We start from the raw sequence: 67866 nt of genomic DNA on the forward strand, positions 1-67866 counted from the left end.
TATATGTCCCTATGCCATAAATGTCATGTATGTTGTGTATATCATAAATGTCTATATGAATTGAAAATGGGGGACCCTGATGGAAACAAGACAAACGTCTTTCTCAGGTCTGCATCCCCTTAACAATTGTATGTATTGAGCCGTACTGTATTGTACCCATTCTGCAATCTGTTAAATAAAGTTTTCATTCATTCATTCATTCATTCATTCATTCATTCATTCATTCAGACTGTATGAAATAATTTTTTTTTATTTTTTTATTTTTAACCTTTAGGGGGGGGGGGGGGGCCTCGCGTTTAAATCTCGCACAGGGCCTCGCATTTCTCCCAGGCGGCCCTGAGATCCGGTACATGAATCGAGTTTGTTGGTTGACTTTTTTTTTATTACATTGGATGCCATTTTGTCACAGGAAAGATTAGCCTCTAGGATGGAACCCAGGTAGGTAATTTCATCTTTCCTTGTGACAATATTGTCACTCACTGTAACTGAGAAGCCGTCGGTCTTGCAGAGTTTGTTATTTGAACCGAAGAGAATGGACTCTGTTTTGCCCATGTGTAATGATAGTTTGTTGTCGGCGAGCAATATGCAGATTTTGCCTAGTTCCGAGCTGAGGGCATTTTCAACCTGTAACTTGTTCTTGTCAGAGACCAGCAGGGCTGAGTCGTCCGCAAACAGGAACAAGTTGCAGTCACAAGCTGACGACATGTCATTTGCATAAATTTGGAATAGTAGCGGTCCTAGTATGCTTCCTTGTGGAACACCACAGCTCACTGTGGGGGGGGGGGGGATAGGGTACCGTTTACCTCCACCATCTGTTCTCTCCCCTCCAGGTAGGATTGTATCCAGCTCACTGATAGACTATCAAAACCAATTGCTTTTAGCTTGTCAATCAGAATGGTGTGATTTACAGGTCAGTTACAGTCCCGACGATGGGATGCAATGTGAGGGTCTATCCCCTGTTTTCTGATACCCAAGAAAACGGGGGGGGGGGGGGGGGGGGGTCAGGCCCATACTGAACATATCTTGCAATCGGCCGTGCCATGTCCCACGTGACGGTCTTCACCGACCCCCCCCTTCCCCCCTTAACGGGACTGGGGTGTCGGGCCAATACAGTAGGGAGTAGCTGGCCTGCTCTGCCTCCCTACAATTAACGTATTGGGAATTGGAAGTCGGTGCATTTGGTCCCTGGTGTTACGACACTGTCTTGAGGGACCAGCACGTCCTGGTCTGGTCGAACAGCATAACGCTGTTTATGTGGACAGACAGGAGGGAGTACGTCTCCACCAGGCGGCAGTCGAGCTCTGCTCTTGCTAAGGAATCTGTCAGCCTGAGGGCTCTATTCAGATTCAGATTCAGATTACTTTATTCACCATATTGTACAGGTACAAATGGAACGTGATTTGACATTTCAGTGCATGATTATTCACAAATAGGAACAACAAAATAATAATAATGATAAATAAATAAGTGCAAAACAGGACAGAACAGTGAGACAACAATAAGACAGTAAAGTGCAGTGGTAGTGGTAGGGGACATGGATACAGTGCAGCATAGTTCAAGTCCAGAAGTCCAGCCCTAGCAGCTCGCCATAGAGGGGGGGTGGAGCAGGGGGACACCTGACTCGTTAACCAGGCGAGCCGCTGAGGGGAAGAAACTCAGTCTGTGGCGGGACTTTAGTGTCTTGGGCAGCCGTAGCCGCCTGCCGTGGGGGAGCATGTTGAAGAGGTTGTGACCCGGGTGGGCGGGGTCTGCCATGATCTTCCTCGCCCTCCTCAAGGCCCTGGTGGAATGTAGGGACTCGAGGGAGGGAAGGGGGCAGCCGATCACCCTCTCCGCCGAGCGTATCACCCGCTGCAGCTTGGCCTTGTCTCTGACCGTGGCTGCAGGGAACCAGGTGATGATGGAGAGGGTGAGGATGGACTGGATGATGGCGGTGTAAAACTGGACCATCATGGTCCTCGGCAGCCTGAACTTCCTCAGCTGACGTAGGAAGTACATCCTCTTCCGGGCCTTTTTATTGAGAGCGATGGTGTTCAGCTCCCATTTTAGGTCCCGGGAGAGTGTCATGCCGAGGAAGCGGCAGGACTCCACAGAGGCCACCGGGGTGCCTCCCAGAATGATTGGGGTGGGGGGGGCTGCCTTCCGCCTGAAGTCCACTACCATCTCCACTGTTTTCTGGGCGTTGAGGTCCAGGTTGTTGTCTATACATTAACCGGTAGGAAATAACGGGGCAGATCGGATATCACAGGGGGGTTCCCCAACCAGCAGGTGGCCCACCGTGGAGCTGCTTTTGAGCAGTCAGTCCCGCTAGCGGCCCCTGTGGCTTACAGTCAAACAAGCAACTCCCCCGCCTGTTACGCCAGTTTTAAAGCGGGCGGTTACGTTGGGGACACAGAACTCATCCTGGTTGCGCCGGCCCAGATCGGCCTAACCTAGTGTCTGCCAGGTGACAGTCGAGCTCTGCTCTTGCTAAGGAATCTGTCAGCCTGAGGGCTCTATGCATTTACAGGAGGAAATAACGGGGCAGACCTGACGTCACAGGCCATCGGGGAACTGTTTTTGAGCAGTCAATCCCTCTAGCGCCCCTTGTGTGGCTCATGGTCAAAGGAGCAGTGCGTCTCCTCCAGGCGAGAGTCGAGCTCTGCTCTTGCTAAGGAATCTGCCAGCCTGGATTAAAGGAGCAATCCTCCTCGAGGAGTGGATGTCTCCTCGGTATGCCTGTGGTCACGTGGCATGCCAGACGTTCCCCCCGCCTGGTACACCAGTTATAAAGTGGTGCGGCTACGTCAGGGACTCAGGACCCATCCTGAACCTCCACCTATTTTTTCCCTATTTCGTGCACTGACGATATGTCTTGAAATGCACAGGGGACCTCGGGGCTACCAGTCAACGGTTCGTTAGAATATAAAGCACGGTGGCCCTGACGAAGGGGAGGCTGTGTCACAAACAACGCCTGTGGAGGACACGTACTGTATGCTGCAGCTTTGTGGTCCTCACCAGGTCCCTTGGTCGGGTTCTATCTCATGGATAGCCCTGTCTCTCGTACGGTGCATAGGGCTGGAACCTCTTCTACATCCCGTCGCTAGGTAACTGGCGGGATGCATGCTGAGGTAGACGCCTTTTTTTTGCACAGCCTACTTACCCTGTGCGTTTTTGGGGAACTGCGCCCTATTTACGCATGGTCGGAGTTCCTCGTTAGGACAAGTGTGGGGGCCAGGACCCTCCCCATTTTCTGATGGTCGTAAAGGGGACCTCAGGAGGTACATTTATTGGGGCTTTAGTCCAATAGGCGAGCAAGACGTGCAGCCAGTATGAAATATAATGAAGGTTATCCTATAACCCTAGTTATATGATTACTGGCAAGTGTCTTGCTTTTCGGCCCTGAGGACCCTTGACTGTTTTTAGAATGAAACTCAGACTCGGAAGAGGGAGCACAACCAGTAATGACCAAAACAGGGTTATATACGTAGCCGGAAGTTGGCGTAGCTAGATAGATATAAGGTGCATGAGAAATTATTTCAATGTGTACATTAGGTACAACGAGCTAGTCCAATAGGTGGCAAGACGCTTGCCAGTAGTCATATAACTAGGGTTATAGGATAACTTTTGTTATCGGTGCACCCCTAATCCCATCTTCATTGGAAAGCCATGCTACCATATTTGTACTTAAATAATACCACTTATAATAAATAATTTGATACCATGATACAATTTGTAACGCCATCATTCATAAGAAAAGATGAAAATACTTTTTTGTAAGGGAAGCTTTGATTGAAAGCTTACTGGAGTCCCTGCCTGCTGAATTCATATGAAACCACTAGGGGGCAATGTTGATTATCTGTCTTCTGCTCTCAACCAAGGATAGTTTACTTTTTACAACACCATGGATACGTTAGGACCATAGATTGTCCTAAGTGATTGTGATTGATTGTTGTTTGTATTAACAGATTGCAGAATGGGTACAACTCAATACACACAATTGTTAAGGGGATGCAGACCAGAGAAAGACGTTCGTCTTGTTTACATCAGGGTCCCCCATTTTCAATGAATCATAAAGGCTCTGGTTAGACCAAGGTTATATAAAAATACAACGATTAAATTTAATTTAATTAAAAAATATATATATATATTGCCTGCAGGCTGCTATCACTTTTTATGAATTGAACCGTTTGTCTAAACATTTTGTAGTTCGTTGCTATCATATATATCTATGGTTGCTATGGTTGCTCACAGGAACAGCACGGGTCTACTTCCGTGTCAAGGGAGTAAACACATAGATATATACATAGATATATATAGAACACTAGATAGCTTGCCCGCGCTGCCGGCCAATGGAGAGCGACGTCACTGAGCCGCCGCCATCTTGCGGAGGTCAGCCTTGAGTGAGCTTGAGTGAGCTGCACAGACAAAAATACTCATAACTCGCTGAAATATTGACGGATTTACAAACGGTTTGGTTTATTACAAGCATTATTAACGTGGCTATGATTCAAGCGGTTTGTAAAAAAAAAAAAACATCTTTAAACTTTTTTTTTGAAGTATGCAGTATCATAACTACATCTTTGATGTTTATAGCAAACCAACCCGTTTGTAAATCCGTCAATATTTCAGCGAGTTATGAGTATTTTTGTCTGTGCAGCTTACTCACTCTCACTCAAGGCTGACCTCCGCAAGATGGCGGCGGTTCAGTGACGCTGGTGACTCCGCCTTAAGCTATCTAGTGTTCTATATATATCTATGGATATATATCTTCTTCTTTGAATTTCCGGCAGTGTAGACGCATCGTGGCGTATTACTGCCCTCCACAATTCTTGCTTCGCCCACACTTGAGAAAGTTTACACTCCTCTTCTTCTTCTTCTTCTTCTTCTCATCTTCAAAACACATTTCTATCGTCTCTGTCTCCTTCTTCTCTGCTCCTCTTGTCATACATCTACGGATCTATGGATATATATAGAATACTAGATAGCTTAAGGCGGAGTCACCAGCGTCACTGAACCGCCGCCATCTTGCTCGAGTCAGCCTTTCTGTTACGTTCAATGGTAGCTGTTGGAGGGTGAGTGATCTGCACAGACAAAAATACTCATAACTCGATGAAATATTGACGGATTTACAAACGGTTTGGTTTATTACACGCATTATTAACGTGGCTATGATTCAAGCGGTTTGTAAAAAAAACATCTTTAGATACATTTATGATGCAGGACATTGCTGGCTTTGTGTTTACAGAAGCACACAACCTACCAGTGGAACATGCCTGCCTTTTGTGCATCTTATGGATGCTCTACTCGCCGTGGTGTAGAATCAAGGAGACGTGGGATCACCTTTCACCTGTAAGATATGACAATATTACGTCTATAATTAGGATAATCGCTAGTTACTTAGTGGATGTATGTACTATACAAGTCCTGCTACAAAGGAATAGTGGGGTTATGTGAGATAGCCTAATAGTATTGCAAGATTGTTGTTGACCGAGCCTTTTTAGAATGTTGCTAACATTGTTTACAAAAATTATTGAATGTTTCTTTTGGACACCTTTTTATAAATCTTAATGTGGTTGTCTTATTCTAAAAAAATTGCATAAATTCATACAATTACCCCCAAAGTATCATAATTTAGGTGTGTATTTTTGTCCTTATGCTAAAGTAAAGTAAGGTGGAAAATGTTGACAATAATTTCTATATTTGGCTACCTTTCTCATGTTCTGAAGGTTTCCCAAAGCCGGAGAGAGGAGGAGACGGTGGGAACTGGCATTAAGGAGGGACGGTTTTGTTGCGACTGGCACGACACTGCTCTGCAGTGACCACTTTACCAGTGAGCAATTTGACAGGACGGGGCAGACTGTCCGACTTAAAGATGGTGTTGTGCCAACAATTTTCAACTTTCCAGCTCATCTTCAAATGGTATGTGTATCATTGGCCAACAAGAATTCAAGGTGTATAAGATTGATATATCAATATATAAATATGTGATTAAATGTCACACTTTAGTTTTTCTTTCTGCAAGTTCCTAATGTGTTTATTACAGCACATTTTAGACACTCAAAACTACCTATGTTTATTTTAGCCGGTAGCAACAAGAAGCACAACCACTTCTAGAAGAGCGAAAGACAACCTGCCAATGGACTTGTCTCGGGATGAACCTCAGCCTGATGTTGTGAGTATTTGCATGTCTTTATATATCTATGCTCTCAACTCCCTCTACTCTCTGATGGCTAGGTGCTACGTCATCATATTCCAAAATGCCACTTCCGTGTCCTGTTGCTTCCAGACGGGATATTCAAAGGCAGTAAAATGGTGTCCCGTGTTGCAGCAATAGAAATGATGTCAACAAAACATTCTCTTACTACCGCTTTCCTCCCGATGACAAACAGAAATTCTATTTGAAAGGGCTAAATCTGTTCTAGTCGGCACAATTTACAGACCGCCAGCCCAAAATGGCTTTTATGATGTGTTGGATGCGTGCTTAGCTGGAGCTGAGGATGCAGAAAAGATTCTTATTGGGGATTGGAACACGGATATGCAACAAAAAGATGCACCGTCTTCAAATCCTTCAATAGGTTTTGTGATCTGCACGGCCTCAGCCAGCTAATCACCCAACCCACACGTGTATGTGAGTCAACTCAGACTACCATTGACCTTATCCTGACCTCTGACAAGTCCAAGATCTCCAATAAAGGGGTTATAGCATGCGGGTTAAGTGATCATTATATGATATTCTGTACCCGCAAAAAGCTAAAACAAAAGGCTGGCTGTCACAAAACAGTCACATCTAGAGACCTCAAAACCTACTCTAGCGAGGCCTTTAACCTTGAACTGGAGAGTCTGGACTGGTCAGATGAGCTCAATGGTAAACTGGTTGAAGAAACATGGCTTGGTTTCAAAACCAAATTTTCAACAATACTAAACAACATGGCCCCCCTAAGAACCACCAGGGTAAAAATATCGCGCTGAGCCGTGGATGCACACTGAAATACTGACCGCTATGAAAACCAGAGACAAAAAATGCTCTGAGTTTTGTAAAAGTCAGTCAAAGCTTACCAAAAGCACGAGCCGTGAACTCCAAGCCCACGTGACTGAACTCAAACTGGAAATAAACAGACTAAGAAATGACGTAAACTCCATGATCAAAACAGCAAAAAAAATTCATCAATGACAAAACCGAGGAAAACAAAAACAAACTACGTGAACTTTGGAAATTACTCAATAACCAACTAGGCTGCAGTAAAAAACTTAACCAGATTCTCAAACATAAACATAAAGATGGACAACACGCTCATCACAGACAAGCTGGATGTAGCCAATTACTTAAACAGTTTCTTCACAAACATAGCCACAACACTGGTAAACAAACTACCCTCCCACTCAGGGCAGTATGGGGTAGAACACATAGTAGCATACTACAAGAACCTAGGGGTCCACAAAGATGACTTCAAACTGGAAATGGTAACAACAGATGAGGTACTCAAAAAACTGAGTGCCCTCCAACCTAACAAGGCCACTGGCCATGACAACATCCCCTCCAAATTCCTCAGAGACTCAGCAGCCGCCATCACCCCAGTCATCACACACATAATAAACCTCTCCATAAAACAGGGACACGTCCCCAAGGACTTCTAAATTGCGAGAGTAACACCCCTGCACAAAAAAGGCAGTAAATTAGACCCTGGCAACTACCGCCCTGTTTCTATCCTTACCTCCATCTCGAAAGTCATGGAAAATTCTTTATACGAACAGGTTGAAAAATACCTTGTGGAAAAAAATCTAATCTATGAATTCCAATCTGGCTTCAGAACATCCCACTCCACTGACCCATGCCTTCTCTATTTAAACGACCACATCAAACAAGAGGTGGACGTGGGCAAATACTGCGGCATGGTCATGCTGGACCTACAAAAGGCCTTCGACACTGTCAATCACACCATTCTGATTGACAAGCTAAAAGCAATTGGTTTTGATAGTCTATCAGTGAGCTGGATACAATCCTACCTGGAGGGGAGAGAGCAGATGGTGGAGGTAAACGGTACCCTATCCCCCCCCCCCCTCTCAGTGAGCTGTGGTGTTCCACAAGGAAGCATACTAGGTCCGCTACTGTTCCTAATTTATGCAAATGACATGTCAGCTTGTGACTGCAACTTGTATCATTGGCCAACAAGAATTCAAGGTGTATAAGATTGATATATCAATATATAAATATGTGATTAAATGTCACACTTTAGTTTTTCTTTCTGCAAGTTCCTAATGTGTTTATTACAGCACATTTTAGACACTCAAAACTACCTATGTTTATTTTAGCCGGTAGCAACAAGAAGCACAACCACTTCTAGAAGAGCGAAAGACAACCTGCCAATGGACTTGTCTCAGGATGAACCTCAGCCTGATGTTGTGAGTATTTGCATGTCTTTATATATCTATGCTCTCGACTCCCTCTACTCTCTGATGGCTAGGTGCTACGTCATCATATTCCAAAATGCCACTTCCGTGTCCTGTTGCTTCCAGACGGGATATTCAAAGGCAGTAAAATGGTGTCCCGTGTTGCAGTAATAGAAATTATGTCAACAAAACATTCTCTTACTACCGCTTTCCTCCCGATGACAAAGAGAAATTCTATTTGAAAGGGCTAAATCTGTTCTAGTCGGCACAATTTACAGACCGCCAGACCAAAATGGCTTTTATGATGTGTTGGATGCGTGCTTAGCTGGAGCTGAGGATGCAGAAAAGATTCTTATTGGGGATTGGAACACGGATATGCAACAAAAAGATGCACCGTCTTCAAATCCTTCAATAGGTTTTGTGATCTGCACGGCCTCAGCCAGCTAATCATCCAACCCACACGTGTATGTGAGTCAACTCAGACTACCATTGACCTTATCCTGACCGCTGACAAGTCCAAGATCTCCAATAAAGGGGTTATAGCATGCGGGTTAAGTGATCATTATATGATATTCTGTACCTGCAAAAAGCTAAAACAAAAGGCTGGCTGTCACAAAACAGTCACATCTAGAGACCTCAAAACCTACTCTAGCGAGGCCTTTAACCTTGAACTGGAGAGTCTGGACTGGTCAGATGAGCTCAATGGTAAACTGGTTGAAGAAACATGGCTTGGTTTCAAAACCAAATTTTCAACAATACTAAACAACATGGCCCCCCTAAGAACCACCAGGGTAAAAAATCGCGCTGAGCCGTGGATGCACACTGAAATACCGACCGCTATGAAAATCAGAGACAAAAAATGCTCTTGAGTTTCGTAAAAGTCAGTCAAAGCTTACCAAAAGCACGAGCAGTGAACTCCAAGCCCACGTGACTGAACTCAAACTGGAAAGAAACAGACTAAGAAATGACGTAAACTCCATGATCAAAACAGCAAAAAAAAAATTCATCAATGACAAAACAGAGGAAAACAAAAACAAACCATGTGAACTTTGGAAATTACTCAATAACCAACTAGGCTGCAGTAAAAAACTTAAACCAGATTCTCAAACATAAACATAAAGACGGACAACACGCTCATCACAGACGAGCTGGATGTAGCCAATTACTTAAACAGTTTCTTCACAAACATAGCCACAACACTGGTAAACAAACTACCCTCCCACTCAGGGCAGTATGGGGTAGAACACATAGTAGCATACTACAAGAACCTAGGGGTCCGCTTTAGTTAGCTTTTTTATTTAAATTTTTGTTTAGGGTATGACAACTGTTTTATGTTTTTCCATTTTATTATTTATGTTTGTGGAATTTCTGCTCAAGTCAGTATTTTTTATTTTGTTTTTGAGCATTACATTTTTTCTTTATTGTTTATGTCTGTTTAATAGTGTTGTTGATGTTATTGTATATGTTGTGTTGTATGTCTATAAATGTTTAATAAAAATGTAAGTTTAATAAAAATAAAAATAACCTAGGGGTCCACAAAGACGACTTCAAACTGGAAATGGTAACAACAGATGAGGTACTCAAAAAACGGAGTGCCCTCCAACCTAACAAGGCCACTGGCCATGACAACATCCCCTCCAAATTCCTCAGAGACTCAGCAGCCGCCATCACCCCAGTCATCACACACATAATAAACCTCTCCATAAAACAGGGACACGTCCCCAAGGACTTGAAAATTGCGAGAGTAACACCCCTGCACAAAAAAGGCAGTAAATTAGACCCTGGCAATTACCGCCCTGTTTCTATCCTTACCTCCATCTCGAAAGTCATGGAAAAAATTGTATACGAACAGGTCGAAAAATACCTTGTGGAAAAAAATCTAATCTATGAATTCCAATCTGGCTTCAGAACATCCCACTCCACTGACACATGCCTTCTCTATTTAAACGACCACATCAAACAAGAGGTGGACGCGGGCAAATACTGCGGCATGGTCATGCTGGACCTACAAAAGGCCTTCGACACTGTCAATCACACCATTCTGATTGACAAGCTAAAAGCAATTGGTTATTTTCTAATTAGTTTCTAATTGCAGCCACCCATAGGTGCTCTTTGAGAGTGATTTTGAAGGAGGGTAGGGATTCACATTCCTTTACGGCTGTGGGTAGGGCATTCCACATTATTGTGGCATAATTGCGAAACGTATTTAGTCCCTTGTTTGAGCCGAATCTGGGTTGAACGTGATTTGTGGAACTCCCTCTGGTGTTGTGGTCATGGGCTTCACTGACCTTTAGGAAGTATTTCGACAGTTACATGGGTATCTTAGTGGTGTAGTGTATCTTGTAGACCAGGCCCATTGCAAGCTGCTGTACTCTGTCGTCTACTCTAAGCCATCCTAGATTGTCAAAATGGGCAGGGGTAAGGTGGGTTTTAGGAGTAAGTTAGTAGGTTAGTAGGTAACGTTAGTTAGCGCTAAACTTAGTTTACATAGTGTTACCTGTCTATATAATAACGTTGAGGCAAAAATAATAAAGTGTGAGAAGTGTGTGTGTGTTTTGGTGGACATTGGACAGCAAAGCAGAAAATGCATTGCAGTTAGCCAAATAGTTAGCTGACGTTAGCCCCCTTCTTTGCCAAACAGAATTTATCACTCTCGTTTCCAGAGCTGATAACATTATCGTGATCTTGTGATAGTAATCCCCAGGCCATCAGGATGCTCAATGACAATTAACACTATGTAACAAACCATCAAACACACTCGCAGCACACACACCCACACGTACACACCCACTTTAAATGGACAACTCACTGTAGCACCCACTTACACACTTTAGCCACTAACACACTTTATATATTTATTGGCCTCATTGCACATAGCCAAGCCTTGCACCTTACCTTACCACCACAAGGTGGCACCACAAGCTACCTCATCCCATTTATATTGTAGTGTAACTACTCTGCATTGTATATTGTACATATGTATATTGACATTTTTTGTCTTGTTTACACTTGTTTAAGTACTTTACTTCTATTTTTATACTTTTTATAATTATCTATTTTTACCTAGCCGCACACTCTCAGGAGCAAACAGAAAGAAGCATTTCATACAAAAGTATCCTGTATTTCTGTAAACTACTTCTGTAAACTAATAAAGAAACTTGAACTTAACATGGTCGTGGTGTGAATTACCTCTAATATTCCCTATGCTAACACAAGAATAAGGATGGCAAGTGCCTGTGCTGCATAGGAAATCATTAGACTATGAAGGGTAAAATTACGCAAAAATAAACACTAGTAGGCCTATATATAGCTAAACAACACATTGATGATAGAAGTAGTTTTTCTTAAGTTGGAGGGAGCCTGAGATGTTAAGATGTTCATTGCCATTTAGTTCTTTAAGTATTGATACATTTATTTTCTTTTTGCAGGCGTGACAAACCACTTCACCCCAAACTAGGGCTGCACGATTCTTGCTAAAATGTGAATCACGGTTCTCTCACACGATTCTTATTTTTCGTCATAATTTAAAAAAGTAAAGTAAAAAGTAGTAAAAAAATTATTTAGAAAATCGTCATAATTTAGAAATGAGATCGCGTAGGTCTATGAATCGAGATCGCGTTTAATTTTTTTTTATTAACCGTGCAGCCCTACCCCAAACTATAACTCAAGGGTCTGTGGGTGGCATTTTCCCAATGACAAAGCAGCTGGGCCAACATGGTTTGCCTGGAATGAGGGAAAGGCTTTCCCCGACCACATCAGCCATCCCATTCCCACCAAAAGCAAAAAAAAGAATGCTCCCTGCGAGTGTGGAGGATGAAGGAAGCGCTGAACCAGGCCCAAACATAAAAAATCTGTAACATTGTCTGTTACGTTGTCAACTAACCACTTTTTCTAACATAGCTAATAAACACTATATAGCTAACGTTATCCGGTACGGCAGGCAGCTAACTAGCTAGCTTTATTGCTAACACCCTGTTGCACCTCAACCTAGTAGCTCTTCTTTTTCATTGAGGCCTGGACTTTCCCAGTTAAAGTTTCATCTGGCATTAAACTAACATTTATAACTCTGTTTGAGTTATACGAGTTGAGACCCTTTTTCACAGACTTTGAGAAGTCAGCGAAGTAGGATGTCACAGTAAAAAGGTTGACCGGTTCCTGGGCTGTAGCCATTGCTGTTTACATTGGCCCCATTAGACTAAACATGCTAGTGGACACAGAAGTAATTCGTGACGTCACACTAGCCATCCCTATAGTGTGCATTGCTTGGACTATTTTTATGTCTGCACTTAATGCATTGCTTTTATTTTGTCAATGTGTTATGCTCATTTTATCCACATGTCTATTTTATGACTTATGTCTATTTGTATGAAAGGTGCTATACAAATAAAGTGTATTATTATTATTATTGAACCACACCCGCTGACGTTAAATTAACAAGTAACGTTTAATTGTGTTTGACTACCGACAGTGTTTGGTAACAGCCATGGCCATGGATGAAACGGCAGCTAGCAGGACTTTTGACTGTGAGACCAGGCTGATTGTGCTGATTGCCGTCAGGTCGGTCGTTGGCGTCATCACGGAGTCCTTGGGAAACAACACTGCAAAGAAACTAAAGGTGAGCAGAAAAACTCAACATCTAACATAATAATAAGTTGAGACGTAACAAACATTTATGATTCAGTAACCTTCTCTTCTCTCAGTCTTTTCAGGTGTTATTATTCAGGTTATATACCTGCATATACCCACATAACTGTATGATAACATGTACAATAATGCTGTGTATACCATATATATATTATTTATACCTAACATATACATTTATCCACATCTGTCTGTAAATACCTGCATAGCGTTAACCAGGCATGTCCAGGGGGTAATCAAGCTATGGGAAATAGCTTGATTACACCAGTATTTTCTATTCTAGATGGTAGCACAATTTATTAACACTTTCACTGCCGCACCACCAAACGGTTAACCCTTTCACTGCAACACGACAGCAGGTTAACCCTTTCACTGCCACACTACAGAAGGTTAACCCTTTACTATCACACTAACCGTCGGTAGTGTGCTAGTAAAGGGTTAACCTTCTGTAGTGTGGTAGTGAAATGGTTAATGACTGACTTCCCTCCTTTACCCAACTGTCCTTCTGATTTCACAATCAGTGACAATCAGTGCAAGACAGTATGTGATAAAACTTTTTTTTTTCTTAACATTATTATCCGATTGCTATATGGGGAAAAAAAGAATAGTACAATCGTTACTGGCCTCTTTACCTTTAGGCTACTGGCCTCTTTACCGTTAGGCTACTGGCCTCTTTACCTTTAGGCTACTGGCCTCTTTACCTTTAGGCTACTGGCCTCTTTACCTTTAGGCTACTGGCCTCTTTACCGTTAGGTTACTGGCCTCTTTGCCTTTAGTTTACTGGCCTCTTTACCTTTAGGCTACTGGCCGGCTTCTTTATCTTTAGGCTACTGACCGGCTTCTTTATCTTTAGGCTACTGGCCGGCTTCTTTATCTTTTAGGTTATTGTCCAGCTTCTTTATCTTTAGGTTATTGTCAGGCTTTTTTATCTTTAGGTTATTGTCTGGCTTCTTTATCATTAGGTTATTGTCCAGCCTCTTTGTCTTTAGGCTACTGGCCGATCTCTGTAAATGTTCCAACCAGAGGCGTTTAACCAACGTCGGCTCCATCTCACAAGTTTGCACTTTATTTCCCAGACCCAGTTCTCACGCGTCATTGACGCGATGGTGAGGGAGGCAGTCCCTAAAATCAGCAGAGTGTTCAGAGAGTTGTACTCCACCGTGCTGAAGGAGAACCAGGCTCTGAGAGACAAGCTGGGACAGTTGGAGCAACAGCTGAAGACGACAGCGCTTCATAATGTCAGTGCTGCGTCAGGGATGACACCCACATTGTTTATAATGCAACAACCAGGTACGCTGTAGCCACACCAAACACACACACTCAATACCAAGACTCGGTACCAAGACTCGATACTAACACTCAATACCAAGACCCAAGACTCTATACCAACACTCAATACCAAGACCCAATACCTATGACTTGACCAGTAGTCATACCATACCACCAGTTAAACATTTGTGGGGCGGCTTTGGCTCAGGGGTAGAGCGTGTCGTCCAATGATCGAAGGGTTGGTGGTTCGAATCCCGCTAAGCCCATGTCCATCCCATTGCCGTTGTGTCCTTGGGCAAGACACTTAACCTACTTGCCTCGTATGAATGTGTATGCATGTGAATGAATGTTGGTGGTGGTCAGAGCTGCCTCAGGGCAGCTCTGGCTGCAATTGTAGCTTACCACCACCGGTATGACTGTGTATGAACGAATAATGGACTCTGTAAGCGCTCTGGGGTCACTGGGGTGTCATGAAGAGCGCTATATAAATCCAATCCATTATTATTATTATTATTATTATTATTATTATTATTATTATTATTATTATTATTATTATTATTATTATTATTATTATTATTATTATTATTATTATTATTATTATTATTATTATTATTATTATGCTAGTAGCAGTAGTCATACCACCAGTTAAACATGATGCTAGTAGCAGTAGTCATACTACCAATTAAACAAACTCTTCTCTCTGCACTCCTTCTTCTCCACTCAGCACTTGTTCTGCTAATCCTACCGGTCCGGCTGCCTAATATAATCACAAAGAATCTATCTGGATTATCATCCAACACAATGTAAACCGTCAACCTTGTAGAAGGTTTAACACAGTGTTTAACACATTCTCTTTTAAGATTAAGAAATATTTGAACAAAGTCCATCTGAAATGTCAATTGAGAATAGTTGGGCATAATGCATTTCCTGTCTCCATTTTGTGATGTTTTTAAATGATACAGGAACTTCTGCCATGTCACTCTACACCAGGGGTCAGCAATTAAGTTTCGCCTCGGGCCAAATTTTTCCAAGCCATTGTATGGCGGGCCAGAAACAAAAACAATGGCTAATTTAATATATTGATAGTGAAAACATTTTAACTCTGTGACAGACCACCTTATAACTAAGACATACATTTGTGGCAGAGGCATAGAATGGACAAAATAAACAAGCTGCATAGGTGGCATAATAAACTGTAAACTACATACACATTTGCACTGAACATTATACCTTTGTCTTTTTGCCATTTTATTATAAAACCAGAGACAAGCTCCTCTCTCTTATCGGTCTATCTTACATTACGCGCAACCAATGCGTCTATCTGACGGCCCTTTCTGTGGAGCACACTGGACAATTTCTTTTTTTTATCCACTTTTTCTCCCATCCCAATTTAGTTGTGCCAATTCCCCCCTCCCCTGTCTTGATCGTTGCTCGCATGTGCCCCCCACTGGTCGGTCGTAGGGAGGGTTGAAGAATCTATCGCATGTCCCCTCCGATACATGCGGAGTCAGCCAGCCACTTCTTTTCACCTGCCAGCGCGGACTCTCATTGGCGAGGTGTAACGTGTGGGAGGCTCACACTACCCTCGACATCTCCTGTCCTTGCTGTGCAAGCGCCCTGACCGACCTGTAGGAGTCGCTGTTTACAACGACCAGATTACCACCCATCGACTCCCCTCCCGCTGACTCTGCCAATTGAGTCAGTATGACGGCCGGCCCAAGGCAGAGGCAACGCTGACAGCCGGATTCGATACCGGTGTCTCACGCGTTGGTGACGAGCGCACCACCCAGCCGCCTGAGCGCACTGGACTATTGAGAAACAATAGGAATTTTCCATTGGTTCTCCCAGTCCACATGACCATTTCTAGCATTTCCATTGGCTATAGTGATGACAGATATATGATAAATGGATATATACAGCGGATTAGATGCAGTCTAGAGAAAACAACCAATCTAGATATTTCAAGATTCTATGCTTTACATCCGCGCAATCTCGGAGAGATGCACAACATTTTGAGATGATCGATTCCGATACAATAAAGCAAGTCTTTATCACAAACGGATCCAAAGATATTTAATGTGTTGGACACACCAACACCGTAATCCCACTAGCTACAGGACACTCCAACACCAACACCCTAATCCCACTAGCTACAGGACACCCAAACACCAACACCCTAATCCCACTAGCTACCGGACAACCAAACAACCACTCCCTAATCCCACTAGCTACCGGACAACCAAACACCAACACCCTAATCCCACTAGCTACCGGACAACCAAACACCAACACCCTAATCCCACTAGCTACCGGACAACCAAACACCAACACCCTAATCCCACTGGTGGTTACAAATCAGCCTATCCCCACCCTGGCACCAGTGCCTGTGCATAGAAGTCTTGTCATCTCAAGAAAAGCCGCTCCTTCAGTATCTACAAGTCAAGCTGTCACCAACGCCCAAGCTCTTTGATTTGATTTTTATTGATCTCGAACAACCATAAACATTCAACTAAATTAAAAAAAAATTTAATTAAATACAAATAAAATATATCTTCCTAGACATGGAAGCAATAGTCAACATAGCTCAAGAAGAATGGTTTTGTTCGAGTGTGCATATCTTTTGTAGGTTGGTTTTATATGTATTTCCCCAAACTTCAACACAATATGACTGGTAGGGTACAAATGAGTGTGCAATACAGAGTGTACAGTGATTTCTGATTTTAGATTTATTTAGTTTTACCCAGAATTCCCAAGCTTCTCGCAATCTTTGAGCATAGATATTTTATGTGTGGTTTCCAGCAGAGTTTGTGGTCTATTAACTCATTCACTGCCACGCTGTTTCCGGGATATGGCTATGCGCTGCCACGCATTAAACCAATGGAGTCGGTCACCTTGTTTGCAGGGCTATAACTATTCTATATTCTAGCTATGGATGCAATACTATGGCCCATTTGACATCGAGTATCTATTGTTCAAGATGTGAAAAAGAAATAATTTTTCCATCCATACATTCCATTTGTATTTTTTTATACCGTGGTGAACATAAGTATGGTTTTAGAGCGGTTTAGGGTAATTCCTGGGAGGCTAGTGTATTATACTTAATGCATTGACATTTCGTCCCGACTCCCTACACACGCTACAATTAAAAATTCAAATGCATATGATCGGTATTATGTTCCATCATTAATGCATGAAAGGGGGGGGGGTCGTTTCTGATTAATTCATTGTCAATAACGGCATTCGTTAGTACAACAACATACACTGATCAGGGCGATGGCTATGAAAACAAGTCACAATCAAGCTGAAATTGATGTTAAATTGCTCTTACCTGTGGCCGGTGGGATTCCAAAAGGAATATTCCAATTATTTGATTGCCATCTGGTAGATCGTATGTCCATTTGGCCCACGACATAACCCACCACAGCATAATGAATCGGGGGGTAGGGGTGCACCGATATATCGGTCGGGTATCGGTATCGGCCGATAAGCTCAAATGTGCCAATAGCAGTCGCCGATAAATACCCATCAATTTGTGTAGCGTCAAAAGGCACAAAAAAAAAGTTCACTCACACACACACAACGCCTGCCGTCCCCCACACACACACACAATCTACTGCATCAAAGTAACTACTTATGATTAACAAGGCATTCGTTTTGTGGCATTAGCGTTATATAGTTAGTGTTACACGGACAATAACATCAGCATATTATTATTACCCATAGCAGCAAGGCATTACTCCGAGTCCGTTCATTAGCTCGGTTCCATTCCGTTGCTCATTCCGTACCCAACTACACATTCTGCAATCTGTTAATAAAGTTTTCAACCAGACAAATGTATAGAAAGGCTTTGTTTTATTATAACATTTGTTGCAGTAAAATCATTATGTCTCATTTGGTCATGCGTGGAGCGCCGGTCGGCGGGCCGGGCAGCTAACGTAGCTACGTTATTAGCTATTAGATGCAAGACTAACGTTACTGGTGAAAATGTGATTTGCGTTGGAATACTCCTTTGTCAACTTGCTGTACTTTGCTTGCAGGTCTGCAGTCATTATTGCTGCATTAAGAATAGCCCCAACTTTAGCCAAGGTAACGTTATGGCTAAACCTTTAACAATAGTTAACGCTAGCTTTCGGTTAGCTGTTCAATGCTATTAATAACACAACTCCCCGTCAACACCCTCTCTCGGGAAGATGGCATTTAAGAAAGTATCTGCTGTTAAAATGAAGTGTTACACGTTCAATAACAAGCATATTATTTACCCGAAGATAGCAGTAAACAAGGCATTACTCCGTTAGCCCGTTCATAGCTCGGTTCCATTCTGTTGCTCATTCCGTACCCAACTACACATTCTGCAATCTGTTAATAAAGTTTTCAACCAGACAAATGTATAGAAAGGCTTTGTTTTATTATAACATTTGTTGCAGTAAAATCATTATGTCTCATTTGGTCATGCGTGGAGCGCCGGTCGGCGGGCCGGGCAGCTAACGTAGCACTAGCTACGTTAAGTGTGTTCTGCTCTCGCATTCGCAAACAGAACAATGGCGGCATGCCCGGAAGTAGAACAATTTATAAACGCTTGCCGATTGGTGGTAAGGACCATATATATCTATGGTAAGGACAGCAGGAGTGGCGTAGCGGTGTGGCGTAATTGGCTGAATCGACTGTCAATCAAAATGGGTCCATTGCATTGGTTGAAAGCTCTGGTTGAGAGAATAGTATCCCGCTGCAGGCCGCAAGAATGGTTCCATTGCATTGGTTGAAAGCTCTGGTTGAGAAAATAGTATCCCTCTGCAGGCCGCAAGACGATACTGGGAGAGAGATAGTGATACCATAAACATATTTCTTGATGTTTCCTTTTTTTAAGTAAGTAAAGAGGCCTACAAATACAAACATACACATACAAATATACAGTAGTTTCATAAAAAAAAAATAAAAAATTAAAAAAAAAAAATAAAATAAAAATATTTTTTTTTACAAATACTTATATACAAATATACAAATATCGGTATCGGTATTGGCCGATAGTGTTAGTTGAACAATCGGTATCGGTATCGGCGGCCAATTTTCATATCGGTGCATCCCTATCGGGGGGTCCCGAAAACGATTCAATGCGATCGGGTGAAGCCCTAGGTCCCGGACCAATATAATCGACGCACAGCCCAATACAGAGTTTCAAAGGATGTGCAATACCGGTCGCATCCTACCAGGCGGCGGTATTGGACTTTTGCGATCTCAGACTCATTCCTTATGATAACACCAGGCTCCCTGGATGGATAATGAATGGAAATATCGAATAAAAGAAATAACGATCAAATAACGAGTATACTTGTTGTTGGCGTTCAACGTTTGGCAGCCAATAACGAGTTTAATCGTTGTTGGCAGAGAAAGAGTTAAGACACCCAAAACCTTGATTTCATATACTCTATCGATTTTGACATTTTCAATTTCCAGATGGAGTTCTGTATTTATTTTGCGATTTCCAAATGGCATGAATTTGGTTTTATTCAGATTTAATGATGGCTTGTTTGTATCAAACCAGCATTTTAATTTGTACAATTCCTTCTTTTCCACCTTTAAAAGCTGCTGCAGATCATCCCCATAACATACAATTTTACTTTACTCTATTGATGTCTACAGGTCAAGTCGTACCCAATAACCAAGTACCGCTGGCGAACACAAGCCAAGCCAACCAAGCAGCCCTGCCGATCTGTATCCAATCTGCCACGAGTCAAACTATCCTCAAAGCCCCAGGTTCCATGTTGGCTACAAGTCAAGTTCTCCCCAAGTCCCATGTAGTGTTGATGGATGGAGGTCATGTCATTCCCAACCTGATTGGTCTGCCTGTGGCTACCAGACAAGCCAGCAGCGCTCCTCAGGTAGGCCTGCTTCATTTATTTGTAGCCTATGTTCCTCAGAAGGGCAGATAATCGTTGTGTCCCTTGACCACAGTGGTTGGTGGATCCCAGAAATCACTTGCACTATTTTATATATATGCTGTCTATCAGCCCAATAGACATTATTCATCTTTATTCACAATCTTTTTTATACTCCACAATACACTGAGTATTTAAATTAACAGTGTGGTCGAGTTGTTAGATTCACAAATGCCATAGTGCGTTAATAAATACAGAAACATCAGACAATTCAAGCAATTAACCTCTTAACCCCTAGCCATATTTTCAGAAGATTTACCTAAAAGTACATACCCAAGTAAATGGAAGATTGCTCCACGTCTACAAGGTCCATTTGCATGTTCTTGGTATCTAGGGACATCTATGGACCAGTTCCCAGTGTCAGAAATATTGTGTCTGTTACTATGCTTGAGTAAATTGTAAAAAGATAATATAATTTTTATAAAAAATGTCCATCTTTGACGGTGAATAACACCATGCTAACATTGACCAAAAGTGAAAAGATCAATGGTGCAAAGGAATTTAAGCAAATGAACAAAGGGCAGATGATTTACAGTTTTTTTTTTGTAGATTCAGTACTGAATTTTGCCATCCGGACACATGAAATATGAATATAGTGTAGAATATCAAGCCTATATATGACCTTATTATGGTCAAGTCATACATCTATGGATCGGCAAATCTAAATTAAATCTGGATTTAGTACCACCAGGCGCCCAGTAAAGGGCAGCAAAGACTGTGAATGAAATCTACTGCAAGTACAGTTACTTTTGTATAATGTCCATAGCTCTGCCATTTTTTACTGGATTGAGACGTGGTTTCTTCCTAGACGTTCACAGAAAGGTAAAGAAACAATATACGTTGTATTTTATGGCAATACTATTGAGGTTTGTTCGACCCGTGAAATATAAACACGATATTTCAGTCAATACTTGTAAGAAATGTTTAGGTCGTCAGCTGGTGTGAGCTGGGTTGTGTAGTAGTGCCCTGGGTATCATCTGTCTCTGGACTACAACGATTTCATGAGCGCTTCCTGTTCCATCTAAATCGTCCATTTTCCTGTGCAATGCTCATATTTAGCTAATAACACTTAACACTTTGGTCGCCAGGCTTATATTCTTAATATACCATCCTCCGCCAGCTCTATTTGTCTATGGGGATGTTTACCTTCTTTGCAGGGCTATAACTTTTTAAATTGTATTGCTAAATTGACATTACTATGGCCCATTCAACGTCAAGTATCTATTGTTCAGGGTGTAGCAACGTTATACTTTTTCATTCACATATTCATACTAAAATACGGTCTAAAGTATAAGTATGTTTTATCGTTTTCTGCAGCTTTCTCCAGAACGTGATTTATAGCCCCAAATGCATTATATTGATGATCAAATACAGTTTGATAGGAATCTGCGCGAGATAAAAAATTTCAAATGGACGTGTTTCTAGAAGTTACTACTGATCATCTGATGTTGACCGGATGGGGGGGGGGGTCGTTTATAATTCCGTGGCCAACGTTAGATGAGTCATCTAGTGTGGGTGATATGATCATTATAGCAGTTAGTATTGAACACGTTAAAAAATAACGCTGAATCTTACCGTAGCTTCCTCATAGCGATGAGCGTGGAACAGAAATATTCCTATTATGGGATGTAGAAATATGCGATTCATTTCCAGGTTGTATAATAGTATATACGTCCAAATCATGTTGTTTATCGAGTTATTGGTAACGGATTGCTATCCGTTGTGTCTAGCTCGAGTCCTGGGACTATTACCGAGTGATCGGACCGAATTGGAATGAGCACCAGCTTCCATTTCCTGTTTCCGCTCTGGGAGATCCGCCGATCGGCCACCAGATGGCGCTCTTGAACCGTTGGAGAGTTGAGAGGGGATCAACAGTAGATCTCAAGTCTCCGGGGGAGAAATATGATTTCGATCACAGATTTTTTAAATATTGATATCAAAGACGTGGTACGGCGTCTTTGGCAGAATGAGCATGGCGGGGAATGACGTGGTACAGCGTTTTTGGCGACCATAGTGTTAAGATCATTGCTAAACAAACAGTGCTGAAAATATACACTTTGACTGCTGTTTTGATTAGCGTCTTTACTCTTGGCTATATTTTAAAAATAAACACAACAGCACTTAATACGGACTGTATTGATCTATTTGTGTTAGGAGCACATTTGAAAAACTAAAACCAGAGGTAACAATTTAGAAACGACTACATTGGTTATCAAGGTTCGAAACTGACCCATAGACAAAGTTTCCTGCAGGGTATTCCGTGAGGTAGGGGGAGAGAAGCCAACTTCAGTACAAACTCTATTTCTATATCAATCCCCTTCCCCCTATTATTGGTACACAGCTGTACAGAGACATGAGGGAATACAATCAAAAAGTAATTTTTTACTGAATTTGTTTATTCAGATGTCTATACTTCCCTGTGGAGAAGACAACGTTTTCTTGTATCTCCTTCACAGGAAACGGTAAAGATCAGTGAGGGGAAGCTCCTGGCTGAAGCTGAGACAAACAGAGGAACAGGTGAGGTCACATCAGAGTACCTTGGTAAGACAGCATGTCATTCAAGAGATGCTGTCTAACCGCAGTTTTGTCCTACACACCAGCGATGGCCAGCACAGCAGGCTCAGAAGACTGAGGAACGGTGTCCCACAGGGGTCAGTCCTTTCTCCGATGCTGTTTAATATTTACATCTACGATCTCCCAGTCACAGCATCCAGAAAGTACGGCTACGCGGACGATCTTGCCATCATGCTGAGAAGACTCGCATGGAAGGCACTGGAGGACGGTCTTAACCAAGACATGGACATCCTAGTAGCCTATCTACAAAAGTGGCGCCTACAGCTCAGCACCAGCAAGACAGTTACAGCAGCATACCATCTCTGCAACAGAGACGCCAAGAGGGAACTGGAGGTATATGCTGACCACAAGTGTCTGGAGTCCCAGCAAGCCCCTAAATACCTTGGCGTGCGTCTGGATCGGACACTGTCCTTCAAACAACACCTCGAAGATGTCAGGGCAAAGACAACATCAAGGGTTGCGCTGATCCGACGCCTCGCGGGTACAACCTGGGGAGCCACTGCCAAGATCCTTCGGATATCCACCCAAGACCTGGTCTTCTCGGCAGCGGAGTACTGTGCCCCAGTCTGGAGCAGAAGCCCACACGTTAAAAAAGTTGATGGGGCTACTAACAACGCCCTCCGGATCATCACTGGATGCCTGAAGGCTACACCCGTCTTCCTGCTGCCAGTCCTTGCAGGAATCGCACCAGCTGGCCTACGACGAGAGGCTGCCACTCTCGCCCTAGCAAGGAAAGCAGTGAAGCATGACTGGCACACCCTACACAACACCACAACAACAACAGCACCTATGAGCAGACTCAAGTCCCGCCACCCCTACAACAAGGTGGCACAAGAGATGCTCCGTTCCACCACTGAGGACCTATCCAGAAATGGATGGCTGGCGGCAGCCTGGAAGAGAGAGTGGGAGAGTGCTGGACCAACCCGTATCCACCACTACATCTGGGATCCAGGAGATGGCGCCACAGGAGACGATCTTCCACGCCGGCAATGGGTTCTGCTGAACTGTTTAAGATCTGGGGTCGGTCGCTTTAAAGCATCATTAAACAAGTGGGGCCTGGCAGACAGCGCTGCATGTGAGTGTGGAGACCCTGAGCAGACTGTTGACCACATCCTGACCATCTGCCCCCTATACAAACCACCCTCGGAAGCCAGCCTCTTTGATGTGGGACCAGAGTTAAGGGCATGGCTACAAGATATACGGAGTTGGACCTCTGACATTACACGAAAGAAGAAGAAGAATGATAACAACCACTATAAAATCTTTTCAAAATGCAATATTTGAGTAGCCTTGCAAGCCAGAAGAAACCCCCAGTATGGCGCCACCATCTGGCCAAATGGCACCAAATTTGAATAGGAATAAGCAAGATGCTTATCAGGTCCTACCCCTTATTACAATAAACCCTTAACAATGTTTTTTCCCCAGTCTTTCATCTTTCGATATATCAACTTCATCATTAGTCCTACATAATCAAGTACACCTTCAAACACAGTGTTCAATTGTCTTCCAACGAAATCATCTGTAAACCTGCTAAATCACTCCGTCAAAAAACAGTCAACTGAAGTTAATATACATGCATTACTGTTAAGACATTGACTGCCATTATTAGCCTCATCCTGTAGTAGCTACTGCCACCGCTGTAAACGATGGGAGTCGCTCACCTTGTTTGCAGGGCTATAACTATTTAAATATTATAGCTATGGATGCAATACTATGGCCCATTTGACATCGAGTATCTATCGTTCAAGATGTGAAAAAGGAATATTTTTTCCAACCATACATTCCCGTTTTATACCGTGGTGAATATAAGTATGGTTTTAGAGCGGTTTAGGGTAATTCCTGGGAGGCCGCAACGCATATTATACTTAATCCATTGGCATTTCGTCCCTATACACACTACAATAAAAAATTCAAATGCATATGATCGGTATATCATACCGGACAGGTCCTGAGAGTAGCCAAGAGGAAGTATAGGAAGTCACACCTCACAGGTGACATTACCACCTATCACAACCTCTTGTCAGCTTTCTCCAAAACCATTACTACTGCCAAAGCTTCTTTCTTTCACCATAAGATCGATGTCTCGGCTAAGAACCTCCTCACTCCCCCTCCTCTCTCTCTGCCGAAGACTTTGTGATTTTCTTTGAGGAAAAAGTGAAGAGCATCCGCAGCTGCTTGTCCCAACCCCCGCCTGTTCCAAATGCTGAATCGAGAACCTCATCCTTTACCCTGTCATCCTTCTCTCACGTTACAGACACAGAGGCCTTGACACTGATGACGTCGAACCATCCCACTACATGCCAGCAGGACCGATACCCTCCCCCACTCCTCCAGACCATAGCACCAGACATCCTCCCATTCCTAACGGCAACCATCAACTCATCCCTCAACTCGGGGGGATTCTCACCTCCCTAAAACAAGTCACAGTCACATCGCTCGGGGGGAAGAAAAGCACCGTCATAGACAACTATCGTCCTGTCTCTCTTATCTCCTTCCTTTCTAAATCACTTGAACGTGCTGTATCCAACCAACTTACTGATTATCTCTTACAGAATGACCTAGCTAGACCCTAATCAGTCAGGCTTCAGGACTGGTCACTCCACAGAGACGGCCCTCATAGCAGTCACAGAGGCTCTTCACTTAGCAAAAGTGAAAGGCCTCTCCTCTGTCCTGATTCTTTTGGACCTGTCGGTAGCCTTCGACATGGTCAACCATCAGATCCTCCTTGCAGGAATGGGAGTGACTGGCTCTGCGCTGACATGGCTGACATCCTACCACGTATCATGGAGAGGAACCCTGTCGGCTAGGGCTGTACCGAATGTAATTTTTTAACATTCGAAGCTTCGATTGAAGTATTCAAACAAAGCTTCGAATGTCTATTACAAAAAAAATAAAAAATAAAAAAACATTTTAGAAACTAAATCCTCAATTTGAATAAAGTGATTAATCTGATTAAATGAGTATTTTTCTTTTATTAAATCAACTTTCTTTAATGAATATAACTCATCAGTTTCGTCAACATAAATAATCCAATAAGGGCACGGTTGGTATGAAAGTGATGGTGACGTCTTATAGTATAATATTATAATATTAGTGTAGCCTAATCTTTAACTGAAACTGTGAAGAAAACCCCCATTGGTTTAATAGACGCAACAAAAAAAAGTTTTAAATTTTTCTTTTTTTTTATGAAAAATTTAAAATTCGAATGTTGATTTAGAATTTGAATGTCAACATTATGATCGAAGCATTCGGTACAGCCCTACTGTCGGCCCACCGCCCCCTTCGGACGGGTGTCCCCCAGGGCTCTGTCCTTGGACCCCTCCTCTTCTCCCTCTACAACAAATCTCTGGGTAACATGCCTTCTCGTATCATTGCTATGCCGATGATACCCAACTCTCCTTTCCTCCCTCAGATATCCATGTCTCTGAGCGGATCTTGGCCGGTCTGTCTGAGATCTCCGCCTGGATGACGACCAACCACCTCAAACTCAACCTAAGCAAAACAGAATTGCTTCACCTGCTGGCCAAATCCTCCCCCCTGACCAACCTTTCCATCACAGTGGAATATGTAGCCTCCTATCCGAGCTCCGGGAGGGTCATCAAAGAGAAGGCGCCTATTCTCTGTCCTCACTCCACAATGGTCGTATGAACTTCCCACCACAGTTAGGACAGCCGAATCCCGACCAATCTTTCGCTGTCACCTAAAAACACACTTCTTCAATCAATATCTGAAATGAAGAACATTTTTATAAAAGCACCAATATTCTTACTGTCCTAATACTACCATGCACTCCTCCTACTATACTAATATGTCTTATGTCTATGCACTCAACACTGCAGCACCCAAGTTTCAGCACTGTTTTATCATTGTTACTCAGCTGAAAGAGTTGTACTCTTCCTGCTGACTTGTCGTACTTTAAGTCACTATGGATAAAAGCGTCAGCTAAATGACTAAATGTAAATGTAAATCATGCAAGGTTTTCGGCTTGCAAGGCTAATATTTGAGAATTGTCATTTGAAAATAACAGGTTTGGTTTTGGTTTGGATGTCACATTTTGCTGCACCATACAGTTCATTGTGATGAACAGAAATTGGATTATCTATGCCGTTATCGTGATCAGACATCCATATCCTCTTCCATTGCGTGTTAAGTGTTTAAAAAAAAAACTGCACCTTCCTGAAGGACATTCCGTTTTCTGCCACCAGGAGATGCAAGGACATTACACATGCAGTTACACATTATACAGTTACACATTAAACATTACACAATATACATAATTCTACATTATGTGTTGTGAAGGATCAGATTAAACCGAATATATATATTTATTTATGGATATATATTTAATAGTATTTGTATATCGTTTGATATCCCTTGTATATTCCTTGTACATATACACTGAATATCCCTTTGGTCTACTAACAGCCCATAATAGTTTCATTCTCTCATTGGACAAGAACTTGGCGCCAGCAGCCAAGCCCCTTGGTTCAAGTTCAATCGTGCCGACGAACATGTCCCAACTAGCCCCGGTTCCGCGTAGGAATACGTCTGCCGAAATACGAATGGTACTATTTGTTCACAGCGCATATATATATGGCGCAAGTAAAGTAGAACTTCCCTTAGCCCTTAGTTCTTTACCCTCCAACCTAGTGGCAAGACGTTAAGCCTCACCCACGATACACGTGTGGTGCAGTATGGTCAACTTGGCCTCAGAATGGCATTGAGACATCGTGTGGATTAATAGTTGAATTGTCATAGTTTGGCACTATACCGTCGAGTGGGACGTATTTCTATTAAGTTAATAATAGTCTATTATGTATGGTGCATCGTTCGGTTAGAGTTATAATGTGAGCAGTACCCCCATCGTTTTCCTCGCGTTATCTAGAGTCTTAACCAGGCTGGGCAGACCACGTGTGGTGCTTTCATCCGAGGAGTTCTGGGCAAGGACGAGTGGACCTGCACATTGGATTACCTTACCCGGACGACGGCGAGCCCTACACGGCTTGGATTATCTACTTGCTTTGGGTGCTTTGATTATGCCATGGATAACAGCCAACACTGGTAAGTGTTGGAACTACCCCCGAGAGGAGTCCAGGTGAGACGGCGCTCTAACCCGAGTGAGGTCGCCTCACGTCTCTTCGTTGTGGACCGGCAGCTACCGTCTACAAGAGGGCCCAACTGTATTCATCTGTGGACCAAGGTTCTGTGGGCACCGTGTTCAGCACCCTGAATTCTCCCAAGAAATCGTTGGCCAGATGGGATATCGCCAGCGGCTCTCCTAACCCCCCCCCCCCCCTACTGACTTACAACCAGCGGGACCCCCTTTAGTGTATCCAGCTATAATCATTAAGTACCATCGCTATAGTTCCCTAAAGAACCAGGTTGTATACTTGCTTCCTGCGTAACCAGAGATTGGACATTCAATGTTGATTTGCCTACGAATACTCATTTGCCTTACAAGTGCATTCAAATCATAAATGTCATTACGTGAACGTTGTATATACCCTTTGCTATATATTAAAGATTCGACGGATACATTTGTGTGGACTTGGTTTCATCAGGTGGGAAAGTGTTCATCATATCTATATCATGTACTGTGTGGCCAGTAGTTAAAGTACATAAAGCGGTAGTGGTTTAATGATACCATACTTATCAATACAGTCAGGGAATTGTACCCCTCAGTTACATTATGCATGATTCATAGTTACACAATTGTACATTAAACATTATACATAATTATACATTATACAGTTACACATTAAACATTATACATTATTCATACAGTTGCACAATACACATACAGTTGCACATTACACATTATACATACAGTTACACATTAAACAGTTACACATTATTCAGTTACACATTTTACAGTTACACATTACACAATAAACATTACATATTATACAGTTACACATTACACAAAACATACATTACACAGTTACCCATGCACAATAAACATTATACAGTTACACATTACACATTGTTGTCTTCTCTGTTTATCTTTTGGTGATCGTAGTCTTTTCTCTGTTTATCTGTACATTACACATTATACATAATTATACATTATACAGTTACACATTAAACATACATTACACAATACACATACAGTTGCACATTATACAGTTACACATTATACATGACACTACACATTATACATGGTTACGCATTACACAATAAACATTACACATACAGTTACACATTACACAGTATACATTATTCAGTTACACATACAGTTACACAATAAACATTACATATTATACAGTTACACATTACACAAAAAACATACATTATACAGTTACCCATTATATATTACACAATACATAATTACACAGTTACACATTATACATACATCTGTTGGTGCTGTTGTTGTCTCTCTGTTTATCTGTTGGTGATGTTGTTGTGTCCTCTGTTTAGCTGTTGGTGATGTTGTTGTCTTCTCTGTTTATCTGTTGGTGCTGTTGTCGTCTCTCTGTTTATCTGTTAGTGATGTTGTTGTTGTCTCTTATCTGTTGGTGATGTTGTTGTCTTCTCTTCCTTCCCCCCCCCAGGCCTGACGGAGGACCAAGAAGTGAGGAACAGGAGGAGGAGAGAGAAGTATAACCAGAAACTTGTCTTCTGCGACGTCTGCAAGAAGGGCTTCCATTACGCGCGTAACCTCAACACACACATGAAGCTTCACAACAAGCCTTTCTCCTGCAACCGCTGTGAGAAGAAATTCCACCAAGAGGCGGCTCTTGAAAAACATGTCTTGACTCACGAAGCCAAAGAGAACAGAGCTCAGATGAGAGCTCTGAGAAGTCACGAGCTGCTGCACACCGATGTCAAGCCGTTCACCTGCGAGACGTGTGGGAGGGGCTTCACCATGAAGACCAGTCTGAAGTTACACAGGTCCATTCACACAGGCGAGAAGAACTTCAAATGCGCCACGTGCGGAAAGACTTTCAGAGCCCGTGTCAACCTACGTTCCCACAAGCGGGTGCATTCGGACCAGCGGCCTTTCAAGTGTGCCGAATGTCCCATGGCCTTCAAGTCTAAGGTGGCGCTGGGGAAACACACAGTCGTTCACACGCAAGAAAAGGCTTTCATCTGTCAGCTTTGCGGATCTCGGTTCGGCCTGCAGGGAAACCTCCAGAGACACGTCCGGAACTCCCACACGGGGGAGAAGCCGCTGAGCTGCAGGGTGTGTGGAGAGAGATTTACAGGTGACTGGGCGTTGAAGTCGCATATGCTCACTCATGGAGCCACAAAGCCGTTCATGTGCGATCTGTGTGGTAAGACCTTTTTCTACAACTCCATGTTGCTGAAGCATCAGAAACTGGTACACTGTGACACCAAGGAACAGGAACCAGGAGCTCAAGGACTACGACGGAGGAGAGGCGGAGGAACGCCGGCCAAACCATTCAACTGTAAGGTCTGCATGAAAGGCTTCTGCACACCCACCTACCTGAAGATACACGAGAAAAGTCACCAGGAACACAAGGAGTTCAACTGCGACCTGTGTGGGAAGTCTTTCCACGTCAAGAATACGTTCGACTACCACATGAAAAACCACACAGGGGAGAAACCCTACGGCTGCGGTGTCTGCGGCAAGAAGTTCATCCTCTGGCCACATCTGAAGAACCACGAGATGATTCACACGGGAGAGAAACCATATAAGTGCGAGGAGTGCGGAAAGGCCTTCAGGACCTCGTGCAACTTCTACAGACACCTGCGGGTCCACACGGGAGCTAAACCATACGGATGTAAAGTCTGTGGCAGGTGGTTCAGCCAGTCCAACACACTGAAGTCTCATATGCAGATCCATACTGGAGTCAAACTCTACTCCTGTGACCACTGTGGGACGGGCTTCTCAGAGTCCAGGCAACTCAAGAAACATGATTGCTCCAAGAGTTATCAGAACTCGTTTGGTGCTACCACCACCACCAAACGGAGGAGGCAGAAAGTGTAGTTTTTTAACGAGTGATCAGAGAACCGAATGCTATTTGAATATTCTATTTTTGTATCTAGGAGTTTTTCTTGTACTTAGTTTGTAGTTAAAACAACAGCCAATACTGAGCTCGTAGACCAGTGATAACTGTTGCTGATATAGGCCTTACAGTACCACCGTTTGTGATTTAGTAGATGCTGACTGGCTTGAGACAAGAACAGTCCAAATGTTATTGAAATTACCCTTTTGTCACTATTGCCTCCACAGGCCCCAATGTTCTGCTCTCATATATAACATTCAGCCGCTAGATGTCGCACTAGAGCACCATCATGTAATTTATCCAATCAGGTGCATACCACACGGGGAAGGTTAGAGAGATGTTATTAAAGACTGTCTCCCTCTGTTGGCAACTCTCTTACTCCCAACACCTCCATAGGGTTGATGACATCATTTTGATTTCTGAAATCCAGACTGAATAAAGTGGAAATATCTGAGCAGCATTGGGCTTTCCAATTGACCTCTCACGTGTGGTGTAATTTTTCTGCTCAAATAATAATATATTCAATCGGGTGGAAAGTGACATATTATACTGGGAAACCGTACTAGCCAGGTATGGAAAGTGACATGTTATACTGGGCAATTATGTTGACATGCTGTCACCCAGAAAACAATACAGTTACAGAGAGTATAAGAATGACTATTCTGAAAATAGGTTTCACTCCTCGGGTTGGATGGTTATGGAAATCGACAACAAAGACCTGCTAAAATGGCTTCACATCTGTGTAATTTTGAGGTTTGGGAACATAGATATATATAAAGACTAGATGGCGCAAGGCAGAGTCTCCCATGTAGTTCACCGGTGGCCATCGTGCTACAGTTAACTACTGCTTTAAGGTAAGTGATCTGCACAAACAAAAATACTCGCTGAAATCTTGATGAATTTACAAACGGTTTGGTTTATTACAAACGTTATTAATGTGGCTATGATTCGTGCTTGGAAGAATTTTTATAAATAAAAATAAGATTCATATGAAAATCCATTATAAGTATGATCATTCATAAGAAAAGATGAAAATACTTTTTTGTAAGGGAAGCTTTGATTGAAAGCTTACTGGAGTCCCTGCCTGCTGAATTCATATGAAACCACTAGGGGGCAATGTTGATTATCTGTCTTCTGCAGACCAGAGAAATACGTTCGCCTTGTTTACATGGTCCCCCATTTTCAATTAATCATAAAGGTTCCTGGTAGACCAAGGTTATATAAAAATACAAATATTAAATTTAATTAAATTAAAAATATATATAATGGGATTGCCTGCTATCACTTTATGAATTGAACCGTTTGTCTAAAAAATTTGTAGTTCGTTGCTATGGTTGCTCACAGGAACAGCACAGGTCTACTTCCTTGTCAAGGGAGTAAACACGAGTAGCAGCAGAATAGGCTTGTTCAAGATGGATTTCGGTTTGCCTCGACTAGTAGACGAGAGTAGCCGGGGGAGGAGTTAAGAGGGCGGACACTGCCGATTTCACGAGAGCCCCTCGCCTAGTCTCGCGCGGCAGATACGCTTTCACGTCACCACACACACATTACACACCTGTCCAGCTCATTATAATGCGATGGCCGTGTGCAAAATTAGATCAGATTCAAATGTACAGCACACCATATACTGCTACAGTGGAATATACTATTCATATACCATAATGTATACCATCTTGTTGCGCGCTCCTGGCCGCACGCACACAACATGTGTGTGTGTGTCTGACAGCTTGAAGTTTATCATGATGATATGATGATAAGTTGATAGCGCATAACATAATAAAGTTTTCAATCAATCAAACGTCTCATAACTCCCTGGCTGTCACATGGCTGGTGACTGACAACTTTTCTGAGCCAATAGGCTCTTTGCGCGACCGTAGCAAGTCGCTTCCCAGCCGGGAGCAGCCGGCTGAGAGGTACTGTGGAGCCTCGCTCTGAATGCTGCGCGCGGCTCGCTCCCGCGGGAGTTCCGCGCCTCGCCTAGTCAGATTTTCAGAGCAAATCGGACAACATTCTAACCGTCATGCAACGCGCTTGGCGAGGCAGTAGTAAAACCTGCGCAGATCTGCGTCCGCCTATCCCATCTTGAACAAGCCGCTTAAGGCGGAGTCACCAGCGCCACTGAACCGCCGCCATCTTGCTCCAGTCAGCCGTTCTGTTACGTTCAATGGTAGCTGTTGGAGGGTGAGTGATCTGCACAGACAAAAATACTCATAACTCGCTGAAATGTTGACGGATTTACAAACGGTTTGGTTTATTACAAGCATTATTAACGTGGCTATGATTCAAGCGGTTTGTAAAAAAACATCTTTAGATACATTTATGATGCAGGACATTGCTGGCTTTGTGTTTACAGAAGCACACAACCTACCAGTGGAACATGCCTGACTTTTGTGCAGCTTATGGATGCTCTACTCACCGTAGTGTAGAATCAAGAAGACGTGGGATCACCTTTCACGTGTAAGATATGACAATATTACGTCTATAATTAGGATAATCGCTAGTTACTTAGTGGATGTATGTACTATACAAGTCCTGCTACAAAGGAATAGTGGGGTTATGTGAGATAGCCTAATAGTATTGCAAGATTGTTGTTGACCCAGCCTTTTTAGAATGTTGCTAACATTGTTTACAAAAATCATTGAATGTTTCTTTTGGACACCTTTTTATAAATTTTTATGTGGTTGTCTTGTTCTTAAAATTTGCATAAATTCATACAATTACCCCCAAAATATCATAATTTAGGTGTGTATTTTTGTCCTTACCCTTAATGCTAAAGTAAGGTGGAAAATGTTGACAATCATTTCTATATTTGGCTACCTTTCTCATGTTCTGAAGGTTTCCCAAATCCGGAGAGAGGAGGAGACAGTGGGAACTGGCATTAAGGAGGGACGGTTTTGTTGCGACTGGCACGACACTGCTCTGCAGTGAGCACTTCAGGAGTGAAGACTTTGACAGGACGGGGCAGACTGTCCGGCTTAAAGATGGTGTTGTGCCAACAATTTTTAACTTTCCAGCTCATCTTCAAATGTTTGGCCAACAAGAATTCAAGGTGTATAAGATTGATATATCAATATATAAATATGTGATTAAATGTCACACTTTAGTTTTTCTTTCTGCAAGTTCCTAATGTGTTTATTACAGCACATTTTAGACACTCAAAACGACCTATGTTTATTTTAGCCCGTAGCAACAAGAAGCACAAACACTTCTAGAAGAGCGAAAGACAACCTGCCAATGGACTTGTCTCAGGATGAACCTCAGCCTGATGTTGTGAGTATTTGCATGTCTTTATATATCTATGCTCTCAACTCCCTCTACTCTCTGATGGCTAGGTGCTACGTCATCATATTCCAAAATGCCACTTCCGTGTCCTGTTGCTTCCAGACGGGATATTCAAAGGCAGTAAAATGGTGTCCCGTGTTGCAGCAATAGAAATGATGTCAACAAAACATTCTCTTACTACCGCTTTCCTCCCGATGACAAAGAGAAATTCTATTTGAAAGGGCTAAATCTGTTCTAGTCGGCACAATTTACAGACCGCCAGACCAAAATGGCTTTTATGATGTGTTGGATGCGTGCTTAGCTGGAGCTGAGGATGCAGAAAAGATTCTTATTGGGGATTGGAACACGGATATAAAAAATGCTCTGAGTTTTGTAAAAGTCAGTCAAAGCTTACCAAAAGCACGAGCAGTGAACTCCAAGCCCACGTGACTGAACTCAAACTGGAAAGAAACAGACTAAGAAATGACGTAAACTCCATGATCAAAACAGCAAAAAAAATTCATCAATGACAAAACCGAGGAAAACAAAAACAAACCATGTGAACTTTGGAAATTCATCATATTCCAAAATGCCACTTCCGTGTCCTGTTGCTTCCAGACGGGATATTCAAAGGCAGTAAAATGGTGTCCCGTGTTGCAGCAATAGAAATGATGTCAACAAAACATTCTCTTACTACCGCTTTCCTCCCGATGACAAAGAGAAATTCTATTTGAAAGGGCTAAATCTGTTCTAGTCGGCACAATTTACAGACCGCCAGACCAAAATGGCTTTTATGATGTGTTGGATGCGTGCTTAGCTGGAGCTGAGGATGCAGAAAAGATTCTTATTGGGGATTGGAACACGGATATGCAACAAAAAGATGCACAGTCTTCAAATCCTTCAATAGGTTTTGTGATCTGCACGGCCTCAGCCAGCTAATCACCCAACCCACACGTGTATGTGAGTCAACTCAGACTACCATTGACCTTATCCTGACCTCTGACAAGTCCAAGATCTCCAATAAAGGGGTTATAGCATGCGGGTTAAGTGATCATTATATGATATTCTGTACCGGCAAAAAGCTAATACAAAAGGCTGGCTGTCACAAAACAGTCACATCTAGAGACCTCAAAACCTACTCTAGCGAGGCCTTTAACCTTGAACTGGAGAGTCTGGACTGGTCAGATGAGCTCAATGGTAAACTGGTTGAAGAAACATGGCTTGGTTTCAAAACCAAATTTTCAACAATACTAAACAACATGGCCCCCCTAAGAACCACCAGGGTAAAAAATCGCGCTGAGCCGTGGATGCACACTGAAATACTGACCGCTATGAAAACCAGAGACAAAAAATGCTCTGAGTTTTGTAAAAGTCAGTCAAAGCTTACCAAAAGCACGAGCAGTGAACTCCAAGCCCACGTGACTGAACTCAAACTGGAAAGAAACAGACTAAGAAATGACGTAAACTCCATGATCAAAACAGCAAAAAAAATTCATCAATGACAAAACCGAGGAAAACAAAAACAAACCATGTGAACTTTGGAAATTACTCAATAACCAACTAGGCTGCAGTAAAAAACGTAACCAGGGAGCTCCAGTAGCTCACCACGTATCTCGGCGCTATTTCTGCGTCGGGAGGAGCCGTGCTGCGTCACGGTTCTGGTTGACTCCGAGTTCGATTCCCGGACCCGCCGTCATTTGCCGAATGTCTTCCCCTGTTCTCCCTCCCGTTTCACTCTACAACTGTCGGTCATGCTTGACCAGAAAAGCGATAAACGCTAAAAAATAAAGTAAAAAAAAAAAAACGTAACCAGATTCTCAAACATAAACATAAAGATGGACAACACGCTCATCACAGACAAGCTGGATGTAGCCAATTACTTAAACAGTTTCTTCACAAACATAGCCACAACACTGGTAAACAAACTACCCTCCCACTCAGGGCAGTATGGGGTAGAACACATAGTAGCATACTACAAGAACCTAGGGGTCCACAAAGATGACTTCAAACTGGAAATGGTAACAACAGATGAGGTACTCAAAAAACTGAGTGCCCTCCAACCTAACAAGGCCACTGGCCATGACAACATCCCCTCCAAATTCCTCAGAGACTCAGCAGCCGCCATCACCCCAGTCATCACACGCATAATAAACCTCTCCATAAAACAGGGACACGTCCCCAAGGACTTCTAAATTGCGAGAGTAACACTCCTGCACAAAAAAGGCAGTAAATTAGACCCTGGCAACTACCGCCCTGTTTCTATCCTTACCTCCATCTCGAAAGTCATGGAAAATTCTTTATACAAACAGGTTGAAAAATACCTTGTGGAAAAAAATCTAATCTATGAATTCCAATCTGGCTTCAGAACATCCCACTCCACTGACCCATGCCTTCTCTATTTAAACGACCACATCAAACAAGTGGTGGACGTGGGCAAATACTGCGGCATGGTCATGCTGGACCTACAAAAGGCCTTCGACACTGTCAATCACACCATTCTGATTGACAAGCTAAAAGCAATTGGTTTTGATAGTCTATCAGTGAGCTGGATGCAATCCTACCTGGAGGGGAGAGAGCAGATGGTGGAGGTAAACGGTACCCTATCCCCCCCCCCCCTCTCAGTGAGCTGTGGTGTTCCACAAGGAAGCATACTAGGTCCGCTACTGTTCCTAATTTATGCAAATGACATGTCGTCAGCTTGTGACTGCAACTTGTATCATTGGCCAACAAGAATTCAAGGTGTATAAGATTGATATATCAATATATAAATATGTGATTAAATGTCACACTTTAGTTTTTCTTTCTGCAAGTTCCTAATGTGTTTATTACAGCACATTTTAGACACTCAAAACGACCTATGTTTATTTTAGCCGGTAGCAACAAGAAGCACAACCACTTCTAGAAGAGCGGAAGACAACTTGCCAATGGACTTGTCTCAGGATGAACCTCAGCCTGATGTTGTGAGTATTTGCATGTCTTTATATATCTATGCTCTCGACTCCCTCTACTCTCTGATGGCTAGGTGCTACGTCATCATATTCCAAAATGCCACTTCCGTGTCCTGTTGCTTCCAGACGGGATATTCAAAGGCAGTAAAATGGTGTCCCGTGTTGCAGCAATAGAAATTATGTCAACAAAACATTCTCTTACTACCGCTTTCCTCCCGATGACAAAGAGAAATTCTATTTGAAAGGGCTAAATCTGTTCTAGTCGGCACAATTTACAGACCGCCAGACCAAAATGGCTTTTATGATGTGTTGGATGCGTGCTTAGCTGGAGCTGAGGATGCAGAAAAGATTCTTATTGGGGATTGGAACACGGATATGCAACAAAAAGATGCACCGTCTTCAAATCCTTCAATAGGTTTTGTGATCTGCACGGCCTCAGCCAGCTAATCACCCAACCCACACGTGTATGTGAGTCAACTCAGACTACCATTGACCTTATCCTGACCGCTGACAAGTCCAAGATCTCCAATAAAGGGGTTATAGCATGCGGGTTAAGTGATCATTATATGATATTCTGTACCCGCAAAAAGCTAAAACAAAAGGCTGGCTGTCACAAAACAGTCACATCTAGAGACCTCAAAACCTACTCTAGCGAGGCCTTTAACCTTGAACTGGAGAGTCTGGACTGGTCAGATGAGCTCAATGGTAAACTGGTTGAAGAAACATGGCTTGGTTTCAAAACCAAATTTTCAACAATACTAAACAACATGGCCCCCCTAAGAACCACCAGGGTAAAAAATCGCGCTGAGCCGTGGATGAAACTTGAAACTTGAACACACTGAAATACTGACCGCTATGAAAATCAGAGACAAAAAATGCTCTTGAGTTTCGTAAAAGTCAGTCAAAGCTTACCAAAAGCACGAGCAGTGAACTCCAAGCCCATGTGACTGAACTCAAATTGGAAAGAAACAGACTAAGAAATGACGTAAACTCCATGATCAAAACAGCAAAAAAAAAATCATCAATGACAAAACCGAGGAAAACAAAAACAAACCACGTGAACTTTGGAAATTACTCAATAACCAACTAGGCTGCAGTAAAAAACTTAACCAGATTCTCAAACATAAACATAAAGACGGACAACACGCTCATCACAGACAAGCTGGATGTAGCCAATTACTTAAACAGTTTCTTCACAAACATAGCCACAACACTGGTAAAAACTACCCTCCCACTCAGGGCAGTATGGGGTAGAACACATAGTAGCATACTACAAGAACCTAGGGGTCCACAAAGACGACTTCAAACTGGAAATGGTAACAACAGATGAGGTGCTCAAAAAACTGAGTGCCCTCCAACCTAACAAGGCCACTGGCCATGACAACATCCCCTCCAAATTCCTCAGAGACTCAGCAGCCGCCATCACCCCAGTCATCACACACATAATAAACCTCTCCATAAAACAGGGACACGTCCCCAAGGACTTCAAAATTGCGAGAGTAACACCCCTGCACAAAAAAGGCAGTAAATTAGACCCTGGCAACTACCGCCCTGTTTCTATCCTTACCTCCATCTCGAAAGTCATGGAAAAAATTGTATACGAACAGGTCGAAAAATACCTTGTGGAAAAAAATCTAATCTATGAATTCCAATCTGGCTTCAGAACATCCCACTCCACTGACACATGCCTTCTCTATTTAAACGACCACATCAAACAAGAGGTGGACGCGGGCAAATACTGCGGCATGGTCATGCTGGACCTACAAAAGGCCTTCGACACTGTCAATCACACCATTCTGATTGACAAGCTAAAAGCAATTGGTTATTTTCTAATTAGTTTCTAATTGCAGCCACCCATAGGTGCTCTTTGAGAGTGATTTTGAAGGAGGGTAGGGATTCACATTCCTTTACGGCTGTGGGTAGGGCATTCCACATTATTGTGGCATAATTGCGAAACGTATTTAGTCCCTTGTTTGAGCCGAATCTGGGTTGAACGTGATTTGTGGAACTCCCTCTGGTGTTGTGGTCATGGGCTTCACTGACCTTTAGGAAGTATTTCGACAGTTACATGGGTATCTTAGTGGTGTAGTGTATCTTGTAGACCAGGCCCATTGCAAGCTGCTGTACTCTGTCGTCTACTCTAAGCCATCCTAGATTGTCAAAATGGGCAGGGGTAAGGTGGGTTTTAGGAGTAAGTTAGTAGGTTAGTAGGTAACGTTAGTTAGCGCTAAACTTAGTTTACATAGCGTTACCTGTCTATATAACGTTGAGGCAAAAATAATAAAGTGTGAGAAGTGTGTGTTTGTGTGTGTTTTGGTGGACATTGGACAGCAAAGCAGAAAATGCATTGCAGTTAGCCAAATAGTTAGCTGACGTTAGCCCCCTTCTTTGCCAAACAGAATTTATCACTCTCGTTTCCAGAGCTGATAACATTATCGTGATCTTGTGATAGTAATCCCCAGGCCATCAGGATGCTCAATGACAATTAACACTATGTAACAAACCATCAAACACACTTGCAGCACACACACCCACACGTACACACCCACTTTAAATGGACAACTCACTGTAGCACCCACTTACACACTTTAGCCACTAACACACTTTATATATTTATTGGCCTCATTGCACATAGCCAAGCCTTGCACCTTACCTTACCACCACAAGGTGGCACCACAAGCTAACTCATCCCATTTATATTGTACTGTAACTACTCTGCATTGTATATTGTACATATGTATATTGAAATTTTTTGTCTTGTTTACACTTGTTTAAGTACTTTACTTCTATTTTTATACTTTTTATAATTATCTATTTTTACCTAGCAGCACACTCTCAGGAGCAAACAGAAAGAAGCATTTCATACAAAAGTATCCTGTATTTCTGTATGACAACTAATAAAGAAACTTGAACTTAACATGGTTGTGGTGTGAATTACCTCTAATATTCCCTATGCTAACACAAGAAGAAGGATGGCAAGTGCCTGTGCTGCATAGGAAATCATTAGACTATGAAGGGTAATATTACGCAAAAATAAACACTAGTAGGCCTATATATAGCTAAACAACACATTGATGATAGAAGTAGTTTTTCTTAAGTTGGAGGGAGCCTGAGATGTTAAGATGTTCATTGCCATTTAGTTCTTTAAGTATTGATACATTTATTTTCTTTTTGCAGGCGTGACAAACCACTTCACCCCAAACTAGGGCTGCCCGAATCTTGCTAAAATGTGAATCACGATTCTCTCACACGATTCTTATTTTTCGTCATAATTTAAAAAAAGTAAAGTAAAAAGTAGTAAAAAAATTATTTAGAAAATCGTCATAATTTAGAAATTAGATCGCGTAGGTCTATGAATCGAGATCGCGTTTAATTTTTTTTTATTAACCGTGCAGCCCTATCCCAAACTATAACTCAAGGGTCTGTGGGTGGCATTTTCCCAATGGCAAAGCAGCTGGGCCAACACGGTTTGCCTGGAATGAGGGAAAGGCTTTCCCCGACCACATCAGCCATCCCATTCCCACCAAAAGCAAAAAAAGAATGCTCCCTGCGAGTGTGGAGGATGAAGGAAGCGCTGAACCAGGCCCAAACATAAAAAATCTGTAACATTGTCTGTTACGTTGTCAACTAACCACTTTTTCTAACATAGCTAATAAACACTATATAGCTAACGTTATCCGGTACGGCAGGCAGCTAACTAGCTAGCTTTATTGCTAACACCCTGTTGCACCTCAACCTAGTAGCTCTTCTTTTTCATTGAGGCCTGGACTTTCCCAGTTAAAGTTTCATCTGGCATTAAACTAACATTTATAACTCTGTTTGAGTTATACGAGTTGAGACCCTTTTTCACAGACTTTGAGAAGTCAGCGAAGTAGGATGTCACAGTAAAAAGGTTGACCGGTTCCTGGGCTGTAGCCATTGCTGTTTACATTGGCCCCATTAGACTAAACATGCTAGTGGACACAGAAGTAATTCGTGACGTCACACTAGCCATCCCTATAGTGTGCATTGCTTGTACTATTTTTATGTCTGCACTTAACACTTTGATTGCCCAAGGTTAAATTCATGATATACCATCCCTTGCCAGCTCTATTTAACATGGAGAAGTTCCCCTTCTTTGCAGGGCTATAACTTTTTAAATTCTATTGCTAGATTGCCATTATTAGGGCCCATTCAATGTCCTATATGTATTGTTCATGGTGTAGCAACGGTAAACTTTTTCATTCACATATTCATACTAAAATATGGTCTAAAGTATAAGTATGTTTTCATCTCTTTCTGCAGCTTTCTCCAGAACGTGATTTATAGCCCCAAATGCATTATATTGATGATCAAATACAGTTTGGTAGGAATCTGTGCGAGATCAAACATTTCAACTGGACGTACTTCTAGAATTTACTACACGTCATCTGATGTTGACCGGATGGGCGAGGGGGCGTTTATAATTCCGTGGGCAACGTTATACCATTCATCTAATGTGGGTCATATGTTCATCATAGCAGTTTTTTTTTTTTGATCCACTTTTTCTCCCATTTTCTATATTTTCTCCCATCCCAATTTCGTATCATCCAATTCAACCCTCCCCTGTCACGAACGCTGTTTCTTGCCTCCCACAAGCCGGCTGCAGTGAGGACTAAGTCATACATAGCACAAGTCCCCTCCGGTACTTGAGGTAACAGCAGTCGCATCTTTTCACCTGCGCAGCTCGACCTCTCAGTGTCGAGGAGTAACGCGTGGGAGGCTCACGCTGCCCCCGACACTTCCTGATTCTACTGCGCAGGCGCACCAACCGACTTGTAGGAGTCGCTTGTTCACAACGTTCGATCCCCACCCTTCAGTTTTTCCCTCCCCGTAATACGGCCAATGTGTATTACTGCGGACGACCAGCCAAACTGAAAAACAATGTGGAGAGCTGGATTCGAACACGCGAATCCTAGCGTCTCCACACTGGTGGCGAGTGCCTTAGACCACTACACCACCTAGCCGCCCTAGCAGTTTATATCGAACACGGTAATACTACACGCTAAAACTCACCCCAGTCTCCTCGGGCCGTTGTGCGATCAGCGTGGAGTAGACAGTTTTCGATTATGGGATGTTCAAATGCCCGATCTATTTCCAGGTTGTATAATAGTATATACGTCCAAATCATGTTGTTTTTTCAAGTTATTTCCACCGATCGATGTTCACTGTGTGAAGACAGAGTCTCTCTAACATTAGCAAGTGCCCGGACCCCATATGGAGTGAGTCCTGCCGGTTCAAAGGTTGATATCCGGTTTCGATCTGCCGATCGGCCACCAGATGGCGCTCTTGAACCGCTAGAGGGTTGAGAGGAGATCAGCACTGTGTGTCAAGGCTCCGGAACGAAAATATGATTTAGATCACAGATTTTTGAAATATTGATATCAAAGACGAGTTACGGCGTCCTCGGCAACTTGAGCATGGCGAGGAATGACGAGTTCCGGCGTTTTCGGCAGTTAAAGTGTTAATGCTTTGCTTTTATTTTGTTAATGTTATGCTCATTTTATCCACATGTCTATTTTATGACTTATGTCTATTTGTATGAAAGGTGCTATACAAATAAAGTGTATTATTATTATTGAACCACACCCGTGGACGTTTAATTGTGTTTGGCTACCGACAGTGTTTGGTAACAGCCATGGCCATGGATGAAACGGCAGCTAGCAGGACTTTTGACTCTGAGACCAGGCTGATTGTGCTGATTGCCGTCAGGTCGGTCGTTGGCGTCATCACGGAGTCCTTGGGAAACAACACTGCAAAGAAACTAAAGGTGAGCAGAAAAACTCAACATCTAACGTAATAATAAGTTGAGACGTAACAAACATTTATGATTCAGTAACCTTCTCTTCTCTGTCTTTTCAGGTGTTATTATTCAGGTTATACACCTGCATATACCCACATAACTGTATGATAACGTGTACAATAATGCTGTGTATACCATATATATATTATTTATACCTAACATATACATTTATCCACATCTGTCTGTAAATACCTGCATAGCGTTAACCAGGCATGTCCAGGGGGTAATCAAGCTATGGGAAATAGCTTGATTACACCAGTATTTTCTATTCTAGATGGTAGCACAATTTATTAACACTTTCACTGCCGCACCACCAAACGGTTAACCCTTTCACTGCAACACGACAGCAGGTTAACCCTTTCACTGCCACACTACAGAAGGTTAACCCTTTACTATCACACTAACCGTCGGTAGTGTGCTAGTAAAGGGTTAACCTTCTGTAGTGTGGTAGTGAAATGGTTAATGACTGACTTCCCTCCTTTACCCAACTGTCCTTCTGATTTCACAATCAGTGACAATCAGTGCAAGACAGTATGTGATAAAAGAACATCATCTATTTTGATTTTATGAGGCCTTTAAGAATGGCAGCCGCATACTCATCCATGCAAATCATTTGGTGCAAATAATTTATTCAGTCAACGTTTCTAGCCACTACCATTTTTTCCTGAAATGTTTTCCTTAACATTATTATCCGATTGCTATATGGGGAAAAAAAGAATAGTACAATCGTTACTGGCCTCTTTACCTTTAGGCTACTGGCCTCTTTTCCTTTAGGCTACTGGCCTCTTTACCTTTAGGCTACTGGCCTCTGGCCTCTTTACCTTTAGGTTACTGGCCTCTTTGCCTTTAGGCTACTGGCCTCTTTACCGTTAGGCTACTGGCCTCTTTACCTTTAGGCTACTGGCCTCTTTACCTTTAGGCTACTGGCCTCTTTACCGTTAGGTTACTGGCCTCTTTGCCTTTAGTTTACTGGCCTCTTTACCTTTAGGCTACTGGCCGGCTTCTTTATCTTTAGGCTACTGACCGGCTTCTTTATCTTTAGGCTACTGGCCGGCTTCTTTATCTTTAGGTTATTATCCGCCTTCTTTATCTTTTAGGTTATTGTCCGGCTTCTTTATTTTTAGGTTATTATCCGGCTTCTTTATCTTTTAGGTTATTGTCCAGCTTCTTTATCTTTAGGTTATTGTCAGGCTTTTTTATCTTTAGGTTATTGTCTGGCTTCTTTATCATTAGGTTATTGTCCAGCCTCTTTGTCTTTAGGCTACTGGCCGGTCTCTGTAAATGTTCCAACCAGAGGCGTTTAACCAACGTCGGCTCCATCTCACAAGTTTGCACTTTATTTCCCAGACCCAGTTCTCACGCGTCATTGACGCGATGGTGAGGGAGGCAGTCCCTAAAATCAGCAGAGTGTTCAGAGAATTGTACTCCACCGTGCTGAAGGAGAACCAGGCTCTGAGAGACAAGCTGGGACAGTTGGAGCAACAGCTGAAGACAACAGCGCTTCATAATGTCAGTGCTGCGTCAGGGATGACACCCACATTGTTTATAATGCAACAACCAGGTACGCTGTAGCCACACCAAACACACACACTCAATACCAAGACTCGGTACCAAGACTCGATACTAACACTCAATACCAAGACCCAAGACTCTATACCAACACTCAATACCAAGACCCAATACCTATGACTTGACCAGTAGTCATACCATACCACCAGTTAAACATTATGCTAGTAGCAGTAGTCATACCACCAGTTAAACATGATGCTAGTAGCAGTAGTCATACTACCAATTAAACAAACTCTTCTCTCTGCACTCCTTCTTCTCCACTCAGCACTTGTTCTGCTAATCCTACCGGTCGGCCTGCCTAATATAATCACAAATAATCTATCTGGATTATCATCCAACACAATGTAAACCGTCAACCTTCTAGAAGGTTTAACACAGTGTTTAACACATTCTCTTTTAAGATTAAGAAATATTTGAACAAAGTCCATCTGAAATGTCAATTGAGAATAGTTGGGCATAATGCATTTCTTGTCTCCATTTTGTGATGTTTTTAAATGATACAGGAACTTCTGCCATGTCACTCTACACCAGGGGTCAGCAATTAAGTTTGGCCTCGGGCCAAATTTTTCCAAGCCATTTTTATGGCGGGCCAGAAACAAAAACAATGGCTAATTTAATATATTGATAGTGAAAACATTTTAACTCTGTGACAGACCACCTTATAACTAAGACATACATTTGTGGCAGAGGCATAGAATGGACAAAATAAACAAGCTGCATAGGTGGCATAATAAACTGTAAACGACATACACATTTGCACTGAACATTATACCTTTGTCTTTTTGCCATTTTATTATAAAACCAGAGACAAGCTCCTCTCTCTTATCGGTCTATCTTACATTACGCGCAACCAATGCGTCTATCTGACGGCCCTTTCTGTGGAGCGCACTGGACAATTTCTTTTTTGATCCACTTTTTATCCCATCCCAATTTAGTCGTGCCAATTCCCCCCTCCCCTGTCTTGATCGTTGCGCGCATGTGCCCCCCACTGGTCAGTTGTAGGGAGGGTTGAAGAATCTATCGCATGTCCCCTCTGATACATGCGGAGTCAGCCAGCCACTAAATTTCACCTGCCAGCGCGGACTCTCATTGGTGAGGTGTAACGTGTGGGAGGCTCACACACTACCCTCGACATCTCCTGTCCTTGCTGTGCAAGCACCCTGACCGACCTGTAGGAGTCGCTGTTTACAACGACCAGATTACCACCCATCGACTCTCCTCCCGCTGACTCTGCCAATTGAGTCAGTATGACGGCCGGCCCAAGGCAACGCTGACAGCCGGATTCGATACCGGTGTCTCACGCGTTGGTGACGAGCGCTTAGACCGCTGCGCCACCCAGCCGCCTGAGCGCACTGGACTATTGAGAAACAATAGGAATTTTCCATTGGTTCTCTCAGTCCACATGACCATTTCTAGTATTTCCATTGGCTATAGTGACAGACGGATATATGATAAATGGATATATACAGCGGATTAGACGCAGTCCAGAGAAAATCTAGATATTTCAAGATTCTATGCTTTACATCCGCGCAATCTCGGAGAGATGCACAAAATTTTGAGATGATCGATTCCGATACAATAAAGCAAGTCTTTATCACAAACTGCTAGCTACCGGACAACCAAACAACCACCCCCTAATCCCACTAGCTACCGGACAACCAAACACCAACACCCTAATCCCACTAGCTACCGGACAACCAAACACCAACACCCTAATCCCACTAGCTACCGGACAACCAAACACCAACACCCTAATCCCACTGGTGGTTACAAGTCAGCCTATCCCCACCCTGGCACCAGTGCCTGTGCATAGAAGTCTTGTCATCTCAAGAATAGCCGCTCCTTCAGTATCTACAAGTCAAGCTGTCACCAATGCCCAAGCTCTTTGATTTGATTTTTATTGATCTCGAACAACCATAAACATTCAACTAAATTAAAAAATTTTAAAATTAAATACAAATTAAATATATCTTCCTAGACATGGAAGCAATAGTCAACATAGCTCAAGACGAATGGTTTTGTTCGAGTGTGCATATCTTTTGTAGGTTGGTTTTATATGTATTTCCCCAAACTTCAACACAATATGACGGGTAGGGTACAAATGAGTGTGCAATACAGAGTGTACAGTGATTTCTGATTTAAGATTTATTTAGTTTTACCCAGAATTCCCAAGCTTCTCGCAATCTTTGAGCATAGATATTTTATGTGTGGTTTCCAGCAGAGTTTGTGGTCTATTAACTCATTCACTGCCACGCTGTTTCCGGGATATGGCTATGCGCTGCCACGCATTAAACCAATGGAGTCGGTCACCTTGTTTGCAGGGCTATAACTATATTCTATATTCTAGCTATGGATGCAATACTATGGCCCATTTGACATCGAGTATCTATTGTTCAAGATGTGAAAAAGAAATAATTTTTCCATCCATACATTCCATTTGTATTATTTTATACCGTCGTGGTGAACATAAGTATGGTTTTAGAGCGGTTTAGGGTAATTCCTGGGAGGCTAGTGTATTATACTTAATCCATTGACATTTCGTCCCGACTCCCTACACACGCTACAATTAAAAATTCAAATGCATATGATCGGTATTATGTTCCATCATTAATGCATGAAAGGGGGGGGTCGTTTCTGATTAATTCATTGTCAATAACGGCATTCGTTAGTACAACAACATACACTGATCAGGGCGATGGCTATGAAAACAAGTCACAATCAAGCTGAAATTGATGTTAAATTGCTCTTACCTGTGGCCGGTGGGATTCCAAAAGGAATATTCCAATTATTTGATTGCCATCTGGTAGATCGTATGTCCATTTGGCCCACGACATAACCCACCACAGCATAATGAATCGGGGGTCCCGAAAACGATTCAATGCGATCGGGTGAAGCCCTAGGTCCCGGACCAATATAATCGACGCACAGCCCAATACAGAGTTTCAAAGTATGTGCAATACCGGTCGCATCCTACCAGGCGGCGGTATTGGACTTTTGCGATCTCAGACTCATTCCTTATGATAACACCAGGCTCCCTGGATGGATAATGAATGGAAATATCGAATAAAAGAAATAACGATCAAATAACGAGTATACTTGTTGTTGGCGTTCAACGTTTGGCAGCCAATAACAAGTTTAATCGTTGTTGGCAGAGAAAGAGTTAAGACACCCAAAACCTTGATTTCATATACTCTATCGATTTTGACATTTTCAATTTCCAGATGGAGTTCTGTATTTATTTTGCGATTTCCAAATGGCATGAATTTGGTTTTATTCAGATTTAATGATGTCTTGTTTGTATCAAACCAGCATTTTAATTTGTACAATTCCTTCTTTTCCACCTTTAAAAGCTGCTGCAGATCATTCCCATAACATACAATTTTACTTTACTCTATTGATGTCTACAGGTCAAGTCGTACCCAATAACCAAGTACCGCTGGCGAACACAAGCCAAGCCAACCAAGCAGCCCTGCCGATCTGTATCCAATCTGCCACGAGTCAAACTATCCTCAAAGCCCCAGGTTCCATGTTGGCTACAAGTCAAGTTCTCCCCAAGTCCCATGTAGTGTTGATGGATGGAGGTCATGTCATTCCCAACCTGATCGGTCTGCCTGTGGCTACCAGACAAGCCAGCAGCGCTCCTCAGGTAGGCCTGCTTCATTTATTTGTAGCCTATGTTCCTCAGAAGGGCAGATAATCGTTGTGTCCCTTGACCACAGTGGTTGGTGGATCCCAGAAATCACTTGCACTATTTTATATATATGCTGTCTATCAGCCCAATAGACATTATTCATCTTTATTCACAATCTTTTTTATACTCCACAATACACTGAGTATTTAAATTAACAGTGTGGTCGAGTTGTTAGATTCACAAATGCCATAGTGCGTTAATAAATACAGAAACATCAGACAATTCAAGCAATTAACCTCTTAACCCCTAGCCATATTTTCAGAAGATTTGCCTAAAAGTACATACCCAAGTAAATGGAAGATTGCTCCACTTCTACAAGGTCCATTAGCATGTTCTTGGTATCTAGGGACATCTATGGACCAGTTCCCAGTGTCAGAAATATTGTGTCTGTTACTATGCTTGAGTAAATTGTAAAAAGATAATATAATTTTTATAAAAAATTTCCATCTTTGACGGTGAATAACACCATGCTAACATTGACCAAAAGTGAAAAGATCAATGGTGCAAAGGAATTTAAGCAAATGAACAAAGGGCAGATGATTTACAGGTTTTTTTGTAGATGCAGTACTGAATTTTGCCATCCGGACACATGAAATATGAATATAGTGTAGAATATCAGGCCTATATATGACCTTATTATGGTCAAGTCATACATCTATGGATCGGCAAATCTAAATTAAATCTGGATTTAGTACCACCAGGCGCCCAGTAAAGGGCAGCAAAGACTGTGAATGAAATCTACTGCAAGTACAGTTACTTTTGTATAATGTCCATAGCTCTGCAATTTTTTACTGGATTGAGATGTGGTTTCTTCCTAGACGTTCACAGAAAGGTAAAGAAACAATATACGTTGTATTTTATGGCAATACTATTGAGGTTTGTTCGACCCGTGAAATATAAACATGATATTTCAGTCAATACTTGTAAGAAATGTTTAGGTCGTCAGCTGGTGTGAGCTGGGTTGTGTAGTAGTGCCCTGGGTCTCATCTGTCTCTGGACTATAACGATTTCATGAGCGCTTCCTGTTCCATCTAAATCGTCCATTTTCTTGTGCAATGCTCAGATTAAGCTAATAACACTTAACACTTTGGTCGCCAGGCTTATATTCTTAATATACCATCCTCCGCCAGCTCTATTTGTCTATGGGGATGTTTACCTTCTTTGCAGGGCTATAACTTTTTAAATTGTATTGCTAAATTGACATTACTATGGCCCATTCAACGTCAAGTATCTATTGTTCAGGGTGTAGCAACGTTATACTTTTTCATTCACATATTCATACTAAAATACGGTCTAAAGTATAAGTATGTTTTTATCGTTTTCTGCAGCTTTCTCCAGAACGTGATTTATAGCCCCAAATGCATTATATTGATGATCAAATACAGTTTGATAGGAATCTGCGCGAGATAAAAAATTTCAAATGGACGTGCTTCTAGAAGTTACTACTGATCATCTGATGTTGACCGGATGGGGGGGGGGGTCGTTTATAATTCCGTGGCCAACGTTAGATGAGTCATCTAGTGTGGGTGATATGATCATTATAGCAGTTAGTATCGAACACGTTAAAAAATAACGCTGAATCTTACCGTAGCTTCCTCATAGCGATGAGCGTGGAACAGAAATATTCCTATTATGGGATGTAGAAATATGCGATTCATTTCCAGGTTGTATAATAGTATATACGTCCAAATCATGTTGTTTATCGAGTTATTGGTAACGGATTGCTATCCGTTGTGTCTAGCTCGAGTCCTGGGACTATTACCGAGTGATCGGACCGAATTGGAATGAGCACCAGCTTCCATTTCCTGTTTCCGCTCTGGGAGATCCGCCAATCGGCCACCAGATGGCGCTCTTGAACCGTTGGAGAGTTGAGAGGGGATCAACAGTAGATCTCAAGTCTCCGGGGGAGAAATATGATTTCGATCACAGATTTTTTAAATATTGATATCAAAGACGTGGTACGGCGTCTTTGGCAGAATGAGCATGGCGGGGAATGACGTGGTACGGCGTTTTTGGCGACCATAGTGTTAAGATCATTGCTAAACAAACAGTGCTGAAAATATACACTTTGACTGCTGTTTTGATTAGCGTCTTTACTCTTGGCTATATTTTAAAAATAAACGCAACATCACTTAATACGGACTGTATTGATCTATTTGTGTTAGGAGCACATTTGAAAAAATAAAACCAGAGGTAACAATTTAGAAACGACTACATTGGTTATCAAGGTTCGAAACTGACCCATAGACAAAGTTTCCTGCAGGGTATTCCATGAGGTAGGGGGAGAGAAGCCAACTTCAGTACAAACTCTATTTCTATATCAATCCCCTTCCCCCTATTATTGGTACACAGCTGTACAGAGACATGAGGGAATACAATCAAAAAGTAATTTTTTACTGAATTTGTTTATTCAGATGTCTATACTTCCCTGTGGAGAAGACAACGTTTTCTTGTATCTCCTTCACAGGAAACGGTAAAGATCAGTGAGGGGAAGCTCCTGGCTGAAGCTGAGACAAACAGAGGAACAGGTGAGGTCACATCAGAGTACCTTGGTAAGACAGCATGTCATTCAAGAGATGCTGTCTAACCGCAGTTTTGTCCTACACACCAGCGATGGCCAGCACAGCAGGCTCAGAAGACTGAGGAACGGTGTCCCACAGGGGTCAGTCCTTTCTCCGATGCTGTTTAATATTTACATCTACGATCTCCCAGTCACAGCATCCAGAAAGTACGGCTACGCGGACGATCTTGCCATCATGCTGAGAAGACCCACATGGAAGGCACTGGAGGACGGTCTTAACCAAGACATGGACATCCTAGTAGCCTATCTACAAAAGTGGCGCCTACAGCTCAGCACCAGCAAGACAGTTACAGCAGCATACCATCTCTGCAACAGAGACGCCAAGAGGGAACTGGAGGTATATGCTGACCACAAGTGTCTGGAGTCCCAGCAAGCCCCTAAATACCTTGGCGTGCGTCTGGATCGGACACTGTCCTTCAAACAACACCTCGAAGATGTCAGGGCAAAGACAACATCAAGGGTTGCGCTGATCCGACGCCTCGCGGGTACAACCTGGGGAGCCACTGCCAAGATCCTTCGGATATCCACCCAAGACCTGGTCTTCTCGGCAGCGGAGTACTGTGCCCCAGTCTGGAGCAGAAGCCCACACGTTAAAAAAGTTGATGGGGCTACTAACAACGCCCTCCGGATCATCACTGGATGCCTGAAGGCTACACCCGTCTTCCTGCTGCCAGTCCTTGCAGGAATCGCACCAGCTGGCCTACGACGAGAGGCTGCCACTCTCGCCCTAGCAAGGAAAGCAGTGAAGCATGACTGGCACACCCTACACAACACCACAACAACAACAGCACCTATGAGCAGACTCAAGTCCCGCCACCCCTACAACAAGGTGGCACAAGAGATGCTCCGTTCCACCACTGAGGACCTATCCAGAAATGGATGGCTGGCGGCAGCCTGGAAGAGAGAGTGGGAGAGTGCTGGGCCAACCCGTATCCACCACTACATCTGGGATCCAGGAGATGGCGCCACAGGAGACTATCTTCCACGCCGGCAATGGGTTCTGCTGAACTGTTTAAGATCTGGGGTCGGTCGCTTTAAAGCATCATTAAACAAGTGGGGCCTGGCAGACAGCGCTGCATGTGAGTGTGGAGACCCTGAGCAGACTGTTGACCACATCCTGACCATCTGCCCCCTATACAAACCACCCTCGGAAGCCAGCCTCTTTGATGTGGGACCAGAGTTAAGGGCATGGCTACAAGATATACGGAGTTGGACCTCTGACATTACACGAAAGAAGAAGAAGAATGATAACAACCACTATAAAATCTTTTCAAAATGCAATATTTGAGTAGCCTTGCAAGCCAGAAGAAACCCCCAGTATGGCGCCACCATCTGGCCAAATGGCACCAAATTTGAATAGGAATAAGCAAGATGCTTATCAGGTCCTACCCCTTATTACAATAAACCCTTAACAATGTTTTTTCCCCAGTCTTTCATCTTTCGATATATCAACTTCATCATTAGTCCTACATAATCAAGTACACCTTCAAACACAGTGTTCAATTGTCTTCCAACGAAATCATCTGTAAACCTGCTAAATCACTCCGTCAAAAAACAGTCAACTGAAGTTAATATACATTCATTACTGTTAACACATTGACTGCCATTATTAGCCTCATCCTGTAGTAGCTACTGCCACCGCTGTAAACGATGGGAGTCGCTCACCTTGTTTGCAGGGCTATAACTATTTAAATATTATAGCTATGGATGCAATACTATGGCCCATTTGACATCGAGTATCTATCGTTCAAGATGTGAAAAAGGAATATTTTTTCCAACCATACATTCCCGTTTTATACCGTGGTGAATATAAGTATGGTTTTAGAGCGGTTTAGGGTAATTCCTGGGAGGCCGCGACGCATATTATACTTAATCCATTGGCATTTCGTCCCTATACACGCTACAATAAAAAATTCAAATGCATATGATCGGTATATCATACCGGACAGGTCCTGAGAGTGGCCGAGAGGAAGTATAGGAAGTCACACCTCACAGGTGACATTACCACCTATCACAACCTCTTGTCAGCTTTCTCCAAAACCATTACTACTGCCAAAGCTTCTTTCTTTCACCATAAGATCGATGCCTCGGCTAAGAACCTCCTCACTCCCCCTCCTCTCTCTCTGCCGAAGACTTTGTGATTTTCTTTGAGGAAAAAGTGAAGAGCATCCGCAGCTGCTTGTCCCAACCCCCGCCTGTTCCAAATGCTGAATCGAGAACCTCATCCTTTACCCTGTCATCCTTCTCTCACGTTACAGACGCAGAGGCCTTGACACTGATAACGTCGAACCATCCCACTACATGCCAGCTGGACCCGATACCCTCCCCCACTCCTCCAGACCATAGCACCAGACATCCTCCCATTCCTAACGGCAACCATCAATTCATCCCTCAACTCGGGGGTGATTCTCACCTCCCTAAAACAAGTCACAGTCACATCGCTCGGGGGGAAGAAAAGCACTGTCATAGACAACTATCGTCCTGTCTCTCTTATCTCCTTCCTTTCTAAATCACTTGAATGTGCTGTATCCAACCAACTTACTGATTATCTCTTACAGAATGACCTAGCTAGACCCTAATCAGTCAGGCACAGAGACGGCCCTCATAGCAGTCACAGAGGCTCTTCACTTAGCAAAAGTGAAAGGCCTCTCCTCTGTCCTGATTCTTTTGGACCTGTCGGTAGCCTTCGACACGGTCAACCATCAGATCCTCCTTGCAGGAATGGGAGTGACTGGCTCTGCGCTGACATGGCTGACATCCTACCACGTATCATGGAGAGGAACCCTGTCGGCTAGGGCTGTACCGAATGTAATTTTTTAACATTCGAAGCTTCGATTGAAGTATTCGAACAAAGCTTCGAATGTCTATTACAAAAAAAATTTAAAATAAAAAAACATTTTAGAAACTAAATCCTCAATTTGAATAAAGTGATTAATCTGATTAAATGAGTATTTTTCTTTTATTAAATCAACTTTCTTTAATGAATATAACTCATCAGTTTCGTCAACATAAATAATCCAATGAGGGCACGGTTGGTATGAAAGTGATGGTGACGTCTTATAGTATAATATTATAATATTAGTGTAGCCTAATCTTTAACTGAAACTGTGAAGAAAACCCCCATTGGTTTAATACACAACAAAAAAAAGTTTTAATTTTTTTTTTTTTTTTTTATGGATTTTTTTTAATTCGAATGTTGATTTAGAATTCGAATGTCAACATTATGATCGACGCATTCGGTACAGCCCTACTGTCGGCCCACCGCCCCCTTCGGACGGGTGTCCCCCAGGGCTCTGTCCTTGGACCCCTCCTCTTCTCCCTCTATAACAAATCTCTGGGTAACATGCCTTCTCGTATCATTGCTATGCCGATGATACCCAACTCTCCTTTCCTCCCTCAGATATCCATGTCTCTGAGCGGATCTTGGCTGGTCTGTCTGAGATCTCCGCCTGGATGACGACCAACCACCTCAAACTCAACCTAAGCAAAACAGAATTGCTTCACCTGCTGGCCAAATCCTCCCCCCTGACCAACCTTTCCATCACAGTGGAATATGTAGCCTCCTATCCGAGCTCCGGGAGGGTCATCAAAGAGAAGGCGCCTATTCTCGGTCCTCACTCCACAATGGTCGTATGAACTTCCCACCACAGTTAGGACAGCCGAATCCCGACCAATCTTTTGCTGTCACCTAAAAACACACTTCTTCAATCAATATCTGAAATGAAGAACATTTTTATAAAAGCACCAATATTCTTACTGTCCTAATACTACCATGCACTCCTCCTACTATACTAATATGTCTTATGTCTATGCACTCAACACTGCAGCACCCAAGTTTCAGCACTGTTTTATCATTGTTACTCAGCTGAAAGAGTTGTACTCTTCCTGCTGACTTGTCGTACTTTAAGTCACTATGGATAAAAGCGTCAGCTAAATGACTAAATGTAAATGTAAATCATGGAAGGTTTTCGGCTTGCAAGGCTAATATTTGAGAGGATGTCATTTGAAAATAACAGGTTTGGTTTTGGTTTGGATGTCACATTTTGCTGCACCATACAGTTCATTGTGATGAACAGAAATTGGATTATCTATGCCGTTATCGTGATCAGACATCCATATCCTCTTCCATTGCGTGTTAAGTGTTTAAAAAAAACTGCACCTTCCTGAAGGACATTCCGTTTTCTGCCACCAGGAGATGCAAGGACATTACACATGCAGTTACACATTATACAGTTACACATTAAACATTACACAATATACATAATTCTACATTATACATGATTCATAGTTAAACAATTGTACATTAAACATTATACATAATAATACAGTTACACATTAAACATTATACATTATTCATACAGTTGCACAATACACATACAGTTGCACATTACACATTATACATACAGTTACACATTAAACAGTTACACATTATTCAGTTACACATTTTACAGTTACACATTACACAATAAACATTACATATTATACAGTTACACATTACACAAAACATACATTACACAGTTACCCATGCACAATAAACATTACACATTATACAGTTACACATTACACATTGTTGTCTTCTCTGTTTATCTTTTGGTGATCGTAGTCTTTTCTCTGTTTCTGTACATTACACATTATACATAATTATACATTATACAGTTACACATTAAACATACATTACACAATACACATACAGTTGCACATTATACAGTTACACATTATACATGGTTACGCATTACACAATAAACATTACACATACAGTTACACATTACACAGTATACATTATTCAGTTACACATACAGTTACACAATAAACATTACATATTATACAGTTACACATTACACAAAAAACATACATCATACAGTTACACATTATATATTACACAATACATAATTACACAGTTACACATTATACATACATCTGTTGGTGCTGTTGTTGTCTCTCTGTTTATCTGTTGGTGATGTTGTTGTGTCCTCTGTTTAGCTCAAGTCAAGTCAAGAGTTTTAATTGTCACGGCATACAGGTATACAATGAAATGCGGGTGGTCTTGCCCGCAACGATGTGCAATACAGTGGTACATATAATAGAATCAAAAGAAGGAAACAACATTGTGCAGTAACAGGTAGCAGGTAACATGGAGTGACATCTCGGTATCTGTACATAGTTATTTACAGAGCATATGGGACATGCTAGTTAGCTTTGGTAGTGCAATACACTGTTCCTGTTATTCTAATTTAAAGTGTCCTTTCCTTTGGCCATAAGTGTGCGTGTGTGCGACATGAGTGTGTGCCCGCTCATGTTTTTTTTGATCCACTTTTTCTCCCATTTTTCTATATTTTCTCCCATCCCAATTTTCGTATCATCCAATTCAACCCTCCCCTGTCACGAACGCTGTTTCTTGCCTCCCACAAGCCGGCTGCAATGTGGACTAAGTCATACATAGCACAAGTCCCCTCCGGTACTTGAGGTTTGTGCCCGCTCATGTTAAAGTGTTAAGTGGCTGCTCGTGTGTGAGCGTGCACAGTGTGCGTGTCGTGTGTGTGTTCATGTGTGCTTGTGTGTGGACAGTTCAATGTTCTGAGCACTCAATGTTCATTGTTCATGGCTCTGATGGCCTGGGGGAAGAAGCTGAGCCTAAGCCGCTCTGTCCTAGTAGCTGGGGTTCGCAGGCGTCTGCCTGACATCAGCAGCTGAAACAGGCTGTTATTGGGGTGGTGAGGGTCTTTCATTATCCTGCAGGCTCTGGATTTGCACCTCTTGTTGTATAGAACCTGCAGGGGGGGTAGTGCAATACCCGTGGTACGCTCGGCTGAGCGCACCACTCTCTGTAGGGCCTTCTTGTCCTGTGCCGTGCTGTTTCCATACCAGGCAGTGATGTTTCTGGTCAGGATGCTCTCTACAGCTCCTGAGTAGAAGGACTGGAGTATCTTTCCCGATACTCTGAACTTCCTTAACTGTCTCAGGTGGTAGAGACGCTGTTTCGCCTTCTTTACTACTGTGTCTATGTGTGTTGACCATGTCAGGTCCTCTGAGATGTGGACCCCCAGGTACTTGAAGCTGCTCACCCTGTCCACGGTAGCCCCGTTAATCATCATTGGTGTGTGCGTCTCCTGCTGTCCTCTCCTATAATCCACGATCAGCTCCTTGGTTTTACCAATGTTCAGGAGCAGGCTGTTGAACGCACCAGCGTTCCAGTACCTCAACCTCCTCCCGGTAGGCCTTCTCGTCATTGTCCGAGATCAGCCTCACCACCACCGTGTCATCATAGCTGTTGGTGATGTTGTTGTCTTCTCTGTTTATCTGTTGGTGCTGTTGTCGTCTCTCTGTTTATCTGTTAGTGATGTTGTTGTCGTCTCTTATCTGTTGGTGATGTTGTTGTCTTCTCTTCCTTCCCCCCCCCCAGGCCTGACGGAGGACCAAGAAGTGAGGAACAGGAGGAGGAGAGAGAAGTATAACCAGAAACTTGTCTTCTGCGACGTCTGCAAGAAGGGCTTCCATTACGCGCGTAACCTCAACACACACATGAAGCTTCACAACAAGCCTTTTTCCTGCAACCGCTGTGAGAAGAAATTCCACCAAGAGGCGGCTCTTGACAAACATGTCTTGACTCACGAAGCCAAAGAGAACAGAGCTCAAATGAGAGCTCTGAGAAGTCACGAGCTGCTGCACACCGATGTCAAGCCGTTCACCTGCGAGACGTGTGGGAGGGGCTTCACCATGAAGACCAGTCTGAAGTTACACAGGTCCATTCACACAGGCGAGAAGAACTTCAAATGCGCCACGTGCGGAAAGACTTTCAGAGCCCGTGTCAACCTACGTTCCCACAAGCGGGTGCATTCGGACCAGCGGCCTTTCAAGTGTGCCGAATGTCCCAAGGCCTTCAAGTCTAAGGTGGCGCTGGGGAAACACACAGTCGTTCACACGCAAGAAAAGGCTTTCATCTGTCAGCTTTGCGGATCTCGGTTCGGCCTGCAGGGAAACCTACAGAGACACGTCCGGAACTCCCACACGGGGGAGAAGCCGCTGAGCTGCAGGGTGTGTGGAGAGAGATTTACAGGTGGCTGGGCGTTGAAGTCGCATATGCTCACTCATGGAGCCACAAAGCCGTTCATGTGCGATCTGTGTGGTAAGACCTTTTTCTACAACTCCATGTTGCTGAAGCATCAGAAACTGGTACACTGTGACACCAAGGAACAGGAACCAGGAGCTCAAGGACTACGACGGAGGAGAGGCGGAGGAACGCCGGCCAAACCATTCAACTGTAAGGTCTGCATGAAAGGCTTCTGCACACCCACCTACCTGAAGATACACGAGAAAAGTCACCAGGAACACAAGGAGTTCAACTGCGACCTGTGTGGGAAGTCTTTCCACGTCAAGAATACGTTCGACTACCACATGAAAAACCACACAGGGGAGAAACCCTACGGCTGCGGTGTCTGCGGCAAGAAGTTCATCCTCTGGCCACATCTGAAGAACCACGAGATGATTCACACAGGAGAGAAACCATATAAGTGCGAGGAGTGCGGAAAGGCCTTCAGGACCTCGTGCAACTTCTACAGACACCTGCGGGTCCACACGGGAGCTAAACCATACGGATGTAAAGTCTGTGGCAGTTGGTTCAGCCAGTCCAACACACTGAAGTCTCATATGCAGATCCATACTGGAGTCAAACTCTACTCCTGTGACCACTGTGGGACGGGCTTCTCAGAGTCCAGGCAACTCAAGAAACATGATTGCTCCAAGAGTTATCAGAACTCGTTTGGTGCTACCACCACCACCAAACGGAGGAGGCAGAAAGTGTAGTTTTTTAACGAGTGATCAGCGAACCGAATGCTATTTGAATATTCTATTTTTGTATCTAGGAGTTTTTCTTGTACTTAGTTTGTAGTTAAAACAACAGCCAATACTGAGCTCGTAGACCAGTGATAACTGTTGCTGATATAGGCCTTACAGTACCACCGTTTGTGATTTAGTAGATGCTGACTGGCTTGAGACAAGAACAGTCCAAATGTTATTGAAATTACCCTTTTGTCACTATTGCCTCCACAGGCCCCAATGTTCTGCTCTCATATAGGACTGATATTAAAGGTGCTATAGATAACATTCAGCCACTCGATGTCGCACTAGAGCACCATCATGTAATTTATCCAATCAGGTGCATACCACACAGGGAAGGTTAGAGAGATGTTATTAAAGACTGTCTCCCTCTGTTGGCAACTCTCTTACTCCCAACACCTCCATAGGGTTGATGACATCATTTTGATTTCTGAAATCCAGACTGAATAAAGTGGAAATATCTGAGCAGCATTGGGCTTTCCAATTGACCTCTCACGTGTGGTGTAATTTTTCTGCTCAAATAATAATATATTCAATCGGGTGGAAAGTGACATATTATACTGGGAAACCGTACTAGCCAGGTATGGAAAGTGACATGTTATACTGGGCAATTATGTTGACATGCTGTCACCCAGAAAACAATACAGTTACAGAGAGTATAAGAATGACTATTCTGAAAATAGGTTTCACTCCTCGGGTTACCTCACCTACACTGTAGATGGTTATGGAAATCGACAACAAAGACCTGCTAAAATGGCTTCACATCTGTGTAATTTTGAGGTTTGGGAACATAGATATATATATAAAGACTAGATGGCGCAAGGCAGAGTCTCCCATGTAGTTCACCGGTGGCCATCGTGCTACAGTTAACTACTGCTTTAAGGTAAGTGATCTGCACAAACAAAAATACTCGCTGAAATCTTGATGAATTTACAAACGGTTTGGTTTATTACAAACGTTATTAATGTGGCTATGATTCGTGCTTGGAAGAATTTTTATAAATAAAAATAAGATTCATATGAAAATCCATTATAAGTATGATCATTCATAAGAAAAGATGAAAATACTTTTTTGTAAGGGAAGCTTTGATTGAAAGCTTACTGGAGTCCCTGCCTGCTGAATTCATATGAAACCACTAGGGGGCAATGTTGATTATCTGTCTTCTGCAGACCAGAGAAAGACGTTCGCCTTGTTTACATCAGGGTCCCCCATTTTCAATTAATCATAAAGGTTCCTGGTAGACCAAGGTTATATAAAAATACAAATATTAAATTTAATTAAATTAAAAATATATATAATGGGATTGCCTGCTATCACTTTATGAATTGAACCGTTTGTCTAAAAATGTTGTAGTTCGTTGCTATGGTTGCTCACAGGAACAGCACAGGTCTACTTCCTTGTCAAGGGAGTAAACACGAGTAGCAGCAGAGACATAATACTTGTTACTAGACGGCTCTGTTAGCGAGATAAAGCTGGGAACGAGGTTGTGTTAGCAGGTAGCTGCAGCCATAGATATATATAAAGACTAGATGGCGCAAGGCGGAGTCTCCCGCGTAGTTCACCGGCGGCCATCTTGCGACGGTGGACAATTCTGGTACGTAACGTGTTATGGTAGCTGCTGTAAGGTGAGTGATTTGCACCAACAAAAATACTCTAGAGTCTTAACTCGCTGAAATCTTGACAGATTTACAAACGGTTTGGTTTATTAGAAATGTTATTAACGTGGCTATTATTCTTGCTTGGACATTTTGAAACTGCAGCTTTTCTTTTCGAAAAACGACATAATCGTGCAGCAAACTCCATGATCAAAACTGCTAAAAAAAATATCATCAATGACAAAATTGAGGAAAAAATAAATAAACCACGTGAACTTTGGAAATTACTCAATAATCAACTAGGCTGCAGTAAAAAAAAAAACTTAAAACCAGGTTCTCAAACATAAACATAAAGACGGACAACACGCTCATCACAGACAAGCTGGATGGGGATCATCCCTATGTTCCCCGGGTCCTATGTTCCCCGGGTTCTATGTTCCCCGCTTTGATTGATTAATAGATTGAACATTTATAAATTTGTATTATTTTATTAATGTCCGCCTTGTTTCGAACGGTTAAGCTTAGGCCCTCGTTCGAACTGGTTAAGGTTAGAGTTTGGAATCAGGGCTGGTGGTCTAAAAATTTCAATCTATCAATCAATCAAAGCGGGGAACATAGAACCCGGGGAACATAGACATGCTCCCGCTGGATGTAGCCAATTACTTACACTTTCTTCACAAACATAGCCACAACACTGGTAAACAAACTACCCTCCCACTCAGGGCAGTATGGGGTAGAACACATAGTAGCATACTACAAGAACCTAGGCGTCCACAAAGACGACTTCAAACTGGAAATGGTAACTACAGATGAGGTACTCAAAAAACTGAGTGCCCTCCAACCGAACAAGGCCACTGGCCATGACAACATCCCCTCCAAATTCCTCAGAGACTCAGCAGCCGCCATCACCCTAGTCATCATCACACACATAATAAACCTCTCCATAAAACAGGGACACGTCCCCAAGGACTTCAAAATTGCGAGAGTAACACCCCTGCACAAAAAGGGCAGCAAATTAGACCCAGGCAACTACCGCCCTGTTTCTATCCTTACATCCATCTCGAAAGTCATGGAAAAAAGAGTATACGAACAGGCCGAAAAGTACCTCGCGGAAAAAAATCTAATCTACGAATTTTAACACTATGATCGCCGGGGATGAGTTAAGACGTCATTCCTAGCCATGCTCATTCTGCCGAAGACGCCGTAACTCGTCTTTGATGTCAATATTTCAAAAATCTGTGACCGAAATCATATTTCCCCTCCGGAGCCCTGAGACACACTGCAAAGCTCCACTCAACTCTCTAGCGGTTCAAGAGCGCCATCTGGTGGCCGATCGGCAGATCGCCAACCGGAAATGAGCCTTTGAACCGGTAGTGCTCATCCATATGTGGTCCGGGCACTCGCTATCGTTAGAGAGACTCCGTATTGACACAGTGAACATCAATCGGTGCAAATAACTCGAAAAAACAACATGATGTGGACGTATATACTATTATACAACCTGGAAATGGATCTGGCATTTCTCCATCCCATAATAGAAAAAATTCTGTTCCACGCTCATCTGCCAGCGGCGCGAGGAAGCCACGGTAAGATTCAGCGTTATATGTTGTCAGCTTGTGACTGCAACTTGTTCCTGTTTGCGGACGACTCAGCCCTGCTGGTCTCTGACAAGAACAAGTTACAGGTTGAAAAAGCCCTCAGCTCGGAACTAGGCAAAATCTGCATATGGCTCGCCGACAACAAACTATCATTACACATGGGCAAAACAGAGTCCATTCTCTTCGGTTCAAATAACAAACTCAGCAAGACCGACGGCTTCTCAGTTACAGTGGGTGACAATATTGTCACAAGGAAAGATGAAATTACCTACCTGGGTTCCATCCTAGAGGTAGGTAGGTAGGTAGGTATTTATTTAGACAACAAAACATATACAGATCATTATTTCACATATTTGCTTTTGTCAAGGAGAGAAACGAAAAAGCCAATGACTTATTTACATCGTTGTCCTTGGAAGTCAAGGATGCCTGATACAACACATACAACTCATTACAGAAAATCATTCACAATTATTACATTTGCATAGCAATAATGGCACAACCCTTAATTAATACAAACATGACCATTGTGTGACTACCTGTAACTGTTTTAGTTGATATTTTTAAATTATTTTTAAATGTTTTTAATTTGTTTTACTCTGGTGTTTAAATTTCTGTGAATATTGTTTTTATTATGTACTGTACAATCGTCGTTTCTGTAAATGAGGGAAACCTCAGATGCTTACGACTTTAAATAAAGGTTGAAATGAAATTTGTTGAGACATGCTAAACTAGCCGTGAGTCTGTGTGTCTCAGAGCACCCCGAGGGGAGGGGGGATGGAGAGAAATTCCGGCCTTGACTAATTACATTTGCCATCAGCTAGGACCGGAGGGGGAGGAGTTTGGATATGACTACAGTTGCCATCATAGCAGGGGGATAGCACTTTGGTGATGATGAGACAGTCTTAGGCTCCCCCCTCCAGGTTACGTGCGGTCAGCTCAAGTCTGAATCTGACCTCAACAGCAACCAAGGAGTTTAAAACCAGAGGAGAGGACGCAGACATCAGGCTAATCTTTCCTGTGACAAAATGGCATCCAATGTAATAAAAAAAGTCCACCAACGAACTCGATTCTTGTACCGGATCTCCTCTCTGGTAAACAAGAATACCCTGAAGACTCTGGCAGGAGCACTCATTCAAGGGTACTACGACTATGCTTGCACCTCATGGTACCAAAGCACCTCAAAGGCACTAAAAAACAAATTACAAACATCTCAAAACAAACTAGTCAGACTACTGCTTGACCTGACTCCTAGAACCCACCTCACCCCTGCCCACTTTGACAACCTAGGATGGCTTAGAGTAGACGACAGAGTACAGCAACTTGCAATGGGCCTGGTCTACAAGATACACTACACGACCAAGGTACCCATGTACATGTCAAAATACTTCCCAAAGGTCAGTGAATACCACGATCACAACACCAGAGGGAGCTCCACAAATCATGTTAAACCCAGATTCGGCTCAAACAAGGGACTAAACACGTTTCGCAATTATGCCACATCAATGTGGAACGCCCTACCCAAAGCTGTAAAGGATGTGAATCACTACCCACTTTCAAAAACACTCAAAGAACACCTACAGGAGACTGCAATTCGAAACTGGCCCCTACACATGTCCTAACCCAGTTGTACAGTAAATTACTAAGTATGGCTTTGTCAGTATTCCAGTGTACAGTGTCCCCCCCCCCACCTCCAATGTACAGCCCCCCCCCCCACCCACCCAACCTCCTCCAATGTACAGTTTCTACATCAAATGTATATACACTCTTTTTCTGGACACTTTTTGTATAACAAACAGTACTGTATTTGCAAATCTGGTATGTCATAAATGTATAGATGTAGCAGTATTGTCTATCTGTATGTCGTGTGTGTCATATATGTTATGATGAATTGAAAATGGGGGACCCTGATGTAAACAAGACGAAAGTCTTTCTCTGATCTGCATCCCCTTAAAAATTGTATCATGTATTGAACTGTACTGTACCCATTCTGCAATCTGTTAATAAACTTTTCAATCAATCAATCAATAGTTGTGTGTCACTGTCACGCCTACTTGCTACTATCAAGGCTGAGTGAGACCACAATCGAGCTTTTCAATTATTATATAGGCTAGGCTAGGCTAGGTTTTCCTGAGACCAATAACGATTTTATGACAGCCTAATCTTTTGTCTAAATGACCATCTTTGTGGATTGATTGATTGATTGAAAAGTTTATTAACAGATTGCAGAATGGGTACAGTACAGTACAGCTCAATACATACAATTGTTAACACTTTGGCTGCCTAAGGTTAAATTCATGATATACCATAGATTGCCAGCGCTATTTGTCTATGGAGAAAGTCCCCTTCTTTGCAGGGCTATAACTTTTTAAATTCTATTGCTACATTGCCATTATTAGGGCCCATTCAAAGTCCTATATGTATTGTTCATTGTGTAGCAACGTTAAACTTTTTCATTCACATATTCATAGTAAAGTATGGTCTAATGCAGACCTGGGCATTGTACGGCCCGCGGGCCGGATCCGGCCCGCGGGATGATTCTGACCGGCCCGCGAAAGATTACATGATAATAAAAAAAATTTTTTTTTTTTTTTTTTTTTAATATATATATATATTTTTTTTTTACTTTTTTTTTTTTTTTTATGTCAACGTTCACACGCACAGTATACGCTTAGGAGACATGCTCAGAAGATGTTGGTTCTCTTTGGATCCACCTACATATGTGAACAGACATTCTCAGTCATGACGTTTACCAAGTCCAGGTACAGATCCTCTCTCACTGATGAACATCTGGCAGCTGTGCTTCGCATCTCCACCTCAGACATGCAACCTGACTTTGATGGACTTGTTAAAGCTCAACAGAGACTGGATTTCTCACACTGAATGAAAAAAAAGAACTGAAGAACACTAAAATGTGGAAATATAACAAGTGAAATGGGACACTTGATATTTTCTTTTCTTTTTTTTGCACAGTTCTGAAAACATAAAATGTTTAATATAGGCATGTAAAGTAAAAAAGGCTACAAAACTGGGACACTTTTCTTTACACAGTTCAGTGACATGTCTTGTTTATTTTTGCTATAAGATGATGTGATGTCTTTAGAAAGCTAAGAAAATCCTTGTTTCAATAGTATATGAAACTCAAAATTCCCTTTGTTATTAATGTTTCACATTTTGTTTATCATTTTGGAAATAAATTCTATTTGAATAAATTATATTTTTGAAAGCTATAACCTCACCTTTTAATTGCCAAATAATAACATACACTCTTACCAGGGGTCAAAACAATGCCATTTACTGCTTTTTATATAGAAATAAAATGTATATTATGCATAATTGAGTTTGGAATTTTGGCCCGGCCCCCCAACATATTTTCAGTTGCTCATTCGGCCCCCCGGGAAAAATAATTGCCCACCCCTGGTCTAATGTATAAGTATGTTTTCATCTCTTTCTGCAGCTTTCTCCAGAACGTGATATATAGCCCCAAATGCATTATATTGATGATGAAATACAGTTTGATGGCAATCAGCGCGATATAAAAAATTCCAACTAGACGTACTTCTAGAAGTTACTACACGTCATCTGATGTTGACCGGATGGGCGAGGGGGCGTTTATAATTCCGTGGGCAGCGTTATACCAATCATCTAATGTGGGTCAAATGTTGATAATAGCAGTTAGTATCGAAGACGGTAACGTTACACGCTGAAACTCACCCCAGTCTCCGCGCGCCGTTGGGCGATCATCGTCGAGTAGAAATCTTATCATTATGGGATATATTTTTACCCTGTCCATCTCCAGCTTGTATAATGGTATATACGTCCAAATCATGTTGTTTATCGAGTTATTGCCAATCGATCACCGTGTAGCGTGACGAGCCAGAGTCCCATGAACTATAGCGAGCGCCCGGAAGTACTACGGTCGTCATGACAACCTCTATTCAACATCCTGTTTGGCGATTGCGCCGATCGGCCACCAGATGGCGCTCCTGAACCGCCAGAGAGCTCAGTGGGTCCTGCTGGTGGATCTCAGGCCAGCGGAGGGGACATATGAATCCGATCGCAGATTTTTGAAATATTGATATAAGGACGACGTAACGCGTCCTCCGGCAACTTTAGCATGGCCAGCAAAGACGTCTAAAGACGGGTCCCGGCACTCAAAGTGTTAAGAGGATGCAGACCTGAGAAAGACTTTCGTCTTGTTTCCATCAGGGTCCCCCATTTTCAATTCATCATATGACACACACGATATACAGATAGACAGTACTGCTACATCTATACATTTATGACATACTAGATTTTCAAATACAGTACTGTTTGTGATACTAAAAAAATCCAGAAAAAGAGTGTATATACATTTGACATAGAAACTGTGCATTGGGGGAGGTTGGGTAGGTGGGGTTGGGCTGTACATTGGAGGTGGGGGGGGGGGGGGGGGGACACTGTACATTGGAATACTGACATACATTTGACATAGAAACTGTACATTGGAGGAGGTTGGGTAGGTGGGGTGGGGTTGGGTGGGGCTGTACATTGGAATACTGACAAAGCCATGCTTGGTCTTTATTGTACAACTGGGTTAGGACATTTGTAGGGGCCAGTTTTGAATTGCAGTCTCCCGTAGGTGTTCTTTGAGAGTGTTTTTGAAGGTGGGTAGTGATTCACATTCCTTTACAGCTTTGGGTAGGGCGTTCCACATTGTTGTGGCATAATTGCGAAACGTGTTTAGTCCCTTGTTTGAGCCGAATCTGGGTTTTACATGATTTGTGGAGCTCCCTCTGGTGTTGTGATCGTGGTATTCACTGACCTTTGGGAAGTATTTTGACATGTACATGGGTACCTTGGTCGTGTAGTGTATCTTGTAGACCAGGCCCATTGCAAGTTGCTGTACTCTGTTGTCTACTCTAAGCCATCCTAGGTTGGCAAAGTGTGCAGGGGTGAGGTGGGTTCTAGGAGTCAGGTCAAGCAGTAGTCTGACTAGTTTGTTTTGAGATGTTTGTAATTTGGTTTTTAGTGCCTTTGAGGTGCTTTGGTACCATGAGGTGCAAGCATAGTCGTAGTACCCTTGAATGAGTGCTCCTGCCAGAGTCTTCAGGGTATTCTTGTTTACCAGGGAGGAGATCCGGTACAAGAATCGAGTTTGTTGATTGACTTTTTTTATTACATTGGATGCCATTTTGTCACAGGAAAGATTAGCCTCTAGGATGGAACCCAGGTAGGTAATTTCATCTTTCCTTGTGACAATATTGTCACCCACTGTAACTGAGAAGCCGTCGGTTTTGCTGAGTTTGTTATTTGAACCGAAGAGGATGGACTCTGTTGTGAAGGGCCAGATTAAACCGAATATATATATTTATTTATATATATATATTTAATTGTATTTGTATATTCTCTAATATTCCCTGATATCCCTTGTATATTCCTTGTACAATATGCATTGAATATCCATTCTAGCCTACTGAACATCCCATAATAGTCTCCATTCTGCTATTGGTTGAGACCTTGGTGCCAGGCTGCCATACCCCCTAGACCCAGTTCAAACGTACCGCTCAACATGTACGAACAAGTCCTAGTTCCGCGTAGGAATCTGGCTACCGCACCACTAATGGGACTATTTGTTCATAGTGCGTATATATACTGCGCTACTAAAGTAGGACTTCCTTTTCAGTCCAGTTTCTTACCCTCCAATAGAGTCACAGACGTAAAGCCTCCCCGCGACGCCACGTGTGGGAGTAAGGCCAAGTTCGGCTTACCATCGGTATTGAGACATCGTGTATATTAATATTTGAATAGTCATATTTGGCACTATATCGTCGAGTTGGACGTAGTCTATTAAGCTAATAATAGTCTGTTAATATATAGTGCTTCGTGCGGTGAGAATACTACCGTAGTCAGTACCCCATCGTTTCGGGCAGAGAACTGGCTGCTTATCCAGGGTGGTTGACCCCACGTGAAGCTGCACCCGAGGAGCCCCAGAGCCGACGAGCGAGTGGACCTGTATACCGGATTATTCTACCGACGACAGCCCGCCTTCCCAGGCACGGATTATGCTTTGTATACGTTGATTATTCCATGGATAAAGACCCCCGACACTGCCGTGTGTTGGAACCCCCCCCCCTGGAGAGGACGCAAGGTGAGGAGACGCTCTGCAAGACGAGGTCGCTTCACGTCTCTCCTCCGTGGACCGGAGGACGCCGGCCCACAAAGAGTCCATCTGC

The 67866-nt window shown here is 42.7% G+C and overlaps 2 protein-coding genes across 5 annotated transcripts; both read left to right on the forward strand.

Annotated features, from left to right (window-relative positions):
* Positions 1-4871: 4871 nt before the first annotated feature.
* On the forward strand, positions 4872-31204 carry LOC311232273 (uncharacterized protein). Of its 2 annotated transcripts, XM_084319016.1 has the most exons (10): positions 4872-5054; positions 5228-5331; positions 5709-5901; positions 6065-6154; positions 8293-8382; positions 12839-12985; positions 14088-14301; positions 19918-20156; positions 22670-22730; positions 29339-31204. In XM_084319016.1, exons 2-10 carry the CDS (start codon positions 5252-5254, stop codon positions 30736-30738), a joined length of 2514 nt encoding a protein of 837 aa, XP_084175142.1. In that variant the 5' UTR covers positions 4872-5054; positions 5228-5251; the 3' UTR covers positions 30739-31204. The 2 variants fall into 2 exon arrangements, with proteins under 2 accessions (XP_084175142.1, XP_084175143.1); XM_084319017.1 differs by lacking the exon at positions 6065-6154.
* Positions 31205-32921: 1717 nt separating this feature from the next.
* Positions 32922-58932, forward strand: LOC311232275 (uncharacterized protein). Of its 3 annotated transcripts, XM_084319019.1 has the most exons (9): positions 32922-32938; positions 33111-33214; positions 33593-33806; positions 33938-34027; positions 42608-42754; positions 44135-44348; positions 47764-48002; positions 50515-50575; positions 57029-58932. In XM_084319019.1, exons 2-9 carry the CDS (start codon positions 33135-33137, stop codon positions 58426-58428), a joined length of 2445 nt encoding a protein of 814 aa, XP_084175145.1. In that variant the 5' UTR covers positions 32922-32938; positions 33111-33134; the 3' UTR covers positions 58429-58932. The 3 variants fall into 3 exon arrangements, with proteins under 3 accessions (XP_084175145.1, XP_084175146.1, XP_084175147.1); XM_084319020.1 differs by lacking the exons at positions 32922-32938; positions 33111-33214; positions 33593-33806; positions 33938-34027 and adding an exon at positions 36895-36978; XM_084319021.1 differs by lacking the exons at positions 32922-32938; positions 33111-33214; positions 33593-33806; positions 33938-34027 and adding an exon at positions 36964-36978 and having other exon boundaries at positions 42697-42754.
* The last annotated feature ends 8934 nt before the right edge of the window (positions 58933-67866 follow it).

Source organism: Notolepis coatsorum (assembly GCF_963971535.1).
Source record: "Notolepis coatsorum genome assembly, chromosome: 7".
NCBI lineage: Eukaryota > Metazoa > Chordata > Actinopteri > Aulopiformes > Paralepididae > Notolepis > Notolepis coatsorum.

Bases quoted from the DNA above. Each gene is read 5' to 3' on its own strand.
- LOC311232273 (XM_084319016.1), top strand. From the start codon at position 5,252: ATGCCTGCCTTTTGTGCATCTTATGGATGCTCTACTCGCCGTGGTGTA. The intron at 5,332-5,708 runs GTAAGATATGAC...CATGTTCTGAAG, and splicing joins CGTGGGATCACCTTTCACCT to GTTTCCCAAAGCCGGAGAGA. The intron at 12,986-14,087 runs GTGAGCAGAAAA...TTTATTTCCCAG, and splicing joins ACACTGCAAAGAAACTAAAG to ACCCAGTTCTCACGCGTCAT.
- LOC311232275 (XM_084319019.1), top strand. From the start codon at position 33,135: ATGCCTGACTTTTGTGCAGCTTATGGATGCTCTACTCACCGTAGTGTA. The intron at 34,028-42,607 runs GTGAGTATTTGC...GGCTACCGACAG, and splicing joins ATGAACCTCAGCCTGATGTT to TGTTTGGTAACAGCCATGGC. The intron at 44,349-47,763 runs GTACGCTGTAGC...TGATGTCTACAG, and splicing joins GTTTATAATGCAACAACCAG to GTCAAGTCGTACCCAATAAC.